Source organism: Adiantum capillus-veneris, chromosome 29, assembly GCF_014529385.1.
Source record: "Adiantum capillus-veneris isolate H3 chromosome 29, ASM1452938v2, whole genome shotgun sequence".
NCBI lineage: Eukaryota > Viridiplantae > Streptophyta > Polypodiopsida > Polypodiales > Pteridaceae > Adiantum > Adiantum capillus-veneris.
In genome coordinates, this window is record NC_140959.1 from 56,727,333 (window position 1) to 56,799,421 (window position 72,089).

A 72,089-nucleotide genomic window follows, 5' to 3' on the forward strand; every position below is an offset into this window, starting at 1 on the left:
ACACACATTCTCTCATTGTGTGGAGTGCAAAGTGAAAGAGCTCCATCTCCTTCTCCAAGCTTGTTGAGAAGTTGAGAGCCTACACCAATAATCTTGGCTATGGAATGCAAATCCAACCAAGAGCCATGTTTCAATGCTTAAGCTTTCCATCTTGTTCATCTTCATTACTATGCTATTATGCTATGCTAAGCAAGAAGAGTGATGATAAGTAGGAACTATTTCTTTCTCCTACGGATGATTCTTCTTCCTCTTCCCTACCCTCATTCCCCGGTAGCTCTCTCTACCTTCAAAGGTGTTTGAGGCCTTGGGACTGAGGCTTGGTATAGTTAATGCTTTCTGCAAAGTTTATGTTATGCTCGTGATGCATGAAGCTTTCCATATTTATAGCATCACCAAGGTCACAAGGAACACAAAGATTGTATTGTACCAAGTCTCTCTTAATGGGAGAATCTATAATACAAACGCCTTTTGGAGGGGGGACCACCAGCTCCAAGTAAGTCCGGTCCTCAACTATTTTCATGTCCTCTAATACTCTCTCTTGCAAAAGTATTGTTCATGCCAAGTTAATTAAGTACTATGTTCATGTTGCTACCATCAATTAAGCTCACCCTCTATGTTCTCAAAGTGATCTCACAAAAATGCTCACTTTAATTCTCTTAATTCTACTATTCTCAAAGTTCATAGGCCATTTCAATTACATTTGATATGCTCATGTTAGAGGCTGATGAGTTGGTGTCAGGACGCACAGTTTTGCCTATGGGTGACAGGGACGTAGGTTTCCCAGTGTCGGCAGTGACACATCCATATGTGTTGGATAGTCTTGATGATACAGTGCTTGAAGATAGCACAGGGGAGGCAAGTACAGCCAGGTTTGCCCAGATTTCTTCAGCGTTCGGGCGTCTCATGTTCAACTTGTTAGTGTCGAGGCCCAATCTGGCAGCTAGCAATGGGATGTATAACAATACTTTTGGGTGTTCCATCGCTAATCACAATAAGGAAGGACCAATGGATGATTGCCGCGTCAATAACGATTGTAATGGAGCATTCATGACAAATTATAATCATTATGCGATGAGTGTGTGACCTTGAAACCATTCCATCACCTCATGTGCACACATAACAAAATTGCCACCATAAGGAAGAAAACCAATGACCACCACAGGAGGAAATCAAGCAAAGATAGTATTAGGGAGGGACATAAGGAAACCACTCCCATACCCATGATGATGATGCAACAAGCATCTTCAAGGCTAACCAAATTGGGTGAGATCCTCCAAGAGAGGCCACAAGGACCAAAACCCAAATAAACGATAAAGAAAATTGGGACTTACCCAAATCTTGTAGAGGAGATTGAGCGAGTCAAGCATTCAAGAAAATTGGTAGAGGAGACCCAAAGAGGGCTTGAGCTAGAACCTAGGCGGATCAGGATTATAATTACAGTGTTCCCCACACAACCTCAACCTCAAGTAGATCCTAACCCGTTGGCCATACCTAGTATCATCTGGGAAGAAAGTGAGTTCAAACCATTGGAAAGTGGACATACTCCTTTCTTGATTGAAAAAATGTTTTGTGAGGGAATACCTAACCCCATCAAAGAAATGGAGATCCCATCTTCACTAGCCTGAGGCCATGGACCAGAGTCTCAAAAAATTCCCTTGAATAGTGCCAAATTAACAACTTTCATGGCTTCTGAAGTCAAAACCACTATCATATCTAGATTGTATAGGGGATCCATAGCTATTCCTAGCTCTTTGAGCATTCCTCAACGGAGAACTAAAAGTTAGCCTACCACAATTTTCATAGATGAATAGGCCCAACAATATCCCAATCAAGGAGGAACGCTTGGATCCACAACCCAAACCAAATGAAAGCTCATTTGTTGAAATACATGTTAGCAAGTTGGGGCTTTGAAGGTGATGAATCTTATGCAAGCCTACCAATCACTACTAAAGGATTAAATGTCAAGGGAATCCTTGATGGTGGTGCAGGAGTCAGCATTGTAACAAAAAGCTATTGGGAATCTATGGGAAGACCTCATCTTGAAGTCACAAACGTAGTGGTAAAAATGGCCAACGGATCTATTGTTACACCTATTGGAATGTTGAAAGATCTCAAGCCAAGGTCCTTGGACACAAGGTAAGGCATATCTTCATTGCTGTACAATTCATGATCTCAATTTCTGTGATGAAATTGTTGCATCTGGCATTTTATGATGTGGGTTGTATAAGCTCAGTTTGTATGACAAGTGTGGGCAGAATTTTGCAAATGTAGTTGTGGATTCAAAAGCATTTTTGGATGCAAAACTTTAGCTACAACTCTATTTCTTAGCAATTGGTATCAAAGCAAGGTTTGCTCGTAGCTAAAGCATCTTAAGGAAAGGATTACTTGAATTGAGTGGAAATAATGGCAGAGGAAGGTAAGCTCAAGATTGAGAAGTTCAACGGCAAAAACTACCAAAATTGGAAGATGCAGATTGAAGACTACCTCTACTAGAAGGACCTTTATTTGCTAGCAATAATGGTAGATGAAGCATGGACTGTCCTTGACCGAAAGGCATTAGGAACAATCCGGATATGCTTGGCATCAATGGTGGCCTTCAACGTTTTGGAGATAAAGACCATGGAGGACTTGATGAAGTCGCTTGACGGACTCTACGAGAAACCATTGGCATCCAATAAGGTAGAGTGTGTATTATTGTTGCGGCCGCGGGGCTTGAACTAGAGGGCGAGAGAGTGTTAGAGAGTGTGAGAGAGTTAGGGAGAATGATGGGGAGAGCGAGAGCTGAGGGGTGAGGGGAGGGTGTGTTTAAAAGAGAGAGAGAGATTTTGTACAGCGCCTTTGGGCTGTTCACACATAGAGTGGAAGAGTGTAGAAAGATGAGGGAGAGAGAGAGAGAGAGAGAGAGAGAGAGAGAGAGAGAGAGAGAGAGAGAGAGAGAGAGAGAGAGAGAGAGAGAGACTTTTGTAAAGCATGGCAGCCCGCCAGGGGGGGTAAGGGAGATATCTTATGCGCCTTGCGGGGTTTGGTGGAAGAGAGAGAGGGAAAATTAAAAAATGAGAGGGAAAGTGTGTGCCAGAAGAGCTCGGCGGCCTACCTCACGCGCGCGAGTTGGTGACGGCGATAATCATACAAAAAACATTCCTTCTTCTAAAGAGATTTCGTATGCAACCACTGCACACATAAGCATTCTTGTATATGCTTGCTTTCTATTGCCAAGATCCTCCAACAAGTTCTCCTTCTCGACACAAGCCATTTTTTAGAATTCAAAGATGGAGAAGTGTGGTGCCATCTCTTCCGAAGTAGTGCAAACAGTTTTGGAAGGACAACACCATGTTATAATTAAGAAACGACACAAGGCTTAGCAAAACAATCATGAACAACATTTTCTTATCAAGCCATAAGCAAGTATGCCTTCAAAGACATCGAAAGGAAATTACTCCAGAATTGGGGCATGGAAGTGATCATGAGGATGGAAAAAATCCCAATCAGTATGGTCATCATAGGATAGGTGGCGGAGACATTTAACGTTGATATAGCTACAATGACGATCAATGTTCAAAATATCCAGTTAATTGTTGTTGTAATTTCTCACATATTCAGACTATCCTTTAACCAGAAAGCCCGAGCCTATAGTATTGATGCAATCAATAGTTTCTTGAATGAACCGCATGAATCCAGAAAGAAGGAAGTCAGGTGGACAAGGGATCCCAATGAGCACTGGAGAAAAAAGCAACATACGAGTTCGTTGATGAGGCAATCAGCTTGAAGAACAAATCGACTTAATTCTTTGAACTCTTTAGTATGTTATTAGCTAGAGCACTAAACAATAAATGCCCTATAAATATGAGCCCAATTCTGCATCATAGTATAGTCATACAATAGAAAAAGCAAAGACCCAGCATCTCTTCAAAGCATGGTATGTATGGAAATACTTTTATTGGATCCCATGAGTACCAAACCATGTGGAGATCAAGAATGTCTAGCACGACCAGAAGGAAAAAAAATTCAGGCACTAGCGTTGTCTGAAATGACAACCTAGACAACTAAGAAGCACGCTCTGGAGCAAAGTGTGGTAGAAGCTTCTGAAAAGGCTTCTAAAAGACCGAAAATAAAATAATCATGGGATCATCTTAGTGCCAAAGCAAAGAAGACAACACGAACATCGGGGGAGAAGAAATTTGAAGACACCTAAAACTTTTGCAACTACGACTATAGTATGGCCAGGTACTAGTCCAAAGACTGTCATTGACTAGCAAAAGAGTCTCAACTAGACAACTGAACAAGCAAAAACATATGAACAAGATTCCACAGTCACAAGACATGCACAACAGTCACCACAACCCTAGTAAGCCTTACAAAGAATAGATTGGTGGGTGATCTAGTTATTGAGACTTCCAAAAGAATGGAAATACCATGCAATGTTCTAATTGTCAGATATGAAATTGATAGTACTGATGTCATTACAATCACAAATGGATGTGTAGCCACCATTCAAACGAATTGGAACATGATAGTGAATGCTCTGGGACAAATGATGGAGGCTCATACGAATATGCAAAATTTTGACATCGCTCACCTCCAGCTATAGCTTGAACAAGAATTCATCAGTGCCAAGAAGTATAGAAATGAGGTTTTGAAATTAAAAGAGATTTTGATCGAAGAGGAATATGAAAGGGAGCAGCATACTAAAACAATCAAGGAATTAGAATAGACGAAACAATTGAAGCTGCTAAATTCCAACTTAAATGTTGAAAAGTGAAAAGTCACCAAAGAGCTTACAGAGCACAAGCCATTGTTGGATCAACAACAAGCAGCTAAGGAGAGTCTGAAGGAAGTTTAAGTACATAATGTCCTAAAGTACTCCATAAGGGACAAATTTATTTAGCAGTCGCCAGTCGACATAACTGATTCTAAAGACAAGCTTACCCTCAACCTGAAAAAATTATTAATCTTAGTGGCAACCATAAAAAAAGATTTGGAGGAAAAGAGCTCCTCATTTACCAGTGCCTTGGCCAACCTGATAACTTCAGAACACTTGAGAGCAAGCCAAGATGAAGATGAAGAGAATGAGGATGACAAGAAGGAAGACCATGAAGATGACACCATCGAAGGGGATCCATCGTCAAAGAAGGATGATGATGACAAAAATGATGACCCCATAGATGCTCCCAATTCCAATCAAGGAGGGGGTCAAGTTAGTCAGGCACCTAATGAGTCCCAAGCCGAACCTAACCAGACCCTGGAGACCACTAGCAATTAGACATCTCGGGACCAAGAAAACCAACCTCCAGATTAGTAGAATGAAGATAAGCAGCAACAAATGGTCCTTACATGGAGAGACAAAGGCAAAGCCATTCAGGATGATCTTGACTTAAATCACACTTCACATATTTTAAAATCAATGTCTAAGTCTAAACAATAGTTAAGAAGAGAAAAGCAAGTTCGGATTTGAACATATCATCAAGACGATGACATTTATTCGCATTTGAAACAATATTAGATGTTATATATGGGAGCCAAAACAATGATATGCAATGGAAATCCATCAACTACCATGAACAACAGACATATAGCTTAATTGCACATCCAAATGTAGTCCAGATATTTGACTGAATACATTCTCACACAGGATGACATTGTAGTGAATCGCCAAACAAAGCAATTGCAGAATGAATAAGCCTTTGAATTCAATTAGAAGTATTATTGGGAAATAGGCCAGCTTACAAATGATGCAAGACATCCAAAATTAAGTCAAAGGGATGCCATTGAAGACGCAAATCTCCAGAAGAATTCTGGACCACTAAGTAGCAGCCGTGTTAAAGAACAACGCATCCAATAGTCAAGGACATCACATTAGATTGACCATCAAAGAACAAGAACATGCACTAAAAAGTCTATTTTACTGGGTGAGGAAATACTTTTTGAAAAAAAAAACTTTTTTCTCCCCCAACTCTCGAGGGGAGTCATCCATGTCATCTCTATATCAATCTTCTTGAGAAAATGTGTGAGTGTGAATGTGAGGGATGGTGCACCTAAGGAGTACTAAAAGGGTGGCAATTTGTCCATAGTAAATCCATGCAACTAAGACTAAAGTAGGCTGACATCTATGCATACCAATATTTGGAGTCTCCCCCCATAGCGAGTTGTCAAGAAAATCTGAGGGCCAATCTAGCATAACAATGACGTGGAGGCTCCCACGAGCCATGTATGTAAGAAACCGATCTAGTAAGTGCCACAGCCACAATCTTGGTAGCTCCCGATTTTGCTCTAACAACCTCGTGGCACTGCGACCTTACATTAACTCTCATCCTAGTGACTAGTAGTCCATATCTCTACATCCATCGACTAGACTAACAATGATGGTAGACCATATTTCTCCATCCAACTAGACATACGACTGAACTATACTATGATGGTTTAGACTATACTACATTCGACTAGATTGACTATGATGATCTAGACTAGAGCCTCAAATGTGTACCCCATACAATAATGTGAATGCCACCAATGTATCAAACACTAGGCTACATAGCTTAGTGGGGGGCTCTTGAAACTGTACCAATGAGCTCCCTCACCCTCTAGATAACAGTGCCTCCACTAGGACATGCAATGTGGCAAGCTCTCCTCTTTTATATATCATGTGAACTAAGGGCTTGCTACAAATGAGGCATGATATTATCGTAATCTGTGCCCACCAGAGGCTACAAGTCCAGGTGTCCAAATTGTTGCTACATACATCATAGCAAAAGTACAGTAAGTGTCATAAAGACCCCCCTTTGCGCGAGGCTCTCAAGGAAGTTTGGTTGGTAGAGCATGATTCCAATATGCCAAACCTAGTATGCCCAATTGGTTGATTTTCCAGTTTAAGCAACACCAATTACAAAATCATATTGCAACGGCAGGCCAGAGAGAGAGAGAGAGAGAGAGAGAGAGAGAGAGAGAGAGAGAGAGAGAGAGAGAGAGAGAGAGAGAGAGAGAGAGAGAGAGAGAGAGAGAGATATGAAATGAAATGAAATGAAATGTTTTATCAATGTCTTCTAAAGGCCAAAATGACCTATGAGACCACAAAGTTACATCATGTTGCAGTCTAGATACAAGGTCTTTGGGGGTGTGTGTGTTGGTGGTGGTGGTGGTGGGGGGGCGGGGGGGTGACTAGGAGCTCTTAGGCCAAAAATAAAGATACAATTTCATGAGGGTAAAAAAGATCATCGTTGTCGTCGGTGTCCTAGGATGTTTAGCAACGCTCAATATCCTCCATGGTAAGTATTCTATATAAGCATCTTTTGTGCTATAGTAGAGTAGTCTTGATCTACTATTGTAGTCTCCATCGATGTCATGATGCTCCTCGTAGTCGTGATGTCTAGATCTCTCAAGCTCAAGGGCTCAAAAAATCAATGTACCGCTAGTGTAGGTGGACTTTGAAACCTACTGTGGCGGTTTTTCCTTTGGCTACATAATAGCAAGTCTGAAGAAGTCTATGATTTGTCTCTTGTACTTTCTCTGTCCGCTTGATCCCCTCACTAGACCCTGTCTTTGTCTATGTAGCTCTATAAGATACAAAGACATGTAGCTCTAAAAGATACAAACTAAAGCATCTCTCCGGGTACCTCATAAGCCTAGACAATGTTCCAAAACCCCCTTTGAAAACACAGTGAAAACGGCCCCGTATCTTGTAGTACACTCGACAATGGCATATATAATGCCGCTCTATCTCTGGTTCCATATGAAATAACTGACATTTCCTAGCCTCTGCTGATACTCCTTTGAATCTGCCAGCCTCAATCTCAAGCTGATGTGAAGATGTGCGCATCTGACCAATAGCATACCATATCCCATGAGATAAATGAGTGTCCATGTAGCTAGGTCTGATCACAAACCCATCCTCCATAATTTGGAGAAGATGATCTTTGTAGAAATCCATCTTCGTGCCCAACTCATGCATCGATTGTATCTATGTCGATTTTATGTCTAACCCTGGTGGTCTCTATCCGCGTGAGAGACAGGGAGGGTGCATCCAAAGTACTGGAAGGGGGAAAGTTTTTCTATACTGAAACCATGTAACTGAAACCAGGATGTCACTTGTGCATACCAGCAAGATGTTTGTCCTTATTACGCTAGTGAACAAGAGGACTCCAAGGCTGGTCAGACATATCTGTCTCAGGGGATGCCCGAGATACTATGTATAAAGGAGACTAATCTAGTAAGTGCCTCTACCACCAATGGGGAGGCAGCTAGGTCTGTGCGAATAATCTCATGTGGTAATGAAGATTTGGCTCTAATCATCCGTGATATCATAGAAACTAACGGCCTTTCCATACATCTCCATCCTTCAATGCTACGGGATACAGAAGGCCCCCATTTCTGCACTCCATAGAGCATAGATGAGGTCACCAAAGTATCAAAAAGGCAAAGCTTTGCTCGAGGTTCCTGGAACTGAACCTACGAGCACATCTTCTCAAGTCTCCCCAAAGCTGCATGGGCTCTAGTCAATCTAGTCTTTGTTGCTCTCTTCAAGGAAAACACCAGGCCACTAAATACCACAACTCCAACATAAGTTTATGTGAGTGCGCGGATGCGGTGCGCGTGCGCAGAGAGTGCGAAGGGGAGAGAGGGAGAGAGAGAGCATGACACAAGATGTGGGTTGGAGCTCCCAAATCTCACTGTTTGAGCACCATGTGAGAGTGTGAGTGAGAGCTCCTTATTCTTTGTATGTATAAAGAATAAGGAGATAAATGTGGGCAGCCGGACACAGGCAAAGCACGGTGAGGCACACCGCCTTTACCTAACATTCTCCCACTAAAGGCTGTGTGCGACGGAACATGCACTATGTGTGCCAACCTATCCCTGTCAGCAACCTCAATGCCATATGCATCCTCATCAAGAACCACCTGACTATGCATCACCATGTCAGCATCATCTAGCAAAGGCATGTCCACTGAGAATGACTGCAAAACCAAAAAATCAGCACCACTGCAATCACACACAGCTGTCTGAAGGACACTATCGCCCTCAAACATATCAGACACATCATAGAACAATGCATCGGTCTTTGGCTCAACTGATGTCACCTCAACTGATGACTGACAAAGTTGTGCATTCCCAGAGATACCACTGTCTGTGTGAACGTCACCACAAGACAAATGCACAACTTGATCTCCATGCAGCACATCCGCAAAAGAGACACGCCTCGTCTCTCGCTCCAAACATGGCTGCAAATACACAGAGACTACACCGTCTTGTGTGTCAGAAATATGCAAAGGGTATACCAGACCACTCCTAGCACCTCTAGCTATCACCAGTGATCCCCTATGCATCTGAAATGACTGCTCTCCAAGCAGTACACAATCTCCAGTACTCTGCAATTGACGCACTAAAATGAGACTCTGACTGAGTCCTGGTACATAACATACATCTCGTAGCGTAAGCAATGCACCGCTAGAAAAAGACATGCATACATCTCCAGCACCCTCTATGTCATATGCTGAACCATCAGCAAACTGCACACAACCAAGTCTCCCATTAGAGAAAGAGCAAAACAAATCACGACGTGGTGTCACGTGAAAAACTGCATGCTCGTCTAGTAGAAAACGAATAGACAATGTGCTATCCCAAAACACAAAGTAGTCTGAAGGCAAGCTAGACTCAAAAGTGACATGCCCGTCACATGCATACTCTCTAGCATCTGTCCTCATAGTAGCACCATGCATCTGCCTCTTCCGCTGCCTCATACACCCTGAAGCAACAGCGCCTAATATGCTCCTTGTGGCCACAATACCAACATGTCAGTCGTCGTGAACAAAAATCGCCTCTCATGGCCATGCCAAACAATGGCAAACAATGCTCGAGATCACAAAACTCTCCCACCTAAGAGCAAACCACTATCTCAAGCAGACAAAGTGAGCAAACTATTAAGCTCACAAGCCTCTACAATAGAGCAAACAAATTTGACAAAATTTTGGCATAGTCTCCCTTGTAACTAAAGCAAAAACTCAATAGTAAACCACAAATGGAGACAACACAAAATGCCCAAATGGCCAAATCTGGGAATGTAGTCAGTCATCCGGAATCACCTCACAAAGTCATACAAAGAGCAAGCACGCTCTAATCGGAGTACCACTCAACGGAATATTGACAAAACCTGTCAACTTGTTTACATGAAGTAGCTTCAATGGATGCGCATAAACAATTACTCAACTGCGAGCATCAACCATGCATCCAAAATACCTAGCCATGATGGCTCCACATCTCCACATCTGTTCCCACATAGAGTATGCATCAACACAAAACCATGTGCCGAGAAATTGCATACGGATGTGCCCTAGTCAAAAAACCACATCTCAAATCAACAATTGCAAGTTAAATTAGCACCCAATGGACTCCACAATGTGACGTACATATCCCCAGACGCAATCTACACAACGATTTGCAGTATACAAGCCCTTAACTGTTTAATCGTTTATGTCTCAAAAAAATACAGGTTGCTGCAGAAAATTCAGAGATCAGAATTTCAAAATTTTGATATCACCATTGCGTCTGGAACGTCGACAAACCCTGGGGTAGGCCCCTAGGTCATATAGATCTGAGTCCGAGTGTGCAAGATATGTCAAAAAACACTGTTTTCGGCTCAAAAATGCAACAAAAACTTGCTGCTGTTGCAAAAATTTCAGAGGTCAAAATCAGCTCAAATGGACATCACCATTGCATCCGGAGCGTGCCAAAACCCCAGGTTACACCCTGACCTTGCATAAATCGCATTCTGTATGCAAAAGTTATGCAAAAAAAGTTGTTTTTGGGGCTCGAAAAATGACATGCGGAAATCAAAACCTGCATTCTTCCTGCAGATATGGCTGCAAATAACCATACACACTTGCAATACACTCTTCCCTCAAGCTTGGGAATGCCCCTCAAGCTTCCATGATCACAAATCTGGTGGTTGCTCACTGATCTCAAGCTTTCACCGACAGCGAGCTCACCATAGCCGAAAGCTCACTTCTTTGTAGCACTCCATGTGTCGCGAAGCCAAAGCTCTAATAACAATTGTGAGTGCGTGGATGCGGTGCGCGTGCGCAGAGAGTGCGAAGGGGAGAGAGGGAGAGTATGACACAAGATGTGGGGTGGAGCTCCCAAATCTCACTGTGTGAGCACCATGTGAGAGTGTGAGTGAGAGCTCCTTATTCTTTGTATGTATAAAGAATAAGGAGATAAATGTGGGTAGCCGGACACTGACCGGCGGACACGGGCAAAGCACGGTGAGACACACCACCTTTACCTAACAGTGTATGCATCTGTATACTCCACCGTCTCTTGACCATGGGTAAGGGTGGGTGCTATCCTCCTGACCCATTGGGGTGTGGTGTTAAACACCATGATCTTGGTCTTGCCAAGGTTCACAGACAAGCCCCTATCTTGAGCAAAAATGTGCAAGGCATCCAAGTGACGTTACATTCCCTCTGGGGAGTCGAAAATCAATACAATGTCATCAACATAAAGCAACAATGGAATCCATGTCCCTGCCCCTCTATCACTCCCCCTCTCTATGTAATATGAAACCTCATCACATACATACCAGAAAGAGTAGGGAACCTTGTTTCACCTTAATAGTAGAGGGAACCAACTCAGAGGTCCCTTTTGGAGTGCAAACCTGCCCTACAACTCTCCTATATAAAGCCATGACCCCAAATCAGCTATGTGGACACTCCCATCTCTTGTACTTTGCACATCAATCTGCTTAGGGAATTGTATCAAAAGCTATGCGAAAATCCAAAAAGCTACAATAACTCCTCCTGCCATGTGATCTATTCTATGCGAAAAACAGGTGAAACGATCCACTATTGGAAATCTCTGCAGGTCATTCAGTATAGCCAACCCATGTGCAGTCCCCATATATGTCAAATATCTCCCATAGTTTGTGTTCCTCATCTTGGGAACATCTAGCCAATCCCATGTCACGGACATCTAGCTCTCTCAGCAGTTCATCTACAGTGTCATAGAATATTGTCTAGGAGTGGCATGTCCTGGCATTGAAGTCCCCCTAGAAGGATGACATCTCCTTCCCCAGAGAATTCCCATATGTCATCATCTAAAACCAAGAAAGGGGACTGTCCTCTAGATGTAGCAAAATAGCATTTAGCAATATATAGGTACCTACCAGCCTCTGCCCGCAATCTCACCCACATGTATCTAGCCTGCTCATCTCAATGGACAATGCGTAAGAGTGGCTACATGCAGTCTCCCATTTGTAACCAATCACATGTAGCAAAGCTCTCCCAGCACCTAATGTGTCTGAGAGAGAGAGAGAGAGAGAGAGAGAGAGAGAGAGAGAGAGAGAGAGAGAGAGAGAGAAAGAGAGAGAGAGAGAGAGAGAATGAAATGTTATATTAACGTCTTCAAAAGGCCAAAATAATCTATGAGACCAATCTGTACAAAATGGTGAATCTAATACCATGTCTGGGTACAAAAGAACTATACTACTACTAAAATCCATCCTCGTCTGCACTTTGGATATCCTTTGTTGTAGTCTCCGTCGATGCTGTGTAGCCCCTCTCCGCTCCAGTGCTTGATCGATGAGAGTGCCAATATTGGTTGAATGAGTGTGGGCCGAGCTCTGCAATGATGACTGCTCCTCTGGCTGTCCCATATCTAGTGAAAAGAAATCTGTAATCTTCTGTCTCCATGACTATCTCTCCCCAATAAAGTGTCCCTATATCTGTGTAACTCAAGAAGATATAGCCCAAGACATCTCTGATCCTCATAACTCATGACCCTAGAGAAAGGACCGAAACCCTCTCTGAATAAGCAATTGAAACAACCCCGTATCTCATAGTACACTGTGCAATGACATATGTAATGTAGCTCTGTCTCTGGCTCTAACTGACATAAGTGGCATATCCTATGTCTGCTGGTATCCCTCTAAATCTACTGAGCCTCCAGCTGATGTGAGGATGTGTGTATTTGACCAATGGCACACCGCAAACCATGAGACGTATGCGTGTCCATATAGCTAGGTCGAATCACAAACCCATCTCCTATGAGGTGGAGAAGATGCTCTCTATAGAAAGCCATCTTCGTGCCCAACTCCTGTGGCGGCTCTATCCATGTCCTCCTGGTATCCAGCTGGATCAGGTCCTGACGAATGAGTCTAGTAATCTCCACCCGTGTAAGAGACATCGAGGGTGCCTGAAGAGAGTACTGGAAAGGGGGCAGCCTGTCCATTGTGAAACCATGCATCTGAAACCATGATGTCATCTATGCATACCAGCATGAAGTGTCCCCCTGAAGAGCTAACTATCTGGAAGACTCAAGGGCCAGTCTAGCATATCTGTCCCTAGTAGTATCCCACAAGCTGTGCACAAAGGAGACTCGTCTGGTAATGATAGCGTGGGGTACGGAGGCCTTGGCTCTGATCAATCGAGAGATCATAGATACCAAGGGCCTCTCCACACGTCTCCAACCATCCTGGCCTACAGAAGGTCCCCATGTTTGCACCCCATATAACATAGATGAGGCTACTAAGGTATCAAAGAGCCATAACTTTGTCCGAGGTTCCTAGAACTGAACCTGCGAACACATCCTCTCCAAGCCTCCCAAGGCCGCAAAAGCTCTAGTCAATCTAGTCTCTGCTGCTCTCCCCAAAGAAAACCTCGGCCAGTGAAGACAACTCTAAGGTAAGTGTATGCATCTGTATACTCTACAATCTCTTGACCATATGTGAAAGTCGATGCTGATCTCCTGATCCGCTGTGGTGTGGTGTTAAACACCATAACCTTGGTTTTACCAAGGTTTATAGACAATCCACTATCCTTTGCAAATTTGTGTAATGCATCCAATTGTCGCTGCATACCCTCTGGTGAGTCAGAGATCAACACAATATCATCAGCATATAACAACAATGGGATCCACGTCCCTGTCAGCTGGGCACCTCTATCACCCTCTGTGTCAATGTAATCAGACACCTCATCAACATACATACCAAATAGAGTAGGAGACAGTAGGGCGGAGAGAGAGAGAGAGAGAGAGAAAGAAAGAAAGAAAGAAAGATTTTTAACGTCTATGTCAGGCCGAAATCGGCCTATGAGACAAATCAAATGTACATTGTGTGTATGTCATCCGTCTATCGGAAAGACAAATGAAACAAAATTGATACAAAACTGAGCTGAAAGTAGATAGTGGAGTATCTGAGGAGGGATGGAGCTCTATCTCTAGGGGTATATGCATGTCTGTATGCTCAAGGTAGTACAATCATGAGAATGCATCAAGCTATCTAGCTCCATCCTGTACTAATGGGGGGGTGTAAGATGTGGTACATGGGTGGGTCTGGTGCCAAGGCTACCCGGATGAAAGCTGTCGGGTCAGCCCTCATCTGAGCCACTCGCTCCTCAGTGGCACGGCGCTCCCGGGCTCGGATCTCCTCGATCTGTCGGTGGTGGGAGCTCGCGCCCCTGTAGCCTGTGACTCGTGGTCGTCGTCTAGCTCGGTTCACCTCCGCCTGTGGGAGTGTCACTCCCCTCTGAGTGTCTGGTGAGGGGGGGGCGGAAATCCTCTGAAAGAAGTCTGTGAGCTGCGACTGTCTCCCCTCTGTCTGTGTAGCTGTGTGTGGCTGTAGTAGTGTGTCCCGATGGCTCTGTATCTCTAGTAAGAAACGTCCGAGCTGTCTCTGATCTCGAGATTCCATGATCTCTCGGAGAGTGGGCTGTCCTCTAAATAGGGCCTCATACCTGCCTCTGATCTCAGTGTATGCTCTGCATCTACATACAAAGTGCTCCTCACTCTCCACCTCCTCTGTGCAGGCTCTGCAGATTCGCTCCCCCCTCGGAACACCAGTATGTCTCCCGATCTCAATCTCTAACCTGTGTGAAGCCACTCTCAGCTGACCAATCGCCACCCGTGAGCTATGTGGCATATATGTGTCCATGTAGCGTGGTCTCTGTATGAACCCCCCAGACAATATGGTGAGAAACTGGTCTCTGTAATCTGACATCCTCGTCCCCAAGCTAGGTGCCGCCCAGACTCTCCTAGTGTATAGCTGCCACAGATCCTGTCTCAATACCAAGTTCCTCTCACTGCGAGAGAGGTGAACATATGGTGAGTGGGGGTCGTACTGGAATGGTGGTAGGCTCTCCATGTCAAGACCGTGTCCCTCAAACCATGCTCTGACCTGTGAGTACCATGCTCTCTCATGTCCACTCTCTGATAGCTGTATAGCTGCCTCAAATGCTCTACGGGTAAGTCTGTCAGGAGGTAGCTCTCTCATCCTCTGGATGAAGCAAACTGTCTGGAATAGTGCCTCTACAACCATAGGTGGTGTGGCGAGCTCGGCTCTAATAATGTCGTGTGGCACTGTCTTCTTGCTGCGGAGCAAGCGTGAGATCATATATACCTGTGGTCTCTCAAGTTGTGTCCACTGGTCAGCTGTCAATCCTGGTGCCCATACTGCCGCCGAGTACATCAAGGCCGGGGTGACTAAGGTGTCGAAAAGCCACCCCTTCGTGCGGGGCTCCTGAAAGTGTGCCTGGTGGCACCTCCGATCTAGCATGGCCAGAGCTGCATATCCTCGGGTGAGCCTGTCAACAGCAGCCTGCCTCATAGTGAAGGGTCCTGGTAGGCTGGTGAATGTGATGCCAAGGTAGACATAGGAGGTGACTACATCAACCTGTCCTCCTGCTGCTGTGAAGGTGGCGGCGCTCCTCACTGCACTGGATGTGTGAAAGATCATAACCTTGGTTTTGCCAAGGTTCACAGTCAACCCCCTGTGTGTGCTGAATTCGTCCAAGGCCTCAAGATGGCGTTGCAAGCCCTCGGGTGACTCTGAAATCAACACAATATCATCAGCATATAACATGATGTGGACCGGAGTACCTGCCAAGTCGCTCCCCTCTCCCCCTGTTCGTAGTATGTAGTCGGAGATCTCGTCGATGTATAGCCCAAAGAGTGTCGGGGAGAGTGGGCATCCTTGCTTAACACCAATGGTGCTAGCAATGGTCTCTGAAAAACCGCCTGGGCAACGAACCCGACCCGTCACCCTCTCATATAGAGCATATATGGCCCAAATCATCTCTATTGGTACCCCAATGCTGTGAAGGCGCTGGAAGAGTCTCTCGCGTGGGACTGTGTCAAAGGCCTTGCGGAAGTCCACAAAGCAGCAGTAAAGCCTCTTCTTCCGCGCCTTTGCCCCATCAATGAGGCAGCGCAGAACGAAGATGTGGTCAATGGTGGAGAAAGCTCGTCTGAAACCTGCTTGGCCTGGAGCTCGTAAACCCTCGATCTCTGCGTAGCAGCTGAGCTGTGCCTCAAGTACTGCTCCATATAGCTTGGCCATCGTGTGGCCAATCATGATAGTCCTGTAGTTCCCTGGGTCCAGGGTGTCGCCAGATTTGTGGATAGGCACTATGGTGTGCTGTGTCCACTCCTCTGGGAAGCCCTCCCCTATAGCCCGGTTGAAGACATGTGCAATCAACGGGGCTATAGTGGAGGCCGCATAAATGATGTGCTCACTCTGTAATCCAGTATGGTCAGCTGATCGTCTGTGCTGCATGCGGCGTATGGCCCTCTCTACCATCTCTGCCGTAAAGAAGGAGGAGCACGTGGGGCGAGGCTCGTGTGGTTGTGGAATAGGAGGCTGCCCTGGCACTTCATAAAGTCGCTCTGCATAATCATGCCATATCTGTGGATCCTCAATAGCTGTAGTCGGACGTGGCTCGCGTAGGGTGCGCCATGCCGTCGCGCTATCCATGCTCATGAATAGGCGGTATAGCTCAAGCTCCTGTGCCTCTTCGAATGCTCGCCGCTTTTGGCGTGTCAGCGTCTTCATATGCCGTCTGGCCTCTCTCTCTGTGATCTCTCCTAAGGCTCGTCGTGCCTGGAGGCGTCGGTATAGCTCTCTGCACTCATCATCATACCAGCGGTTCTGAGGCATAGCCCCGGGGGGGGGAGTGCGTCCTGTGTGAGTGGTGTGTGGAAAAGAGCTAATAGCTGAAGTGTGGAGAACGGAAGAGATATGTGATGTGAGAACTGAGAGTGGTGTGGATGGGTGGAGGAGACATAGGCCATGTTCGACCTTGGCCGAGTAAATAGAGGCTAACTCATGTGTGAAATGGATGGTGGTGTGTGGAGTGCGTGTTGTGGAGCTGTGTGTGATGGTATCTCCGGTGATAGAGAAAGAGAGGTATGTGTGGTCGGCTCCGATGGGTATGGGTGGAATGGTGAAGGATGTGATAAGGTGTGTAGCCTCCCTGGGTCCCAGAATATAGTCGACTGTACTCCCCCCTCCTTCTGCAACTCCATGTGGCATACAAGTCAGGCCCCCTGAGGTGGGCCACTGGACCATCCCGTTATAAATAACGAGACGGTGCTGGGAGCCAAGTCGAAGTAGATGTCGTCCATAAGCTGTGACTGGAGCTCTGTCTGCTGTGTCTCTCCTAGTAGCCTCCTCATCTAGAGTGTGTAGTGTCTCTGGGTCCTCATGGTCATATGTCTCACACTGCTCACTGCGTGTACGAGCATTGAAGTCTCCCATAAGGAAGACTTCACCCAGTGTGGAGTACTCCATAATCTCCTCCGTGAGGCATGCGTACGGTGACTCCTGCTCAATAGGGGCGAATCTGGAGCCTGTGGGAGCAAAATAGCAAAGGGCAATGTAGACGATCCTGTCTCGTGAGAGCTCGAGGCGAATCCACATGTAGCGGGCCTGTGGGTCCCGGGCAACAATCTGTAGTCTGCTGTGAAGCCCCTGTCTAAAGAGTATGGCCACTCCTCCTGAGCCGCGAGTGGTGTGCTGGCGCATACATCCTCGATGTAGAGACTCCCACTGAAATCCATGTATCCGTGGTAACCCTCTCTCCGGGCTCTCGTGTGTCTCTGTAAGTAGAATGATGTCTCGACCTCTCATCACCTCCTCAAGTCTCTCTGGGTGTGTCCATAAGTCTCCATTGCAATTCCAAACCGTGACATGAATCTCCTCGTGTGTCCCACAGGCCGCGAGTCCCTATGCGATGGTCTTGCCATCAATGATAACCCTACCATCCCGATATACTGCCTTCTTCCCTTCTTTGCGGGCTTGGTGGACTCGAGGCATGCACGCGCGACGGTGATCTTGTTGCATCTTTGTGAGGTCATCATCTAGATAAATCGGTGGGCCGTCGATCCCTCTCAGGATGACCCTCTTTCGGAGGAAGGAAGTTCGAGACTCCTCGGAGGCGAATTGGAGGATGAGAGCTCTTTTCTTTGGATCTTTGCCGGCTCTCCAAACTTTGGAGAAAGGGATCTCTTCTTCCTTGTATCCCACTTTCTTGCATAAAGCTTTCCCATCGCTTTCGGGTGTAGACCCTTCTTCTTCTTTGATGCCGGTCACTCGCACATTGAGACGGCGAGCTTGTCGCATCTTCTCCTCTTCGATGGTTGTGTGTACGATGAGTACTTCATCTTTTTGGGCTTCCTCTCTTGCTACCTTCTTGATGTTCTTTTTGACTACTTCGACCCATCCTTCTTTGGTGGCCTCTAATTTGTCCTCAATGCTTGCGGTGAGGGCTTTGGTGATCTCCTCCTTGAGGGCTTCCTTAGCCTCCCCTTTAATCTCTCCTTCCTCGGGGGTGAGGGATGTGAGGGAAGCATGAAGGAGATCGATTTGTGCCTTCATCTCTTCTTGCTCTTTCCTCCATCTCTCCCTCTCCTTCTCGTTCTCCCGTTCCCTTCTCTCCTTCTCCTCTTTGAGATTTTGGATTTCCGCTCTCATGTCCTCCTTCTCTTCGTTCCATAGCTTGATGAAGTTGGCTTTCTCCTCCTTCCATATTTCTCTCTCCATCCGCCATTCCTTCATGTCCTTCTCCAATTGTGCAAGCCTTTTATTCGTGAGCATGAAGGACGTTGTCTTCTTTGTCGGTGTCGGCGTCTTGATGATGGGGGAAGACATGGTTGGCTTCGTAGCTACCCTCTCTTCATATTGTGAAGAAGAGGGGAAGAGAACACTCAGCTTGTGTGTATGCAGGGGGCAGCGGGCAGGGGATGGGGATGGGGTGTGTGTTTTCACTTGACGTGCAGGGAGCAGCGCAGCGCGCAGGAGGGAGCAGCACACAGGGGTAGCGTGCAGGGGTGGGGCAGCGCGCAGAGGAGGCAGCGCGTAGCAGGGAGCAGCGCGCAGTGAGCAGCGCGCAGGGGAGGCAGCGCGCAGGAGGGAGCCACGCGCAGGGAGCAGCGCGCAGTGAGCAGCGCGCAGAGAGAGAGAGAGAGAGAGAGAGAGAGAAGTGGCATGTGCACCTCAATCAGAAACCAAAATTCACGAAGGAAGCACAATCACGCATGCAAGGTTGCACTTTGATTGTAAAGAATGCTAGCATTGAACATAGAATTATCTAAAAGTGCTGTGGGAATGAAAAGGACTGTTTTTTTCTAATAACTGCACAGAGATTAGTGCAACAGTATTACAAATTGATAGCCCTAAGAGAGAGCCAGTGTGACAGAGGACTGTATACAAAGCAGGCCGTTAGGCATTTCCTTATGATCTTATGAAGAACTTTCTTCTACAAACACCAATTTGATGCCAAGAAAGCCAGATAATATTGTCCGCCGACATGTATATTGAATCGGTAAACCAGCACTGAGAAGCAACAGTTCTCACAAATGACCAACTCAACAACATGATTTCTCACAGATCCATGTCTTCGAGATCAGGCAACGGAAACCTTAGTATCGCTGCTATACCAGAAAGTTGCCCTAGCTCTGCAACAACACCATAAACAAAAAAGAAAGGTTCAGCAGCACTAGATGACGAAACATGAGACATACAATTCAAAAGTCATTATCCAATTGACTGAGCTTGCACGAGTGAACGTAGAAGATCATACGCTCTCCAGACACATGCATGGATGAAAAAACGTGGACCTCCCCTCCATTTGCTTTCACTGAATTGGTCAAATCTACATACTTCCGTCGTGTGCTAATGTCTGCATTTCTGTTAATCAAAACAACAGTAATAGTGTGATTGGAACAAAGGCACCAAATTATGTTTCAATCTAGACAGATTGAGCTCTTAACTAGCATAGAGACACCAAATTAGTATTTTCGGTAAGGACATTTTAATTAGAAATTGAAAACAAAAAGAATGCTAAAAAAGAGAAACAACCGGATAAACATAAAGAGAGACACACCTGAAAAGCTCATCGGTAAGAAGCAGAGTCTGAATGGCTAGTCGATCGTGGGCAACATCAACTTCCTTTGGGCCATATATGGCTCTTGATGGATCCTAATGGAACAATGTCACCACACAAAGAACACTCCACAAAACCAGTCCAAAATATGAAACTTACATTTGAGAGCATGTCAAAAAAGTCCTTCAAAACCCTCACCTGTCCAGAAGAATTTGGCCACTCACAATAAGAACCAGGAATCCTCATTGGTATATGTAAACAGCATTAAACTGAGCTTAGAAACACCTCTTTAGCAGCTTTTGTATCCATAATTAGGCTCATGACAGAAGGGGCACTCAGAACTTCCTTCAAAGCATGCCTGAAAGTCACTATTACCAGCCATGTTCATTCACTGACCACATCCATGATATTTGCTTTATGCAAATAATTACATGCATAAAAGAAAACCGCTTACTTGTATCCCGAGGAAGCATGCACAAGAACAATCTTTGACTTGTTATCAATTATAGTCCTCAGTTCACGTTTCGTTGCTTCACTAAGCATGTAGCTATGTAGCTGATCCTGCCGCCAGGTATAAACAGAGAAGGGTACACTTTAAGTTAAACCTAAACATAAGGTACCAAAGCTTAACATCAAGATATGCACTAAACGTCTCTAAAACACACCTTCGTAAAACCAGGGCCAGCAATAATGAGACAGCGAACAACACTGAAATCAATATGTCGCAACACAGCCTATAATATGAGGCAGTCAGAAAGTTATCAAGAAATGAGAGCGATTAAAATCCAGCATATAAGAGAAGATTGGAACCTGTAAAACGTTTTCCAAAAACTTGTTGATAGCCTGCCACACAGATGCATGGTTTTAATGCGATCGTAGATGTAGTCTCTTAAACATAAACCTTTAATCAAAACACTGAATATATCCACAAAAACACAACTGTACCTTGTCATAGCCTGCTATCGCTGGACCATGCTTTCTAGGGATTGAAGCTTCAATCTTTGTTTTAGTGGTAGTTACACTGGGCCAAAATACTAAAGCTTGTCAGGTTTTACAGTGTATATCTGATTACCAAGTCGTTAGTTGGCATACAATATAGGCTTCACCTTTGTCCAACCAAGCACACATAAGCTAAACCCTCTTGAATCATTAAAGCAGCAACTTCAGCAGTTGCAGCAGGATCTGATGGCATACACAAAAACCAGATTAGTTTTAGTCTCTGCATTGTGCAAAATATTCAGGCTGCAGAGTCCAAGTTATGAAACTGACCGCATGCCACTTTCAGGGTGTCAATGGCTATAGAGTCCCAACAGTCCTGTGCCAAGTAAAAGATCCAAAGCTGAACGTAAGCGGCACAACAATAGTAGCCATCCTAGACGCTAAAAGAAGTTTTACGATTCATAATACCTTACACAAAAAGGGATACAAGTACTGCCATTACCCCATTCAATATGCTGAAATGCAAAACTTAGATGACAACTTCGACAAAAGATTAAGCCTAGGTAATCAAACACAGGGGGAATCTCATTTTGATACTTCCCTTGTTCTTTAACGATTGTTTGTGCCATTTCTCCTAAGGTCAAGGTAACACGAGGACACGAAAGAACTTACATCTTTGTTTTGAGAAGAAACGTAGATCGACCGACCGTGTCTCCTCCATGACGAGTCGAGCCAACCTGCTCCATAAACCAGCTCTCAATGCCAAAAGCCAATAGACATGAGTCCCATGACCGAGTATCTTGACTCGTCTGCCAACATCATCCTCCAAAGACTTGATAGGTCCTCCAGGCTCTATCAAGTTAGTAGGAGCAATCGCCTAATGGTGATGAGAGTGAAACTAGGCAAAAGTGCTATCCATCTACAAATCTTTGTGTGTATCTCGTGAAGATGTAGATCGATGAACCATGGGTTATACATGAGCTGCCTCACCAAGACCAGAATGCGATACAACATTTATATATATACCTAGATGAATGCAGAAAGAGCCATAATTCATCTATGAAGGAAAGTGCAGCTATAGACAGGGTAGTCACCCATAAGCCTTGAGTTGGACAATACAGCATTGTCCAACTCAAGACTTCTTTAGGCGATTCCTCCGAATATGTTCTCGACCACCAAAATTCTTGGACATCCCACTAGACCCAGACATCCTTTTGTTGCTTTTGCTTCTGCTTTGATGTCCTGGATGAGTGCCCAATCAAGGCCTCAAAGCCCCCTCTAAAGCTAGAACTCTGTAATTGATCCTTATGATTCAACACGATGGGAACAAGCTCCTCCCAAGTCAAATTGGTGGTCCTCCCTGAAGCAATCAAGACTAAATAAAAAGCATTGTACTTCGATGTGAGAGGAGTCAACGAGATGCAAGCCATATCTTCCGAAGAGACTGGCTTCCTTGCCTAACGAATCACCTGCTGCCTCCTATATCTTGTGAATGTGATCCTTCACAGTTTTTTGACCTCCAATGATCCAAAATCCGCAATTGTACCTCTCTTTGTAGGTGTCCTCCTATTGGAAACCTTTTCCAAGTGTGCCCAACCATTAGTCACATCCAAATATGTTGGTATCTCCCAAGTATAATTCAAGAAGATAGAAGATGGGATCCTACGATTTAGCCGCTCCAATGAGCATTGGTACTGCTTAAGCTTTCTCCAACTCCTTTGGAAGAGAGTGTACGGCCGTTGGGAGTGGGAGTCTTTGGCTAATCAATCTTGTCATTCACCATCACAATAAGGTCATAGGTCTCCAACACTGCCTCCGTAAGCACTTTCCAATCCTAGAAGTTCGTGGCATCTAGCTTTTGATACTAGGAGCACTAACAACACCAGAATCTTCGTTTCAAGTAACTCTTGCAACTACATATCATGAGTAGACCACCTCAAATGCTCCGAAGGATCATCCAATGTGCCATCAAGAGTGTCGTCTCCACAAGCCTTTGCGCAACATCCTTTTTCAGTGCCATGATCAAGACACTCTAATGTCACAAGAAAATCCTCCATAGTCAAGTACAAGCAAGGCCCATGTGATCACTTCCTAATGAGGGATTGGACGAAAACATAGAGACAACTACAATCTGCAAAACTCTGGAACACTTTATCACTTCAAACAACTTGAAACAACTGAACTATAATAGAGAGTGAAGGGAGAGAAAGAGAACAAAATTGGTAGCCTTCAATTGCCAAACCCTAGTTCAAATATTTCTTTAATGATCAAACTCTTCTCGTACAAGGAGTAGGAGGGCTGAAACCCAAGATTGGTGCTCATGCAATCACGCGGCGTCCATTTGCAAGTGATCTGTGTATGCAAGTAATGCCCCAAAGGGTTGTTTTTATAGGCCCAGAGAACCTACAACAATAGCAAGTCGAGGGTTCTCCAATCCCCTCCTCCCGGTTTTTTCCCATAAAATGAGAGAAGAAAAGCACTTTTTTGTTATTTAAATTCAAGTTTAGAGAGAGAAAACTCGTTTTGAGAGAGAAAATTTTGTAGTAGAGAGAAAATTACAAATTCAGGTTTAGAGAGAAAATCGGTAGCTTCTAGCAGAGAAAATTAATGCGAGTAGAGGATTCCCGCTCTGACAAAGAGATTGGAATGGACCACCTTCCTGGAGAGAGAAGAGAGAGAGAGTATGTGGTTTGCCAAACAAAAGCAATGAGTAGTTGCGTCTATGAGAAACCCTAACCCTAAAACTCATCACATACCGCCCTATAAAATCAAAGCAATCATCCTCGATTGCAAGATATAGCAGAAAGAAAGCGGAAGAAGATCAACACAACTTAACATGTACACAATGTTCCCCAAGTTATTCCTACACATAAACAAGCAATCAAGAATTCATGTAAAATGGTGGCAGTGTGCATAAAAAGAGATAATCTTCATTCTTCCAATCGAAAATATGTCATGAGTGTACACCATTCCAATGCAAATGACATTGGATCTCATCAAACGGCAAGTTCCAACTTCCCACTCTTGTCTCTTTGAATGAGATTGCCCATCCAAAGTCGGTCATGCCATCGGCCATATCATGTCAGATCCATATATACAAAAAACACATTAAAGCAAAGGCTTCTTTATACAATTGTATCAGATCATCACGATCTGTCTAACTCCTCAAAGGTCATCCACTGGACATCCCTGGGTGGGTAATTCTTGAATTTCACCAAAAAAAATTGTATTGTTTTTCCTCGAGTGGTTCGATCTTTGTGAGCAAGACTCTGTTCAAGGATCAAAGTCTCTTCAATCTCTTTAACTTCCGGTTAAGCGTTGTCTGAGGGTTCAATAGGTAGATCTCCTTTGAATGGTTTAAGAAGGCTCACGTGAAAGGTATTGTGAATCTTCCAGTGTGAAGGCAATTCTAATTGGAAGGAAACATCATTAATGGGATCAGCAACTTTTAAGGGGCCATAGTAGCGTCGACTAAGCTTGGGGTATAGTCATTCTTTGCCTTTCATCTTGCGTAGCCGTGCCTTTTCAAAGCGAAGTAAAACCGAGTCACCAACTTTGATATCAATTTGTCTTCGACATTTGTCAGCAGCTCTCTTTTGCTTGTCTTGAGAATTTTGTGAAACTTCTTTAATCTTTGTGTAAGCCATATCCAAATCTTGCACAAATTTGTCAGTCTCAAAGATCTTGTCTTTCGCGAGAAGAATAAGAGGAACTTTGTGAGTTTCCTCAATGATCTCGAAGGAAGCTTTGCGAATTGAGGAATGAGTTCCCTCAATGATCTCGAAGGAAGCTTTGCCAATTGAGGAATGAGTGTTGTTATTGTAGACAAACTCGATGAGTAGTAAGGATTTCTCCCCTAGGTTCTTATGATCGGGAACATAAGTTTTGAGTAGATCGAGCAACAAGGAGTTAACATTTTCAAATTGCCCATCAGTCTGAGGGTGAAAGGAAGATGAGAACTTCATTGTAGTGTTAATGTTGTCGCATAGAACTCTACAAAAGAGACTTGTAGTACGGAAAAATCTCGATCACTCGCAATACATTTGGGCATCTCACAGAGTCAAAAGATATGATGTAAAGAGAGGGTTGCCATCCGATTTGCTTTCTTTGTTTTCTTAACGGGAATGAAGCGAGACTGCTTGTTGATGCAGTAAATGATAGTCCAAATCCCATTACAACCAGATGACATAGTTGGCAAGTCAAAGATGAAATCCATAGCAATGCTTTCCCATGGTCGAGTAGCAATAGGAAGAGGAGGTAGCAAGCCAAAGGCCTTCTGACAGTTGTACTTCACTTTTGAGGAGTGAGACACTCGAAAACAATACTTCTTGACATCTTTGCGGAGAGTAGGCCAATCAAAGAATTTGTCATTGGCAACCGTTGTAGGGTGAACACCAATGTCCTGCTGAAATTTTCTGCAAAAACCCTTATTTGCTATTGAAAGCCCTGATTTTTTGATATTGTCGAAATCAAAGTTCATCCATGTCAATAGATAGGGCTTGTCGAGAGGATCAACTTTGACTTCTGATGCATATCCAAATTCTCATCCGTTGAAGAGATTTTTAGAGGTCTCTTAAACACAAAAAAGTGTTAAAAAGCATGTTTTCAGAGCTTTTTAGGGGAAGAACGAACTCCTAATTCTTCATCTCCTTTTTCTACTATCGTTTCCTCTTCTTCCAACTCCATAGCTTCTAGTTGTAGGTTGACGTAGGACTGGTTTTCTAGTTAGAATAGCAAACAATTGATGCTCTAGTATCACTGTAATCACTTCCCAGCGAGGGATCGGATAAAAACACAAAGACAACTACAATCTCCAGAACTCTGGAACACTTTACCACTTCAAACAACTTGGAACAACTGAATTGTAATAGAGTGTGTGTGTGTGTGTGTGTGTGTGTGTGTGGGGGAGAGAGAGAGAGAGAGAGAGAGAGAGAGAGAGAGAGAGAGAGAGAGAGAGAGAGAGAGAGAGATGTCAGAGCGGGATGCCCCTTTACACAATCGGAGGCTGAAATGCCACAGTCAGTGCCCCCCTTCGAGAATTTCTTTATTGATCAAACTCTTCTCGTACAAGGAGTCGGAGGGCTGAAATCCAAAAGTTGTTGCTCACGCAATCACACGGAGTCAATCTGCAAGTGATCCCTCTCGTACAAGGAGTCGAAGGGCTGAAATCCAAGAGTTGTTGCTCACGCAATCACACAGTCAACATGTAAGTGATCCGTGTATGCAAGTGATGCCCTAGAGGGTTGCTTTCATAGGCCTAGAGGACCTACAACAATAGCAGGTACCCAAAAGCAAGGGCTCTTGTAACGGGACGGCACCACATGCCAACTACAAAGAACGGACTGAAATAGACTTTTAGCACTTCAAAACAACTGAACTGAAAGAGAGGGAGAGAATCCATGCGACACGAAGTGGCAGAGTTCCACTCGCCATAAACCTCGGTGCCCCTTTCGGTATTTATTTATATTGCTTCCACAAAGTACAAGCTCTAGGAACTCTGCTCTGCTTCTCCACACAGTAGAATGCCAGAGAGAGAGAGCCTACACAGCATATTTAAAGGCCCGTGGCCTATCCAAAAGCATCTCACATGAAAAGCGTTAGTTTTTAAAGCATCTCGTCCAAAAGCAAGCACCCTGCTTTATTTTAGGGTTTAGGCCCCTCGGCCAATGATCTGTAAGTTGGTTGGATTAGTACGGCTTTGTCTGGGAAGGGAGATAGACAAGGCTTCTGGAGCCCACCATTATATGAAAAAGGGCAAGTTCTCATAGGATGGGGTGTCCCAAGACCTCCCCCTCTGGAAGTCAATGAGGTTTGTAGATGAGGACGTCCGGTGTGCCTCCTTAATGCTCGCTGAGGTAGCTCCAATCTGACTAGTCAAGCTGGCCCCGTTTAAGCCAGAGTAAAGGATCCATTTCAGGAGGGGTTTGGAGCACCCATCTCCCCACTTGTCCAACCACAAAGGACCAAAAGGATTCAGACTGGTACGCCTCCCCCGTATTGGGCGCCTTAGGGTGGCCCATCAGGCCAGCATAAATGCCGGTGTGACACGCCACCATGTCAATTTCTTCCAAGGTGAGCTCTTCAGGAAGAACTAGCTGGTCGATTACCCGTCGAATGACCCTCTGAAGGTCGTGTCTTAGGTTGGCTAGGGTGGATGCGCCAAAGCTGTTCTTTGGCACAAGTCACAAGTAACTGGGAAGTTCCGCATACAAGGTGGCAAAAAGGTGTTGCACGGGGCACCTACGGTGGTATATTTCTTTTTTCCTCTTGTTGGATCGTGGGGGTTTTTTTTTGGCATTGCCCTACCTCCCCTTGGGCACCTATTTATGGGGCCAAGGGGCTACCCACTTCCACACTATCTCGTTGTTGTATTGGATCTTCTGCTCATGGTAGTCAGGGGGGGTTGATCGCCCCCTCTTCCACCATACCTTGCGTTTGTGTTTCTGTCTCTCTCCCTCTCCTCTCTCACGCTTCCGCACACGCGCACTCTCACATGGTATCAGAGCATCAGCCACGCTCCATGGTCTTGGCCCTTCTTCCGCATCAGGTTCTCCTCCCAAGAAGATCAGCCAGCGTTTTTCTGCAGATCTTCCAGCGTTTTGCAAAAGCCAGGCACGCGATGGAATATGGATTTTCTGTCGCGGAGGACCCCACCTCCATTACGGTTTTGTCTCCACACATGGCGATCACCAAATCTGGCAGTCAGCGCTGGCCTTCTCAAGCTCTTTCCTCACCGGAAAACCCCTCCCTCCATCTGCGTTTTTGGCTATCATATGTGTTTTTGGCAGGGTGCTGCGTTTTCAGCAGAGGAGGGGAGCGCGACCATGCCCATTACGGATCTTGCCTCCTACCCGGCTTGGCATCCGGTCGGTGCCTTGCCGGCGTGATTCCTCTTCATCTGTTACAGACTTCAGCCATACATACCTGCTGTTTGTTCCCTGTTTTCATCCCTCCGACGGTTGTGGACACAGAATAAATCCTCCCCACACCCTCTGCATCGCTCCGGACCCTACGGGGAGCGTACAAGCACGCTGAAAATCGCTGGACAGCAGCCACATGGTTTGGGTTTTTCACAGAGGATGAAGCTACCTCCTGCCAAGACACCATCCGATGGTGGTCCATGCAGTCTCTCAGTGACTGCTGCAGTACATGGTATCTTCGACATCGGCTTGATCATTTACGAGCATACGATCCTTGGGAGATCCATTCATTCCAGCCATCATTCGGCGGTTGCGCACTCCAGAGGGGGTGGTGACTTGTGGTTTGCTATGGACACACCTATGCACTCATCAGAGGAGTTCACACGAGATATGGCCATGCTCATGGCATATGGGATTCCGACATTCCCAGAGAGGACACCACCATCTTGGGTGGACAAACACTTACCACTTGACCTCGACATGTCAGATCACTTGCTTACACAAGAGCATCTACATGGACTAAAGGAGAGGATCTTGGATCTCTTCTTGGACAGGTTCATTGCTTGGATCTACAGACTGGAGTGGGACTTCAGTTCTTTGGACTCTCTCGGAGAGTTTACCAGCGCGATGTGGGAGATCAGGCATCATTCCGTGACTACATCCGGAGTCACCCGGAGCTTGGCTTGGATGGTAGTGCAGTTGCCCTTCTACACTCCCGATCATTTGGATTGCTACCTTCAGAGTTGCTTACACTCACCCTCGGTAACCTTACAACAGACTTATTCCTTGACCTGGGTAGTAGGCCACTCCCAGCTCATTCACATTGAGAGCCACACCGAGTTGCGATGTTGTTGGTGCGGATTCTGTTTGGTTGACACCGGAGGATTGGAGACAGGAGATACAGGCAAGACGGCGCAGACAGATTGGTCTGGCCTTTCCTTAACTCAAAGATTATTCACAGTGCAAACTTCTCAATCTGGCTTCCCTTCTTCATACAGGATGATTACGGTGCAGACAACTTGGTCTGACCACACCCTTCACAATGCAGACTGTTGAGTCTAGCTTTCCCCTCCTCTTGGATTATCCTACCTTCTCACAGGACACCATTCGATGGTGGTTCGTGCGGTCTATCGGTGACTGCTGCAGCTTATGGTAGCTTCTACAGTGCAGACTGTTTAGTCCGGCTTTCCTTGATTCGGAGGACGATTACGGCGCAAATTGCTACATCTGGCCTTCTTGGAGTTTTAGACAGCTTAGCCACCTGGCCACTTTGGGTTGCAGGTGTCACAAACGGGAGCGCATAACAATATAAAATATACTCGGATAAATAGAATTTATCACTTAATACTGAAGCCAAAGAATATAGAGAGAAATAGATAGAGAGAGAGAGAGTGTGAGAAGATCGACACAGTACTGGGGACCAGAAGATGGGCTGGTCCCCTTAAAGAGAATCCTTTATTAGGGAGAATCTTTTTACAAGCACAAGAACCGCAGAAAACCCCTCCGTTCTAAATCTCTGACTCGATGGTCATTCCTTCCCGTAAGGGAAATCCGAGAGACAAGCTCTCAATCCTTTTTCCGTCTGTACTCGAAGTTGAGACTCCACAAACAATTTCCGAATTCCGGGAACGAAATTCCCAAGCGCAAGCTGAAGCCTTCTCGCTTCTCCTTCGCGATGAAGTACCTGCAAACACACACACGCAAACACGTGACAACAATTCGTATGGCGAATCCACAATAGATACCTGTTGCTCTTGCGCGGGAAAAGCGACTTCCGTGCTTCGTAGTCTCGCGCGATCTCTCGCGTCTTCTGGCGGCAGAGTCTTCTCTTGCTGGCGTTGGTAACTTCCCTTCAGTGAGGGCATGTGGTGCTTTTATAACTCCTTCACCACGGCACGAATAGCTGCTCGCGGAGAGATCGCGGCTGTTTTTCTTTTTTTCTCTTTTTTTTCAAAATTTTTTTTTTTTCCTGTTCTACCCGAAATAGGGAGAGAGAATTCGCTGGCTGGTTTTGTTGCTTTATTTTCTAAGTGGCTGCCCACTTATTACGTGGACGGCCGGCATATTTTTAAAATTGGTCTGAACCTGTCCAAAAACTCAATAAAACCTTATAAGTTAAAAACAATGCTTTCACAGTACTTCCCAGGCGTCCCTGGATGCAACCACATGCACGAATGCAATGCAAACATAGATTCCTCGTGGGAAAGCGTCTGCTCTTCCCGAAAAACTCGTTAAAATATTCCGCTTTTTAAGAAAAGCTTCTCAAAACCCATCTTTATTCTTGTGCTTGCGTCTTTACGCGTATTCCTCTTTCCAGTTCGGATTTCCTCTCGACTATGGATCCCCTTTCTGATGCACCCGTCACCCACCTTGTGACGCATCAGGAATACCCATCACCTAGTCCTTTCCTACCGAACTTACGGTACAATCTCCTTCAGGATGCTCTATGTCACCCATCCTATGACGCATCAGAGATGTCCGTTCCCGAATGGTCGAATACTTCTTCCCGATGCTCCCTGTAACCATCCGATGTGACGCATCAGAAGTACCCGTTCTTGGTGGCCTTACAGATATTCCCGTTCACAGAGCTCCCGTCATTACTTTGAATGACGCACTAGGAATACTCTGTACTCGGATGTCACCAGTGAGAAAAACCCTCACTTAAAATTCCAATAATTCATTTAGAATTATTTTCTTGGTGTTCCAAGCGAGAAAACCCTCTCACTTATAAATCCAATAATTCATTTTGAATTATTTTCCTGTTTGATAAAGCCAATTTAGCAACATCCCTCTCACTTATAAACAGTTGTCCTCAACTGTAGAGGTCAAACTGAATTGCCGGGGAGAAACTGGAAAAAAATTCCAAATCTTGCTCAATGGTGAGTTGAGCTGGTCCTTTCTCAAAAGAGAACTTAAAAATTAAACTAAACAAAAATTCAAAAATTCAATAATTCAATACTTACCTTACCGGTTCATGTTCTTCCTCTAGTACCTCGAGGATATCCTTCACCAATCATCAAACTAACGAGCCATGTAAGAACTCATCATTCACGTCTTTCCAACAGATCGGAAGTTTTCCTTATCCGAGAATCTGTTAGCTCAATTCCACCTTCTCAATCCCGAGAAGAATAATCCTCCTAGAAATCAATCTAGGTCTTTGCCCTTGCACATAACCTTGCGCAAAAAGGCGCTCAAGAGAGTATAACAAACTCTCGTCCAGTTCCTTGGCATAGGTCTGCATCTTTGTGTGTTATCCATGTACTCAAAGGTGTACATAATTCTTAAGCTGTGTTAGAGTTTCGGTGAACCTGGGAAATTACCTTCCCTTTGTAAGATCCTTAGAGCGAAGACGCTCAACCTGACGATCCCTTGGCTCGATGTTAGAGCAAAACCCGCTCATCAAATAAACTAGGATTTCGATCCTTGGATTTCTCGAGCACAGGCCATAGTCGTCACTTGTTCCTTCCCTCGTAAAGAGAGTATTCATTCACTTGTGCGAAAAGCACTACCATGTCTTCCCTGACCGGGTAAGGGGTGTGGGCTTAAAGAGTACTCAAGCTTCATGAAAGCTTTTCTTTGCTTGAAAGCTCAAAATGGTTCCTTCATAATTTCCTACCCACAATAGCAGGTAATTTGTTGGAGAACTACCGGATACCAGATCAAATCATGGACCTTCCGGATGGTTAAGCAAAGCAGTTCATCGTATAAAACAATGTTCTGACTCAACCTTACTCTCATAAACACTTGAGAGTGATTGTCCTGGTTAGACACGTGCATATCTCGTGCATAAAAGCAATACGTAGTTTTCAAATCCCTCAAAGATTTTACTTTAATCAAAGACGTGCCCTCTCACTTAAAGTTCGAAGGTCTTTTGTTCAAAATCTCAGGAGTTATAGATTGAATTCCCTTACTCCAAACTTTCTCCGGATAGCAATGTATCCTTCGAGGAGAGGTAACAAAGTTCGTTGTTTCTGTGTTCAATGGTTCCCGTCCCACTGCGGGGATTAGATTCTATGTACACTGAGATGTACACTTTCAGCTTGTATTGCTGACTCCACCATTTGCTGCAAAGTATCTTGCAGATGCGTCTACAAAATTCGGGCAAAAGTCCTTCATTGAATTTCTTCATCTTTCCTTCCTCAAGAGAGGGTCAAGAGTGGAGCTACCTTGGCAAGAGTGAACCTGTTAAGTGCAGCGGAATGAATGTTGTTTTTTTCTCAAGATTAGTGATCTTTATTGCTCAAGGTTCCTTTTAGTTCTTAGGGAAAGAGAAAGCTTTCCGTCTTGTAGAGTGCTGTGGTCACGAACAAAGTGAGTGGATGTTGTGCGTGCAAGTGAATGAGACTGAGAGAAGAAGAGAGAAGAGATACGACACAGAGAGGTTTGTAAAACCCTCCTCCGAAGGCCCCACCCTCGTCGGTGAGAGTGGTCTACTTGATTGCACAAATGCGTACAATGCAGATGCAATGGACTATGCAACTTGGTCTATGCCAATGATGACGACGGTGACGTCGACGGCGACTTGGGCTGAAATCTGAGATCTTCTAGATGCTGAATTTCTAGGGCTGTTTCAAGGCTGAAAATGGTTGTTTTGCTGCTGCTTTCATGGCTGAAATTGAGGGCTTTGCCGGGGTCTTTGCTAAAGGTGAAATCGCTGATGTTCTTGCTCCATAAAGCTGCGTTTTAGGCTGATTGTACTTGCTGGAAAAAACGCTGGAAAAACACTGCCAAGGCTGAGTTTGCTAGCGTTAGTGCTGGGCTGAAAACGCTGGGAAGAGCAGCAATGTCTGGCGTTAGTAAAAACGCCCAGGCTGAGGTTGGGAGTCGTGGGAAAAAACGCCAAGATGGGAGTGATGATGGCGATGACTGCTTGGGAGGAATGTTGGGAATCTCGTGTTGCCGCGGTAACTGCAAGAGGAAACGCCGGCGGAGGTCTTTATCCAAAACGCTAGGCTCTGGGGGGTACTGCTGAGAAGTGTCCTGTTGAGCGGAAAGCTCCTGCTGCCTCTTCTGCCAAAAAGTGTGAACTTTGGTTTGCTTATATATTAACTTAGTAAAATTGCCCTACCTACTTTTGTAGGAAAGTCACTTAAAAATAATAAGTGAAAATCCCAATAAATAGGAAAATAGGCTAAATGCAATGGAAAATTCCCCTAACTGATGCGAATGGATTCTGATGGAAATTCCGATGATCATGCTGTGTGCAACCGGAGGATATGCATCTATGCTAAGTGACTGGGCATGCACGGTCTACGAATAGACTCACAAAAGTGTCAGATCACTGCTAATCTAGACTTGACTAAACTGACTGAACCCTGCTGTGGTGTAGCTTGTCCACCATGGACACATACGGTTGGGATGTGTCACGTGACATCCCCTCCTTTTCAAAGTGAGGTACTGGTACCGAACTGTATGGCGTCGAGGGAGATCGCCAACAGCATCCGGAATCCTGAAAGAGACTCTTCGCCGGCCCACGCTGTGTGGTTCGAGAGGTACTTTAACTTCATAAAGGTCTGCAACGCTTGCTTCTTTGGGCCGCGTCGAAAGCGACACAAAGTCTTCTGAATCTCCTTTCTTGCTTCAACTGCGTCTAGAGTCCTGCTTCTTTCGTCTTCAAGAATCTCCATGGCTGAAAATTCTTGAAACCATCTCCAACACAAAACCATGAACATACCCATTTCATGTGAAGTGAAGGAAAAAATTCTTGTCTTCTCTAAAGACTGTGTATGCAATGTAGATGAACATAGAGACGGAATGACAACCCGTTCATCAAACACATGCAAACAATGCGATCGAATCTTTTTTGTTTGATCGAAATCAATCAACTGTGGCAAATCACAATGGAAATGCCCATGCTTGGTGCTCATACTATCATGTGCTCTTTTGGAAACTGTGTCATTCCAAGGAAGAGACGTGGAATGTGATTTCCTGACATACAAACTTTTCAACTTTTCATGAACAATCCGCATACATTCGTGCTCATCCATGAGAGAAACGTGCTCAACATACAATATGTCTTGCCTAGGAAAAGGGATCACATAATGATGTTGACTAAAATACAGGAAACCTTCACGAATGAAACACTCGAACAATGCGTGTGTATCAATCATGCGAACACATAATACTTCCTGTGATGGTTCTTGAGACCTAGGCACAAGAGCCAAGATCTGTGCTTCCTGAAGGGGTTCTTCTTGAGTGGGTTCTTTCTGAGGGGGTTCCGTTGACTAGGCTCGAGAGCCAAGATCGATCCTTCGTGATCTATCGAATCTTCTTGTGGGGGATCTGTGGACCTTGACTCGAAAGCCAAGATCGATTCGTCGTGATTGATCGAATCTACAACGAGGTTAGCTTCGCTAGAAAAAGCATCAACTAACACATCATCCTTGTTAACAATCACATCATCTTCATGCAACTCATCATGCTTGTGAGAAATCACATCTTGATCATGCAAATCATCATGCTTGTCATTGGCATCCAAATCATCATGCTTAGCAATATCATTCAAATCATCATGATCTTTGTCATCCAAATCATCATGCTGATCATTGTCATTCAAATCATCATGCAAATCATTGTCAATCAAATCATCATCATGCTTCACACAATCATGCAAATCCTGTGTGTCATGCTTGGGAGAAGAAGAGACTGAGAGAGTCTCCTTTTCCCGATCTTGTTGCATTTGAGCCTGTATTCGAGAAAAGAGTCGCAACATCTCTTGCCTTATTGCTTTGTTCTCGCGATCAAACTTGGCTTGCATTTCTTTGTTCTCGCGATCAAATTCTGCTTCTCTTGCTTTGGCTTCCAAGCGTGCTTGCTCCCTCTCACGCGCTATGGCTGCCATTCTTTCTTGGTACTGTCGCTCTATGGCTGCCATGTCTTCTTCGTAGGCTTTTCTTTCTGCTTCTCTTTCTAGGTCTAACTCCTCCATAGGAGTTCATGCAATCTTTGTCGTAGATGGGGAAGGGTCGGAAAAACCTCCTGGTGGGGAAAATTCTTCTTCGCCTCTCTCATGCTCATCACTTCCAAGCGAAGTATCCAATCCGCTTCGAGTGATGATCATTCTGCAATCGTGGGTTCTTGTGGGTTCTTGGGTTCTTGGGTTCTTAAGTCCATGAGGAACTTGGGTTCTTGGGGGTCTTGGGTTCTTAAGTTCACGAGGAACTTGAGGTTCTTGAGGTTCTTGAGGTCCTTGATTCGTGAGAATCTAGGGTTCTTAAGGTTCTAGAGTCTTGAGGATCTTGGGTTCTTGAGGTTTTCTTTCGCTTGCAAATCACGTTGGAGAAGGATCTTCTCTTCACCCGAGTTCTACCCTTTTCTGCGGGCACACCCCATGGCGGCCTTGCGCTCACACCAAGGTTGCTTTTTCCCACCTCACGTCGATTGGCCGGCCGCTAAGTGCACGGTCCGCTCTCAATGAGTGAAAAGAGACACAAGGGGAGGCTAGACAAGCCCTTCTTTCTTGGGATTCCTGTCACTCTTCAACAAAACACGATTAGGAATCGCCATGCCCAAGTAAACTTGGGTTCGTGCGATCGCAACAAGCAAACAAAAAATTCTTGTGGTTCTTCCCTTGAGTAATGCAGAACACTTCCAAAGCTCTGATACCAATGTTAGGTGCAACGGAATGAATGTTGTTTTTTTCTCAAGATTAGTGATCTTTATTGCTCAAGGTTCCTTTTAGTTCTTAGGGAAAGAGAAAGCTTTCCGTCTTGTAGAGTGTTGTGGTCACGAACAAAGTGAGTGGATGTTGTGCGTGCAAGTGAATGAGACTGAGAGAAGGAGAGAGAAGAGATACGACACCGAGAGGTTTGTAAAACCCTCCTCCGAAGGCCCCACTCTCGTCGGCGAGAGTGGTCTACTTGATTGCACAAATGCGTACAATGCAGATGCAATGGACTATGCAACTTGGTCTATGCCGATGACGACGACGGTGACGACGACAGCGACTTGGGCTGAAATCTGAGATCTTCTAGATGCTGAATTTCTGGGACTGTTTCAAGGCTGAAAATGGTTGTTTTGCTGCTGCTTTCATGGCTGAAATTGAGGGCTTTGCCGGGGTCTTTGCTGAAGGTGAAATCGCTGATGTTCTTGCTCCATAAAGCTGCGTTTTAGGCTGATTGTACTTGCTGGAAAAAACGCTGGAAAAACACTGCCAAGGCTGAGTTTGCTAGCGTTAGTGCTGGGCTGAAAACGCTGGGAAGAGCAGCAATGTCTGGCGTTAGTAAAAACGCCCAGGCTTAGGTTGGGAGTCGTGGGAAAAAACGCCAAGATGGGAGTGATGATGGCGATGACTGCTTGGGAGGAATGCTGGGAATCTCGTGTTGCCCCGGTAACTGAAAGAGGAAACGCCGGCGGAGGTCTTTATCCAAAACGCTAGGCTCTGGGGGGTACTGCTGAGAAGTGACCTGTTGAGCGGGAAGCTCCTGCTGCCTCTTCTGCCAAAAAGTGTGAACTTTGGTTTGCTTATATATTAACTTAGCAAAATTGCCCTACCTACTTTTGTAGGAAAGTCACTTAAAAATAATAAGTGAAAATCCCAATAAATAGGAAAATAGGCTAAATGCACTGGAAAATTCCCCTAATTGATGCGAATGGAAATTCCCCTAATCCCTCAAGTCCAAAGGGAAATCAATGACTTTATTCTATCCACGTAATCTGTGACAAAGGAGCGGAGTAACCCCCTCTTGTTCAGTCCTGTCTACACTAGATTCAACCCGCTGATCTGTGGGAACTCTTGGAACAGCCACAGCTAGACCAAAAGCATCGAGGTAAAGTTCCAAATCTGAGGAGTATCTGCTAGGTCCTCCTCCTCCACCCACTTCGCATTCAATGTCGGATGGTTCTTAACTAAGAACCACCGTTCACTTTACCTTTCTCTTTCCTGTCTTGGAAAGATAGTATCTGTTCCGGAACGAGTATCTTCTCGCTCTTTTTCATTTCAGGTTTATCCGGGAGCTATCACTGCTTCAGAGCCTTCATCATCATCTCATTCATGATCGTGTTATATGCTCACAAATAGCAAATCCTTCCATACAACATTGGTTTCATCCAAAAATTCAAAATCATCTTCCAAAAAAGTCTTAGTTCATAAATTCATACAACAAAATAATGCTAATTCATCCATAATGTTCTATCTGAAATTTGTTCTGGAACGAATATCTCCTGGTCCTGCTGTATTTTCAATCTATCAATCATCCTTATTCTTTTGCCTTGTTGGGGCACCGTGCAGCGATATGTCCTTGTTCTCCACATTCAAAACACTTTCCTGCTTTGATATATTCATCTTTCTGGTCTTCTGTCAGTCGAGATCGTGTATCTGTCTGTCATATGTTTTTGTTCTGACTTGTCAAAGGTTTATCTAGTGGGTAAGTCAAGTTACTCGAATGCATAGCGAATCCCCACTTAGCATGTCCCATCAATTGTTGAATGGACTCTGACTTCTTCTCTAGGCAATAGTTTCGAATTTGTTTGGGGAGTCCACAACAAAACCTCTCAATCTGCTCCTTACAACTGATCTTCTTGAGGTTGGAAGGAAAGTATCCCAAAATCTTTCACAGTAATCATCCAAAGTGTCACCCCTGGTCATCCGAAGGTGGTTCCAATCGATTCTCACATCTCGTTCGTACTCTTGAGTGAGCCGTGAAGAAATAAAGAGTTTCTTGAACTCCAACCACAGGAGGAGATTCTTGAAATAAAGAGATTCTGTTTTGGTTGACACCGGAGGATTGGAGGCAAGAGATACAGGCAAGACGGCGCAGACAGATTGGTCTAGCCTTTCCTTAACTCAAAGATTATTCACAGTGCAAACTTCTCAGTCTGGCTTCCCTTCTTCATACAGGATGATTACGATGCAAACAGCTTGGTCTGACCACACCTCTTCTCAGAGGCCTTTCACAATGCAGATTGTTGAGTCTAGCTTTCCCCTCGTCTTGGATTATCCTACCTTAATTTCTCACAGGACACCATCAGATGGTGGTTCGTGCGGTCTATCAGTGACTGCTACAGCTTACGGTAGCTTCTACAATGCAAACTGTTTAGTCCGACTTTCCCTGATTCGGAGGACGATTACGGCACAAATTGCTACATCTGGCCTTCCTAGAGTTTTAGATAGCTTAGCCACCTGGCCACCTTGGGTTGCAGGTTCATGCACTAACAGGCTTCCAATCATGCTCATGAAGGTTCCTGAGCTTCCTCATTTTCTCCAGACAATTTGACTACAGATCCTATTGGGCAGGACACTTGTAGGTCTATTGGCACTTCTTTTACGACAAGGAGTTGTTTTCACACTCGATTCGGGACCTTCACGCAGTATCTTCACCTTGTATCGGCGGAGTACAGCAGTTTGCTACACTGCTCGTGACAGCACTTTACCATGGAGATTTCTCGGAGGTTGGGACACCCTAGACTGCTGCAAGAATAGCAGCAGACATCTTCATCATTTGCCTCACATCTTCTGCTTCATGCGGTTTGTTCAGCATCAGGTGCTGAGAGGGGGTGTTAAGGCTTACACCACTTTGCTGCTTCACAGGTCTAGGGCATGCATGTACGGCTAGTGTGCCTCTGGGCTGGCCACCCTTTGCATATGCATTTAGTCTGCACTTTTCGTCCACCCACTTCTAGGCCGGCCGCCCACCTTGTCGGGGCGCCCTCATATAATATCATTTTTTTGTTGGGTCATGGGGATTTTTATCAGGCCTTGCCCTACCTCCCTTGGGCACCTATTTATGGGGCCAGAGGGGTACCCACTTCCCAAATATCTAGTTGTTGTATTGGGTCTTTTGCTCATGGTGGTCATGGGGGGCTGATCGCTCCCTCTTCACCATATCTTGAGTTTGTGATCTACTGTCTCTCTCACTCGTCTCCTCTCTCACGCTTCCGCACACGCACACTCACAAAGACAGCGGTAAAGCAGTGGAAGGCAAACAATCCACAACTTTTGGAGAGGGCGACTCAAGAGAGAATGGCTATCGCAAAACGAGAAAAGCAAAAAGCCCAGCTCAACATGCGGTCAGACAGATTTATGGGGAGAGAAACTGTTTTCCTTGAAGCAATTGATGACTTGTGTTCGTCTCACGAAAGGCGAGGTTTCTAGAATGCTCATTATGGAAATCCTCAAGACGAAGCATGTGATCATTTTGCTAGGCATATGGAAGACGAGCAACTTGAATTTGGAAATGCTTATTGACACACAAAGAATAATCTTCGTTGTACAATTCTTTTTGATGGATTGAGTTCAGTGAGCCGCCTAGAAGACTATGAACTAAGTGTAAAGTTTTCCGTCTTTGATGGCAAACAAGACAAGAAGAAAGCACTCACCCTTAATCAACAATTTGATGCAGCTTTTTTAGGTGGGCACTTCACGAAGGCTTCCAAGATTAAAAAAAAGCAACATCCTTTCTTGAGGGAACTGCTTTGACATGGTGGAACACTTTGCATGAGGTGCAAGGAACATGGTTGGGATTCAAACGGCTTTTTGCTTCATTATGGCTAACTGCAGAATTTGAAGCTAATATCCTCAAGATTTGGAATCATCTCAAGCTCAAGAACAGAGATTCATTCATCCAATACAATCAAATGTACTAGGAGACGTACTATCCAATGGCATGTTTTAGACAAGTTCCGCTTGCATAACATATTGGAAAGTATTGTTGTGGATTTCCTATGAAGCTTAATCACTGCTGTTTGAAGCATAAAAGTAGAAGCATTCAAGAGATGATGCGATATGTAGGAAGACACTATGACTTTCTTTAATGAGAAAGTTCTAATGAAAATTTAACCAAATTAGCTTGACTTCCATAGTTAATGAAAGAACGAGAAAGCAATGCTGAGAAAGGGTGGAACCTTCTGAGCACCTTCAATTATCTCAAATGGCGCCTTCCCCATCGAAGAGTGAACCATGTTATTGTAAGCAAATTCCACCAAAGGCAAAAAAAAATCCCATTGAGTCTTCTGATCAAAGATGTAAGACTTCAATAAATCCTAAACAACTGAATTTGCGATCTCAGATTGCCCATCTGCCTGCGGCGGGTGGAATGATGACGAGAACTGCAACCGCGTGCCAATGTTCTCCAAATAGCCCTCCAAAACAAACTCGTGAATTGGGGATCTCTGTCGGAGACTATTGTCTCAGGCATGCCATGTAATCAAAATATCTATTCAATGAACAATCTCACTAAATGGTCCGGCTTGACTATTTTCTTCACTGGAGTGAAGTGAGCTTGCTTGTAGATCTGTCAATGAATGTCCAAATGCCATCGTGCTCACTCTGTGTCTTCAAGAGATCAAAGATGAAATCCATTGCAATAGTTTCCGAGGGGCGGGTGGGAATGGGTAAAGGCTGTAGTAATCCTTGTCCCTTGTGCCTGTCAAACTTGACCTTCTGGCATACTAAACAACTGCGAACAAAGTCGTCCACGTCCTTCTTGAGTCTCGGCCAACGCTCCACCCCCTTCAAGGTGGTGTTGATGCGCGATGACGCGTAAATGGTGGACACTGGCACTCTGTCAAAACCCTTTCCCTCAACGGCTGTGTAACACAACATTGTTTTCTTCATCAAGTAGCTATCATGTATGGAATATCTTGGCCCTATCTCCCCATTTTGTATCCGAGTAAAAACATCGGTAAAATCCGGATAGGTGGCGTACTCGTCAACCATATCCTCTAAGCTTCTATGATGGGTCGTGGAAATAGTGTTAGGTGCAGCGGAATGAATGTTGTATTTTCTCAAGATTAGTGATCTTTATTGCTCAAGGTTCCTTTTAGTTCTTTAGGGTAAGAGAGAGCTTTCCGTCTTGTAGAGTGCTGTGGTCACGAACAAAGTGAGTGGATTGTGCGTGCAAGTGAATGAGACTGAGAGGAGAGAGAAGAGATACGACACCCGAGAGGTTGTAAAACCCTCCTCCGAAGGCCCCACTCTCGTCAGCAAGAGTGGTCTACTTGATTTGCACAAAGGTGTACAATGCGTATGCAATGGACTGATGCAATGGGACTATGCCGATGACGACGACGATGGTGACGACGGCGACTTGGGCTGAAATCTGGGATCTTCTTGATGCTGAATTTCTGGGACTGTTTCGGTGGCTGAAAATGGGGAACCATCTGCAACCTTTTTGGACTGATCTGCTACCTTTGCTAAGGCCTAAAACCTGCGTTTCGACTGCTGAATTTCTGATCCAAAAATGCTGAAATTTTTAGGGTTTGCTGCGTTTTTAGGGTTTTCTGCGTTTTTAGAGTTTCTGCAGAAAACGCTGAAGGGCTGAATCATGTAAGCTGAGAATCTGCCACAAAAACGCTGAGGGATGCTGGTGGTCTGGCATTAGTAAAACGCTAAAGCTGGGGCTGATTCTGTCGTGGGAAACAAGCGCCAAGAGAGGGAAACTTCAAGGCGATGGTGCTGCGGGGAGTGGCCTCGCCAAGGGAATGGAGAGGGTTCTTGCTGAGAGAGGTTGGGACACCTGTTGCTTGGGGAAGCCTGCTGTGTCTTTGCTCATCTGCCAATTTGTGCTAACTTGGGTTTGCTTATATATTAACTTACCCAATTTGCCCTACTGACTACCCAACAAAAGTCACTTAATAAATAAGTGAAAAATGTCAAAAATAGGGAATAATGGGATAAAGTCATCTGAAAAATCCCCAAACTGACTCTGATGGAATCTGATGGAAATGCTTATGCTTGTGCTTATGCAACCAGAGGATATGCATCTATGCTAAGTGACTGGGCATGCACGGTCTACGAATAGACTCACAAAAGTGCCAGATCACTGCTAATCTAGACTGACTGAACTAACTGAACCCTGTTGTGGTGTAGCTTGTCCACGGACACATAGGGTTGGGATGTGTCAAATGACAAATAGCCAAGACGAGGGGCTTCCGAGACAATGCATCAGCCACTAGTTTTTTTGTCCCTGAACATGGACAATTTGGAAGTGAAACTGTGACATGCTATTAGCAATTAGCCCACCGCATCTACTTTTTTGAAAGCTGCTTCTGTGACAAGAAGTAGCGTAGACTCTGATGATCAGTAAAGACCGTGAAATCGGCTCCGAGTAGATAATGTCGCCATTGTGTAAGAGCATGGATCACTGCCAATAGCTCTTTCTCATAAATCTGTGCTACCAATTCTGGCCTTGAAAACATTCTGCTTTTATAAGCAATCACATGGCCTTCTTGCATCAAGACCGCTCCCAGACTACAACCACAAGCATCACAATAAACTTCGAATGGCTTTTGCAATTCTGGCAAAGCCAACACTCGTCCAGTAGTCAATTTTTCCTTGAGTGTCTGCACTTCAACCATCGACATTTGGGTCAAAAATTTTGCATGCTGGGGATCCTTAGCAAACTGAAGCATCTGCTTTGTGCACTCGTCAACCTGCTGTCTATGTTGCATCTCCATGAGTTCATACTGTGTGGGCCGGGGTGGCCCGTACTCAATCTCTGCTAAGTCGCTTGAATTTTCCGTATTGCCTCCTTCCGCCTCAGCGGTGGCAGAAGGGGTCGACTGATTCTTTTCGGAATCCATAAGTGTCACGAGAAGAAGGATCGCATTTCCCGGTGGAAGAGAAATCGGTCGTGCTCTGATACCATTGTAACAAACTTGGACACCCCAAGTCTAGATTCTGTCGCGACACAAAAGAGATTCACTTCAAAAACACTTAACAAATTCAAGATTCAACACGACCCAGCGTAGTTCCGTGCCAAGAGAAATTGGCTCCAAAGACTAGCACCCCTTTCGGTATTTCTTTTATATTAATCTTTGAGCAAAGTACAACTCCCGCGGGTGCTCGCTCTCAGACTCTGCGTCCAGCTACTCTGAGAAGTGAGACCCTTAAGACTTATTTATTGTTACAAGGGATGCCAAAAGCAGAGCCCCAAAAGCATATAAACTCAAAAGCATCCTGATCCAAAAGCTTCCAGTAATAGCCAGCAGGGCCAAAAGCGGAATTCCGTACAGCTTCTGTACGAACCTCCCACCTTCGAAGTCAGTGCGTTTTGTGGCAGTCTGTACAATAGTCAGCGCAAATCGCGGTCGTCCGTACAGCAGCCACGTCAGCAGGTTCCACCACGCTTTAATTTAATGCGTAGGTGTCCTTTGGCCCCTCGGCAATTGTCCATAAGTTGGAAACAACTTATCAAGTGATCATGCCACGTCATCAGTTTGTGACAACAAATGTGCATCGATTATCGTGCACTCAACAAGATTACAATCAAGAATAGGCTTCATATACCCAAGATTGACGACATCCTTGATCGATGTCACAAACTGCTGACGTGTCAAAGTCCTGAAAAATGGAGCCAAACTTACAGATGCCGGCCGAGGGGCCTAAACCCTAAAAAGAACGAGTAACAGAAGAAGTCCTCCCAACTTATGGGGACCCCGTCCGATGGGGTCCCAAGTGATATAAAGGAAATAAAGCAGGACCCACACACACACACAAGAATTGCGTAGCTGCTGATGACGTGGCAGATTTTCGAAAATATGGCCGATGACGTGGCAGGCTGTACGGATTTCCACGTTTTGCGTTGACTGATGCATAGTAACAGGGGATGCCATTTTTCGGGCTTCCCGTCCCCACTTTTCCATCCCCACTTGCCGTCCCGTCCTCTTTTTTACACTAAAAATCCATTTGAGCCTCGTTCCCCGTCCCGGAATGCGTCCCTTGTGACTATGGGTTGATGACGTGGCAAGCTATACGGATTTTCGTAAATTACGCTCGCAGCTTTTGGCATTGCTTTTGGGACCACAAGCTTTTGAGTTTGAAGGCTTTTCATGTAAACTGCTTTTGGGACCTAGGGCCCTTAAATATGAGGTTAGGGCTCATTCTCAGGCATGCTTCCTGGAGAAGGTGCAGAATCTGGAGTACCAGCTTGTACTGTGTTGATGCAATATAAAGAAATACCGAAAGGGACGCCAAGGTTTGGGGCCAACACTCTTTGGGGTGGAATTCCGCCACTCCGTGTCGCATGTCGTCTCTCTCTTTCAGTTCAGTTGTTATTGAAGAGGTAAAAGTATGTTCAGTCTGTTATGTTCTTTTGGCACGTGGTGCGCATCTTGTGACAGTGGGCCCATACACAAACTGCTGACGTGTCAAAGCGCTGAAGAATGGAGCAAACTTACAGATGCCGACCGAGGGGCCTAAACCCTAAGAAGAACAAGTAACAGAAGAAGTCCTCCCAACTTATGGGGACCCCGTCCAATGGGGCCCCAAGTGACATAAAAGAAATAAAGCAGGACCCACACACACACACACACAAACACACACACACACACAAGAATTGCGTAGCTACTGATGACGTGACAGATTTTCAAAAATTACGTTGACTGATGGCGTGGCAAGCTGTACGGATTTTCGTAAATTATGCCGGCAGCTTTTGGCATTGCTTTTGGGACCAGAAGCTTTTGAGTTTGAAGGCTTTTCATGTAAACTGCTTTTGGGGCCTAGGGCCTTTTTTTATGAGGTTAAGGCTCATTCTCTAGCATGCTTCCTGGAGAAGGTGCAGAGTCTGGAGTATCGGCTTGTACTGTGTTGATGCAATATAAAGAAATACCGAAAGGGGCGTCAAGATTTGGGGCCACACTCTCTGGGGTGGAATTCCGCCACTCTGTGTCGCGTGTCGCCTCTCTTTCAATTCAGTTGTTATTGAAGTGCTAAAAGTCTGTTCAGTCTGTTCTTTTCTATTGGCACGTGGTGCCCGTCTTGTGACAATCGACTTCAAGGATCAAGTCATTTTGGCAGGATTGACCTTAAAAGTGGCTACCATCACACCCAGATTGCTCCTGAGGATGATCATGAGACAACATTCCGTACCGCTTTTGGACTCTGTGAGTTTTTAGTGCCTTTCTGCGCGTTAAAAACAGATGGTGAATCACAATAGCACACTTCAACTTGAAAAGAAAGAGAGAGAGAGAGAGAGAGAGAGAGACCAAACACGACATAGGAAGACCGATTTCCTTCCCTAGAAACGTTGGCCCTCGAGACCACCGCCCCCGAAAGGGTATTTCTTTTATGTTGCAAAAGATGAAAATGCAAGTTGTTGTCACAAGTGCTCAAGGCCTTCTTGATCTTCACAAGTGCTCAAGCCTTCGTCATCTTCAAGAAATGCTCAAAGAGAGAGATCGTCCAAAAACTAATGATGGTACAAATGCCCCCAAGAGGTCTTCATATAGGCACTAGCCTAACCTTTTGGGTACCCCTATCCAACCTTTGGCTTTTCAATTGTCTGACCTTTGGCTTTTCAATTATCCAATCTTTTATCTTATGAAAAGAAAGGCGCCTCACTTTTAGGGCTGATTTGTACACGCCGCCAGCTAGGTATAACGGATGGAGTCCGTATGCCTGCCCTTATTATCCACCTCCCGGGCTGACACAAAATCAGCCCAAGGACTTTAAAGATGATGGATCTACGATAAAAATTTTCACCTTTTCAGGAGTGAAAGATCAGAAGAAAGCTTTACAATTCCAACAACAATTCAACAATATTTATGGTATGGGGAACTACACGGAAGAATCAAGAATCTCTCGAGCCACTACTTTTCTCAAAGACAATGCGATGCACTGGTGGAGTTCTATAGCTACCAAGCCTCACGCTCCAAGGACTTGGCAAGCTTTCGGGAATATTTTTGCTTAGAGTTACATGATATAATAGACTTGGACACCCCAAGCCAAAGATCAAGAGCAACACACGAATAGAAACTAAAAATGAATGAATTGAACTTGGATAGAGAGAGAGAGAGAGAGAGAGAGAGAGAGAGAAGAGGAGATTCAATACGGAACGGGGGAGTTCTGTTCCCAGATGCACTGACCCAAAGACTTGCGCCCCTTCCGGTATTTCTTTATTATTGCTTTGCAAAGGTACAACCCCCCAAGGGTCCAACTCTCCGAGACTACGTTCATATCCTCTACAAGGAGTGCCCAAGGGGCTCTTAGAAAGCTACATAGGATGCCCAAAAGCAAAGCCCCAAAAACTCTAGTCCAAAAGCACTGGATACCAAAAGCATGCGCCAAAAATTGCCAAAATCAGCCACTACAACTCCAAAAATCCGTACAGTTGTGCCACATCACCATGCAACGCAAATCACGAAAATCTGCCCAGCCCTCATGCTTTTGTCTTTTTAGGGTTTTAGGCCCTTTGGCCGGTGCTCTTCAAGTTGGTAGGATTAGGTTTGGCCACATATTCTAGGTTCCATCAGATCTTCTGAGTAAAGACTTTTTAAACCCCTTGTCCTCTCGGCCAATTCCTCGAGTTGGGCACGCCATGTCACAAACTTGTGACATACCCATCTCTTGAAAGAATTGTATTCACCCTCGATTAAGCTTGCAAAAATAGCCAAAGAACAGAAACTAGCTCAATAGACATTGACTCTATGTACTCAAGCAAGCTCCACAAATCCAGCACCTCTACAAAGACGTTAGTCATTGATCACATTACATTTTCGTCGAGGGTCTCAAATACAAATCATGATTATTGTAACATATTTAGCAATCACATCTAGACCACGCTTATCTTTTCTCGAATGTCTTGATCTACTAAATCTTGGCACACTATTAGATTCATATCCTTTTCACATTTCAAGCAAACTGTGACAGGTTGTAGGGTTAGGGTTTTTGCCTTGAGGTCATAGACACATCAGATCAATGCGTTCGTTTGGCCCGCCCCAAACCTACTCCCCCTAGAAAGGTGGTCCATGCCAATCTCTTGGTCAAAGCCGGAATCATCCACGCCGTGATCAATTTCCCATGTGATAATTGCATCTGAATGTCATTTGCATGATGCCAAGAACATCTAAGTGACCTTCGGGTCTTGAGCTAACTTGACTAAGTTTTGCAGGAACCGGCCGAGAGGCCTATCTTAGAAGAAGAAGAAGAAACAGAAGCTTTCCGAAAAAGTTCCGTCGAGGGGCCTTACCTAATAAAAAAGGGACCAACAAACACACACATAGTCATCAAATTGCGTAAAAGATTGTTGACGTGGCAAGCTGTATAGCACCCTGGTCCCCCGCTAATTGCGCTGACAAGCGGCATTGCTGTTTGGAAATCCTGCTTTTTACGCTAGCTGTGGGCAGATTTTACGTGAGCTTGTTGGAGCAAGAGCTTTTAGGATTAAGTGCTTTTAGGACCTACGCTTTTGGGGGCCCTGCTTTTGGCATCCCTTGTACTCAAAGTGCCCAGGGCCACTCCTCAAGAGCATCTAGACGTAGAGTCAAAGCAAGTCAGGCCCTCGGGAGTTGTACTTTGCAAATCAATAATAAAGAAATACCGAAAGGGGAGCCAATGGGGCCAATACATCTTGGCTCGGAACTCTGCCGAGTCATGTCGTCCACTCTCTCTTTTATTCAAGCGTTTTGAAGTGCTAAAGTGTTGCCAAGTTAGTAGATTGCAGTTATCTTTGTGTTTCCGTCCAACCCCTCACCAAAAGTGATTACAGTGGTATGAAAGCAGAGCTTGCTCCCTTGCCCTCTCCAAACCGGAGCACAACCTATCGACATGGACGGAACACCAAGAGATCACACTGTCGGAGCAACAAAAACACAGACCAACGGATGGCAGGATTGACTTGGAAGCTTTGCACAACTAGTTAAGCACCTCGAATCCCCTGTTGACTCCATTATGCCACCCCAACCTTCTCAAGCTTACTCTTCTCTTCCACCTAACCCTTCTTGAAATTACCCAATTACCACTTCACGGCAGAACACTGGAGATGTCTCTCAATTTCTAGGAGGCATTTTCAAAAATATGGCCTCAAAAGAACGACCATGTATAGCTTCCGAAGTACCCTGAACGTTGCCCATTCCACTGCCCTATGTCCCACCACCCCCTACTGCACCTACCTATTCACTAGATGGGCACCATCATCATTATTATTATTACTCAGCACATTAGGTGCCAGATTCGGGTCCAAAACCCTTCAAGGATGGTGGTGCTACAGTTAAATTTTTCACCTTCTCAGGCATCCAAGATTCGCTCTTAAGTTCTTACAACGGTTTGACGTCCTGTTCAATAATGGAAATTTACAGAAGAATCCAAGTTGCTACGAGTTAACTCTTTTCTTAAAGATAGTGCTTTGACATGGTGGGCTGCCCTAACCAAGAAACCGGACAGTCCAAATGTCACAAGACAAGCACCACGTGCCAATAGAAAAGAACAGACTGAACAGACTTTTAGCACTTCAATAACAACTAAACTGAAAGAGAGAGAGCACACGCGACACGGAGTGGCAGAATTCCACCCTAGAGAGTGTTGGCCCCAAACCTTGGCGCCCCTTTCGGTATTTCTTTATATTGCATCAACACGGTACAAGCCGGTACACACTCTGCACCTTCTCCCAGAAGAGTGCCAGAGAATGAGCCCTAGCCTCATATTTAAAGGCCCTAGGCCCAATAGCAGTTTACATGGAAGCCTTTAACTTAAAAGCATCTGGTACAAAAAGTAGTCATGAGTGATTTACGAAAATCCGTACAGTTCTGCCACGTCAGCACAACCAGTACAATCTGCGAAAATCTGTACAGTTTGCCACGTCAGCAATGCAAAATTAGGAAATCCGTACGATTCTACCACGTCGTCAGCTCCACGTGCGTGTGTGAGTGTGTGGGTCTTGCTTTATTTTGTCCTCGTGTCACTTGGGCCCCATCGGACGGGGTCCATAAGTTGATAGGAACTTCTTCTTCGTCTGCTTATTCTTAGGGTTTAGGCCCCTCAGCCGAGATCTGCACAGTGGCTCCGTTCTTCAGTGGCTTGACACGTCAGCAGTTTGTGACACCGAAGACCTCGCATGACTTCAAGCTGGCTTTCAACCCAAGCTTCCTTGATGAGACATTTGAAGTAGATATAATTGCAGCATGGTCCGACGTCAGGATGTACCCCTCGGACACTCCCCATTTACAACCAAAGATTTTGGGACACCTATCTGCCAATTTTTATCTTCCAAGACATTAATTTCGCGGAACAGATTGAGAAGTACATTGTGGGCCTACCCTTTCCATGCGAGATTACTGCATAGGAAAAGTGGTATCAAATACGACAACTTATGTCACATGCAAGAGTTGGCTATCACATTATGAAAAAGGACTAGTATTCCCTAACGTTACCGACCCTTCCTAAAAAAGAAGCCCAAATCCTCGATCATCGCCCAAGATACCCCACAACCACGAACTAATACAATTGCCAACACACCTACTAAACAGCTGACTCCTGAAGAAATGGAACAGTACCAATCATAAGAAAGGCGTTACAAATGTGGCCTTCACGGCCATATTACCTGGGACTACCCCGAAAACCCCAACAATAAAAGATCCCTCCCGTATGAAAGCACAGAAAACAAGAGATCCCGACCCTCATTTCAAATGATTTCTGATTTGGTAAGTGTTCATACCATCGACGCATCCAATGAACCATGTAAAGCTATGGGGAAAGTTAAAGATCAAGATGCCCTTATGCTCTTCAATCCAAGCTCCATGCAAAAGTTCATCTCCCCAGATCTAGCTGCAAGATTAGGTATTGAGGAATACGCCAAGGGGACACAAATTGTAGCACAAATGGCTTATGGGACCTACACATCATCGACACCATTGATTGGATCACTTTGACTTCAAGTTCAGACATTTACAGATCTAGTTGACTTCTATATTATGGATTTGGGAGGATGCGATGTTTTACTAGGAATGCCTTGGTTTTACAAGTATCATGGCCGATTTGATGCAAGAGAACGAACCATCCAATTGAAGCACAAGAACAAAGAGTTGGTGTTGAACTTCGGTAATCAAGCTACTCAAGGAGCGACGGCAAATTAAGAATCACAAATCAAAGGAAAGAAACTATGAATAAAGATTAATGATGAACTGAGAATTCTTTGCACAAATTTATGATTAATAAAGATTATGATTATGACTAAGAACTATGAGCTTGGGTGTGTGCACGCACCACAAGCAAGATCCAATGACCTTTTATAGGCATTGGCTAAGAAACTAGCCATATGATCGATTTTCAGACGCATCGAGGTGTCTCTACAGCTAGCTGTTATGTGTGCAAAACCATCATGACAAAAGAACGCATGATTGAATGATCAATTTTTAGATTTTAAGTTGCATGAATAATTAGAAGTATGAACATTTTTGTATCTTGCAATCGAGGACGATTGCTTTGATTTTAGAAGGCAATATGTGATGGGTTTTAGGGTTAGGGTTTTGCGTTGAGGTCATAGATGCATCGGATCAATACGTTCATTTGGCCCGCCCCAGACTCATTCCCCCTAGAAAGGTTGTCCATATCAATCTCTTGGCCAAAGCCGGAATCCTCTGTGCCGTGATCAATTTCCCCTATGTGCAATTGCATCTGAATGTCATCTGCATGATGCCAAGAACATCTCAGCGACCTTCGAGTCTTGAGCTAACTTAACTCAGTTTTGCGAGAACCGTTTCGATAAAATGAGCAACCCGTTTCCATCTTTGATGACCTTGTTGGTCTTGTTCCCGTTCCCCGTTCTAGGTAATTATGATCTAGGTGCATCAAGAGTTCTGGACTAGATGAGATGGCTACATTGAATGAAACATGGTATTCAATGTGAACTCAACATGTGATTTGTGAAATGCATGCTTTGTGAATGTACTATCTAGGGGGGGGGGGATAGTCATGGGCATGGTTTGTGTAATCACTTCCGGCGAGGGATCCAACGGAAACAGAGAGATAACTGCAATCTACTCACTTGGCAACACTTTAGCACTTCAAAACACTTGAATAAAAGAGAGAGGAGACGACATGATTCGGCGGATATCTGGGCCAATTTCCTGGTAGCTATGACCTAGATCTCTGTGTAATCATCTCATCCTTCCGGAAACTCTTGATGCACTAACATCAGTATCCAGTCATCTCATCCAAATAGAAATCTTGATGCACTAGAATCACCTTCGCACTAAACTATCACATCCAGATCTCGCTGATCTCTAACAGATGTCTAAATGCACTAAGTTCAATCGTTCATCAAATAAAATGCTACAGACATTTCATCTTTCCAACACATACTCTAACAATACACACATGAAAGAGCATGTTCAATCTAGGAAATTTCCAATTCAGTGCACATATTTTCATAAAGTCATTCCCCAAATACTATCAGCCTGTCAGTATCCCTAAAATCTCAAGGAGAAATTAATGGCTTTATTCAATCTAAACAATCTATGACAAAGGAGTGGAGTGGCTTCCCTCTTATGCAGTCCGCATCGCACCATATTCTACCTGCTAATTCATCGGTAACTTTCGAAAACACCGCTAATAATCCAAAATCCTCAAGGTATAGCTCAAAATTGAAGAGAAACCGTGAGGTTCTCTTCCCCCATCCACTTTGCATCGAGAGCCAAAAAATCCTACCCTTAACCAAATTATCAATAAACCGCTCTCATCCTTCAACAATCCCATGAGGAAAGTGGTCATCAAGGTAAAGATGAAGTTATCTTCCGTATCTTGGGGGCGAGTTTTGTATTACCCTCTCTTAGGAGGGATGCAGATTTTTGGTCCAAAATCTTTCATTTGTGTAAAGAGCAAGGTGATCAATGTCTTATGTCAGAGCCTCAAAAGTTACAATGCGTTTAAAAAGTGGGGGATTGTTGGTATGGTTCCTCTATCAAAGTCAAACAATGGCAAGAAGTATATCATTTTGGCTATCGACTATCTCACAAGGCGGGTGGAAGCTCAATCAATTAAGAGGGATGTAGCATGGCTACTTGACTTGGAAAAAAACCTCGACGACCCAATAAATGTTGCTAATGAAGAGACACAAGCATAAAATGGGCGCACTTGAGAAATGGCTTGATAATTGACCCTAGCAGACACATGGTGGGCACTGCCCAAGACCTACACACACATGAGCCTCACAAGGGCGGAGACAACTACAAAGAAGCCTTCTCTCCCTGGATACAAGGAGAATACCATGAGATATCCTCCAAAACTCTAATATTTCTGTAAACATAGTTTACAAATATCATTACACATTTTTTGTTGCCATTTTAAATTTTAAAATGGGAACAAAAATAAGAACAACCCTCTTGCAACACGCTCCCCCGTTCCAAGAACTTGAAACCGCGTTACTTTGAGACTATGCTTAAATTGAGTGGAGTTCAACACACTATAAATGTTGGGATGTTTTACTTTTACTTGCAAAGGTGGCCTCCAAGTCCTATAGGCTATCAGTACCAAATAAAAAATGCATGTGCCTACATAAGCCTTTCATCATCACATTCCATCCAATCATTCAAAAAAGAATCTTTGCTCTATAGAGTTAAACCGTTCACATACCTTGGCTAACGTGAAGGGCCTTTGTTGATCGATCTCCAAAGTATGGTAAGCTCCTAGCTTCATATTTGAAAAAGAAAAGATGTTAAAAGTTACAAACATCCCAATAGAAAAAAAGGTAGACCTCAATTCTCACCTTGACATGCTCGTTTTCACCAACATTTTTACCGCGAACTCGCAAAACATTAGCCACATTGTCATAATCGATGGCCTATGACACGACATAATTGGCATTGATAACTTCAAGGCTTTTTAGGGGAGACCTAGAGCAAAATGTGATCTATGTATACATGATATCTTTTGTGTTCATATTGTGGAAATTTGTAATTGTGGAAAGTCGTAATTGTGACCTTGAAATTAGGAAAAAAACATTCAAATACCTCGACTTTGATTTCTAGCCTTGTGTGCACACGCTCGGCTTCTTTACTCCCAGAAGAAGTCTCTTTCTGCACTTTTCTGAAAGTTGCAGTTCTTATGGCAAGAAGAGGAGATAAATATGAAAAATTCATTAGGTTAGAAAGCATTACCTAATGGTGGCCGAAGAAAGACGATCCCCTTTTGCTATCAGATTGTAACTAAACCATAAATCTTCCGGATTCTCTGGTGTAATCTGTATGGAAAAATATCAAGAACCATTAACGGAACTACACACTACTAAATTTGCTGTGAAGGGAAATACGCTGCCGTTGCTACCTTCACAACACCTGGACCATCAAGGGTAAAGTCTCTGTGTCGAAGCTTCATACTGGGCACCGATCAAAGAGTGGAGCCGTCGGTGCGTGGTTGCCGATTGTAATGCTGCAGCCTGCTTCTCTTTTCTGCTTCACTCACGTAGATAGTAGAAGCTTTAGTCGTACATTCTCACAACTAGTCTTTTTTTTTTTAAGAGAAAAAAATGCTGAATTATAAATATTAGAAATATACAAATACCCTGGGAAATGATAGCGGTGGAAGCTTCTATCACATCAGCTTGAATTTCCTTCATGACACTCACAAAACCAAGCCTAAGTTGAATAGCATTTGTAGAGTGGGCTCTGCTTTGGCAGGTCTTATTCCTATCAAGCCATACATTCCATACATATGAATGGAAATGGCCTATGAACTTTGAGAGTAGCGGAACTAGGAAATTAGGTGAAGCACTTTTGAGAGATTACTTTGTGAGCATAACGGGTGAACTTAATTGATGGTAGCAACATAAACATGGTACTTAGTTAACTTGGCATGAACAATACTTTTGCAAGAGAGAGAGTTTAGAGAACATGACAATAGTTGAGGACCGGATTCATAAGGAGCAGGTCCCCCCTCCAATAAGCATTTGTATTATAGTTTCTCCCATCAAGAGAGACTTGGTACAATACAATCTTTGTGTTCCTTGTGACCTACGTGATGCAATGAAGATGGAAAGCTTCATGCATCCCAAGCATAACATAAACTTGTAGAAAGCATTAACTATCCCAAGCCTCGGTCCCAAGGCCTCAAACACCTTCAAAGGTGGAGAGAGCTAGCGGGAAATGAGGGTAGGGAAGAGGAAGAAGAAACATTCCATAGGAGAAAGAAAAAGTTCTTCACTTATCATATTACTCTTCTTCTAGCATACATAATAGCATAGTAATGGAGATGGAGAAGATAGCAAGCTTAAGCATTGAAGCATGGCACTTGGTTGGATTTGCATTCCATAGCCAAGAGTGTTGATGTAGGCTCTCACTTCTCACAAGCTTGGAGAAGGAGGTGGTGTTCCTCCACTTTCACCAAGTGAGAATCCCTTGCAAATGAGTGTGTGTGTGGAGTATATCCCCCTAGCACCCCCCTTCCTTGCTTTGGGTGAAATTTCTACATGTTGCAAGCTCATTGGATCCCTCTCCCCCTAGCCAATCACATGCAGCATGCAGTCAAGCACATGGGTAGTCTTTTGACAAGTGTCCTCCTTACCTCTTAGAGGGAGAGAGAGCTTGAAAATATCTAGATATTTGTTGGATGAAAGTAGAAGCTCAATGGACCCCTCTTTAGCCCAGCCAATAGCATTCAAGCACACCATGTGGTTAAGCTTAGTGAGAGTCTGACATGTGTCCCATGTGCCCTTTTAGAAAAGGGGTGCCCCTTGGGTGAGTGGAAAGTTAGGTCAAAGATTCTCCTAACTTTGGGACTTTTATGCATAGGAAGCTTCTCAAGCAACTTCCTCATTAAGTGTGTAGGGTCTCTTTTTGACTCAAGCATCTTACCCCCCATGTATAGGAAGCATCTCAAGCAACTTCCTCATTAAGTGTGTAGGGTCTCTTTTTTACTCAAGCATCTTACCTACCATGCATAGGAAGCTTCTCAAGCAACTTCCTCATTAAGTATAACAAGTACCTCAAGTACCTTAGTCATCAAGCATGACAAGCACCTTAGGTGGAGTTCCCACCTCAAACTCAGCCCTAGCTTACCTAAGGTCAAAGGCAAGTTTAGGTCGGGTTCCCACCTCAACGCACAGCCCTAGCTTGCTTAAGGTCAAAGACAAGTTTAGGTCAGGTTCCCACCTCAAGCTCAGCCCTAGCTTGCTTAAGGTCAAAGACAAGTTTAGGTTGGGTTCCCACCTCAAACTCAGTCCTAGCTTGCTTAAGGTCAAAGGACTTTTAACACTAACCATTGGAGGTCTTTAATGAAGCTAACCCTAAGGTCTTTTAAGCTCCATTATATGCCATTTCTCTTTGATAAACTTCCTCCTTTTGGACCCTTATTGAGATGTAACCATCTCTCCTCTTGGTCCCCTGTTGAGGTAAGTTTAGAAGCACTTATTGCACATTGCTCTTTGATAGACCATCTCCTTTTGGACCCCTATTGAGATGTAACCATCTCTCCTTTTGGTCCCATTTTGAGATAGGTCTAGAAGCACATGTCTCTATTCTAACTCTTGTTCCCGTTTATTCTCCCACATTAAATGATCAGTTTAATATGAGAAAATCATTTGGTAAAGTTAAATTTATATTTTATGACATTACCTCTCTCTTGAAATCATAGTCGTCCTCGACTATGAGGTAGAGAAGATAAAGGCTAGTCATTATTCCATGTTACTTAGCCGGTAGAGGATCCCTTTTTACCCTTCGACATCATTCCAAGATGGATGACTAATCCATTTGGTGTTTGGGAGACGTAGCTGCCACAAGCATGTCTGCCCTTTAGTCCATATCATACTTCCAAAGTAGAGTGACAAGTTCTACTTGGTGTTTGGGAGACATCGTCACCACAAACATGATTTTAAGCATGCATACTTCTTAAATTTGTGCACAATAAAAAGAGAACTAGTCTTATAAGACAAAAACATTTTTCATTTAAAATGCATTTTCATATGCTTACTTTAGTGCAGCATTGTAAGCATTGACAAGGTTCATATTATCCTTACGCTAGGTTCCTTGCATCCATTTAGCATCTTAAAAAGGATAATTCTTAAGTTAATAAGATATCGTCACCGTTTCTTAATACATGTCTTCATGTCATAGGATGGACTTAGATTGAAGTACTTCTTCTTGATCTTCGATTTTTGGAGGGTTTGCAACTATTGCTTCTTTTAATGGCGCTCCTTTGTAAGGCTTATGTAGGTTCTCATGGAAAACATTGTGCATGAGCCAATGGTTGGTCAACTTCAATTGATAAGCCATCTCATTGATTGGCTTAAGAATTTTAAGGACCATAGTATCTTTTTGCTAGTTTAGCATCATACTCTTGTAGGTCCATAGGACTCTTGCCCGTAGTATGCCTCAGATGAGCCTTGAGGAACTTTAGCAAGACCCAATCATTTGCCTTAAAGGCTAAGACTCTTTTGTGCTTATTAGCAGCAACCCTTTTTGCCTTTCCTGTGAGATGGATATAGCCCGTTTAATCTTTGTAAAATATTCTTGTAGGTCTCGGCTATATTCATCAGCAAGCGAAGATCTTCCCATGTATTTTAAGTAGTAAGGGACTTTTGGATCTTCCTTCTTTAACCTTGAAAGGTACTTTCCCCATAGAATTATGTACAATATCATTGTACGCATACTCTATAAGAGGTATGTGTTGAAGATGATGAAACAGGAAACAGAAGGAAAACAGCAACTCAGAGTAGGAAGAAGATGGAGAAGGAGAAGACACAGAGCTTGTGTACGAGATCTCTGTAGTCTGTCTCTCTGTATTAGAATAATAGAGTTTATACAAACTCAGAGCTACAAAGCTTATATGAAACCCTAAGAGATAAGGTGTCCTTTCACACCAGATGTCCAGGGGGAAAAACCCACTGGGAGAAAAGTGCCCCTGGTGAAGCGCGTATACACACTAACACTACTACATGTCTACAAATCCCCCCTGTAGTGATAGTGTGAATCCGTACAAGGTAGTAGATCATCATGTGTATGAGAGTAAGCCCAAAGCTTTTCGAAAAGCTTCAAACTTTTCTCGTGATAACGCCTTCGTAAATAGATCTGCAATGTTATCCTGTGTAGGACAGTAAGTTAGTGTGATCTCCCCTGCATGTAGCCTTTCCCTGACATAGTGGTAGTGAACCTCTATGTGCTTTGTTCTTGCATGAAATACTGGATTCCTTGCAACTGCCATAACACTCTCACTGTCAGTGAAAATGGTAGTGGGTGCCTGTTGACACTCACAAAGATCTACCAATAACCTGCGTATCCATACACAATCAACTGTTGCCATGAAAGCTGCCCTGTACTCAACTTCACAAGTTGATGTAGCCACTGTGGGTTGCTTCTTGCTTAGCCAAGATATACATGCATTTCCCAAGAAAAAACAATTCCCACTTGTGGAATGTCGTGTGTCAAAATCACCAGCCCAATCTGAATCGCTGTAACCAAGAAGCTGCATAGAACTGTGCTTTCCATACATATCCCCCCTTGGAAAGAACATGGCAAGATTAGGGGTACCTGAAAGGTAACGAAGTATGCGCTTCACAGCCTGCCAATGATGCATACCTGGGCTGTGCATAAATCTGCTTGCTTGTGAAACCCCAAATTGAATGTCTGGACGAGTGTTGCCTGCCAAATATATCAAGCAACCAACCGCTGCTGCATAAGTATGTACATCAAAAGGTTCTCCAGCATCGTGCATGCTCAACTTTGATCCAGTTTCTACAGGTGTAGAGATTGGTTTACAATTTTGCATACCAAACTTGTCCAAAATTTTATACAAATATTTTGCCTGCAACATGTATATGCCATCCTCTGATTGCACAAACTGAATACCCAAGTAATAATGTAGCAAACCAAGATCAGACATCTCAAAGGTTTTTCTCAAAGCATCTTTAAACGCTTCAATTTCATCTGCAGTATTGCCTGTAAGAAGCATATCATCCACATTAAGTGTTAGCATAATGAGAACTCCATCTCTCTTTTTCACATACAAAGTACTTTCTGTTGGACTATTCTGAAATCCCTAGCCAATCAAATAAGTATGTATCTTCTCATACCATGCTCTTGGAGCCTGTTTGAGCAAAGCTTTACGCAATCTACATACCTTTTGCTCTTGACCTTTTACAACAAAACCACTTGGTTGACTTACATAAACTTCTTCCTGCAAATCACCATTCAAAAAAGAAGTTTTGATATCCAACTGATGCACTTTCCAACCATGATGAGCAGCAATTGCAACTAGTGATCTAACTGTGGACGCACGAGAAGTAGGAGCAAAGGTTTCATCATAATCTATGCCTTTCTGTTGCGCATAGCCTTTTGCCACAAGCCTTGCTTTGTACCTGTCAACAGTACCATCTTGTTTCCTTTTTACCTTAAAAACCCACATTGTACCAATAGGCTTTTTACCTATAGGCAAGTCCACTAGATCCCATGTATGATTCTTATGAATAGAATCAATTTCTTGCTGCATAGTATCTTTCCACTGAACACACTCTAAAGCTTGTTCAAATGAATCAGGCTCATCTGCATCACAAAGAGTGCTAAAGCAAGCCAAATCTACTTGCTCTCTGCCAAAAGTAGTACCAGCACGTGTTTTTCGTGGCAACGGTGCATCCAACTTGCTATCCTGCAAAGTTTTCTGAACCCATTTAGGCAAGGTTCTTTCTTTCCTTAGAACTTCTTGCTCTTCACGCACAATTTCCTCTACATCATGAGGTGTCACATGCTGATCAAAAGATTGATCAAGATTATCAACCTGTTGTGATTCTTGATTCTCCACAAAAGTGTTACCATATACATGTGGTAGTGATGTGTGTGAACACACTAGGACCACCGGGGCTTTTTTTCCCTCTTTAGGAGGTTTTTTCCCCCGTGCATTGTATATACGCCCATCACTCTAGGGCTATCTATCTTTCCATTGCACACTAAGTAACACACTCTCTATTGTGTGCCTTGAGCTCCCTTCGTCTTCTCCAAGCTGTGTGTGTTTCTCTGCAACCCTAATTCCAACAATTGGTATCAGAGCAGGTCACGTCTTCCCGGGCTTAGTCACCAGCTGCTCCAGCACATGCCTGCTCACTTTCTCCGATTTCAGTGAGCTTTGGCAAGCGTTCGCCGGTCGACAAATATTTTGGGATAGCTCTAAGAGCTGGGTCTGCTCAGAATTTTGATTTGGGCTCATTTCGGCCTCCGTTTCCACTACGGGCAGTACTGCACAGGCTATTTCGTCATTTTGTGCAGATTTTCTATCAGTGCCGTTTTCTGCATAACAGGTGCCTTATAGTCTTCTACGGTTTGTGCTATATAGCACAAGTTGTTCCCGCTCCATTTCTCCTATTTTCGGGCAGTTTTCACATCAGGTGCAGCATTTACCATGGCTGACAACAACAACACAGATGTGTTCAAGATGTTTGCTGCTGAGGACAGGTTGGATGGGGACAACTACCCTATGTGGGCTTATATGATGCAACATGTTCTTGTGTCAAAAGGTGTCTGGAACATTGTGCAGGGCATTGATGTATGTCCTGGTTCTGAAGATGTAGGCGATATTGAGGATGTTGCAGGTCTTGCTGCAAGGATTGCAGCTGTTAGAGTTGTTTTGCCTACGGCAGAACAAGCTCGTTGGGATGTTAAGGATGCGCAGGCTCATGCATTGATTGCGTTGTCTGTGAAGCGCACCATTATTCCTCACATCCGTTCAGCAAAATCTGCAAAACAGGCTTGGGATATTCTAGCAGGTCTTTATGCAAGCCGCAATGAGGCTAAAATTGCTTTGCTGCGTAAAGAGCTAGAGTCGAAGATTATGCATGAGGAAGATGATATGAACACTTTCCTTGCTAGTGTCAAGGATATCAATGAGCAACTCATTTCTGCAGGTGAAGTCATTTCTGACAGTTCCCTTGTGCTAGTACTTGGAGACTGATGACCCAAGGAAATCCTGAAGTTGTCAAGTTTGATGCATTATGCACATTGCTGTTGCAAGAGTCACTTTCTAGAAAAAACAGGACTAGGCAGCGTGAAGTTGAACAGGCTTTTATTGCTTCTCAAAGAAAGGGTGGTAACAGTAATGCAGCCACTTCTTATGGTTCTGCTGCGAGTGGCAAAAATTCTGTTCCTAATGCTTCTGCTGGCAGCACTTCGTCTGGCAATTCTGGTGATAAGGGCAAAAAGAAGATGCGTTGCCATTATTGTAAAGCCAATGATCACTTGATCAAGTCGTGTCCTAAGTTGAAGGCCAAAGAGGCTAAGAAGAAAGAGGGTGGTTCCACTGCAAATGCTGGGTCCACTACAAATGCAGCCATTGTTGAGTCTTCTGTGAAAGGAGATTGTGATGCTGATGTTGATGCAGAATGGGCTTTTAGCGCAGAGTGCACTTACAATCCTGCTGTCCATGATGCATGCTTGTCAGTTGCTGCAGATTCACATGTGTGGTATTTCGACAGTGGTGCTACAAAGCACATTACCTCACATCGTGAATTGTTTACCTCTCTCGAGTCTGTCCCTCATGGGAATTCAGTCACTTGTGCCAACAACGCCTCTTATCCAGTTCAGGGAGTTGGAAAGATTGTGCTCACTGCTGCTAATGGCAGTTCCTTCACACTTATTGATGCACTTTATGTACCTGGGATCAAGAAGAATCTCTTGTCTGTATCCGCACTTGCTAGACTTGGACTTGTAGTCAAATTTGTGGATGACAGATGTACAGTTCATGATCTCAGTTTTGGTGATGAAATTGTTGCATCTGGGCTTTTGTGCCGTGGGCTGTATAAGCTCACTTTGTATGACGAGTGTGGACAAAATTTTGCAAATGCTGTTGCAGATTCAAGGGCTATTTCAGATGCAAAACTTTGGCATGCACGTTTTGGTCATCTGAATTTTGCCAGTTTGCTGCGTTTGCAGAAATCTGATATGGTTGCTTCTTTGCCGCCTCTTGAAGCACCTATCAAACATGTTTGTGAAGGCTGTATTCTGGGTAAAATGCAGCGTTCTAAGTTTCCAAAGGATGGTTCAGTTAGGGCCACATGCAGGTTGCAACTTGTGCATAGTGATGTTTGTGGGCCCATGCAAACTCCGTCCTTGGGCAATTACGTGTACTTCGTGACTTTCATTGATGATTACTCCAGGCATGCATGGGTATTTCCGCTTAAAGCGAAGTCCGAAGTTTTTATGTGCTTCAAACAATTTTTGGCTATGGCTGAAAATGTCTCAAAATGTACTATGGGCACCCTCCGTTCCGATCGAGGGGGGGAGTATATGTCTCATGAATTTAATGCATTTCTGGCTAGTCGTGGGATAAAACACCAATGTACAGTGCCTTATACACCTCAGCAAAATGGTGTTGCTGAGAGGAAAAACAGGTCACTAACGGAAATGGCACGATGTATGGTCAAAAGTCAAGCTTTGCCGCATTCTTTTTGGCTTGAGGCCATCATGTGTGCCACTTATGTACTTAACAGGTGTCCTACGAAAGCTTTGCAGTCTATTACTCCATATGAAGCATGGCATGATAGAAAACCTTCTATTGAGCACATGCGTGTTTTTGGCTGTTTGGCATATGCTTTGGTGCCACAAGTGCAGCGCAGAAAATTGGATGATAAGGCTGTCAAATGTATTTTTGTTGGTTATAGTGCTGAAAGCAAAGGTTACAGGTTGTATCATCCGCAAACAAAATGTATTCTGGTTTCACGGGATGTAGTGTTTGTGGAAGATTCTGTTCAACCCTTGCTGTCATGTACTAGAGACAGTAATGTAAGCTCACAAGACATTTATGACACTTTGTTGCCTCTTTTCAGTGGTGGAAATACGAATGTAAGTTCCAATGAGGCAAATGTACAGCCTATGGGGGTTTCTGAAAATGTTTTAGAACAGCCTATTACTGATGCAGATGTACATGATGTACTTGATGAGGAAAGGGCTGAAAATGAGCAGGCTAGAGGTATGCCAAAATGGCTGGTGCACACTTTGCGTGACAGTAAATTGGATGCACCTTTATCTAGTCGTACTCGTTCAGGCTCTCGCCATGCATCTTATGCATCAGATTGTTATGCTTTGGCTGTGTCTAGTTTACATGATGTTGAGGAGCCTCTGTCTTTTGATGAAGCACAGAATTCAGAAAATTGGATTGCTGCCATGAAATCAGAATATGATGCACTTATAGAGAATGACACATGGACTTTATGTGATTTGCCTCCTGGCAAAAAGGCCATTGGTACGAAGTGGGTTTACAAGTTGAAACGCAAGCCGGATGGTGAGATCGATCGCCATAAGGCTCGACTTGTTGCAAAGGGTTATGCACAACAAAAAGGCATAGATTATGAAGAGACTTTTGCTCCCACTTGTCGTATGACTACTGTGCGTTTTCTATGTGCATTGGCAGCTCATTTTGGTTGGGATGTACATCAATCAGACATTGTTACTGCTTTCTTGAATGGTGACATATTTGAGGAAGTTTATGTAACGCAGCCTCGCGGTTTTGTCATAAAAGGACAAGAGGACAAAGTGTGCAAATGTAAGAAGGCTTTGTATGGGTTGAAGCAATCTCCTCGTGCTTGGTATGAGAAAGCTGACACTCATTTGGTTAAACGAGGCTTTCGTAACAGTCCAACAGAAAGCACATTGTATGTAAAGCGTGAGGATGATGTATTTCTCATTGTGGTTCTTTATGTTGATGATTTGCTGATCACTGGACCAAATGAGAGACATATTGCTGAATTTAAGGCTGATTTGAATGCTACTTTCAAGATGAAAGATTTGGGGCTGTTGCATCATTACTTGGGTATACAGTTTAAGCAGTGTGATGGTGGTATTGCCTTGTGTCAGAAAAGTTACATATAGACATTGCTATGTAAGTTTGGACTTGAGGATTGCAAACCTATTGCCACTCCCATGGAAACAGGTTTGAAGTTGAGTCTACATGATGCTGGCGATCCTGCTGATGTCACTCTTTACCAAACTGCTATTGGCTGCCTCATTTATGTATGCAACACGAGGCCAGATATTCAGTTTGCAGTCTCGCAGGTCAGCAGATTTATGCATAGCCCAGGGTCTAAGCATTGGCAGGCTGTCAAGAGGATTTTCCGCTACCTTAGTGGCACTTTACATCTTGGCTTGTTTTATCCCAAGGGGGGATCATTGCCGCCAGACTTACATGCTTTTTCGGACTCAGATTGGGCTGGTTGTTTTGACACGCGAGTGTCCACAAGTGGTTTTTGTTTCATGCTTGGCAGTTCATGTATATCATGGTTGAGCAAGAAGCAACCTACTGTGGCCACTTCGAGTTGTGAGGCTGAGTACAGGGCAGTCTTCACAGCTACGGTTGAGTGTGTATGGCTCAGACGCCTTATGGCTGACTTGGGTGTTGGACAGGACACTGCCAACACTATCTACACTGACAGTCAGAGCGCATTGGCAGTTGCGAGGAACCCAGTTTTTCATGCTCGCACAAAGCACATTGAGGTGCATTACCACTATGTCAGGGAGAGGCTCTCAGCAGGAGAGATCAGCTTGGCTTATGTGCCAACACAGGACAACCTTGCAGATCTTTTCACAAAGGCATTGTCTCGTGAGAAGCTTGAAGCTTTCCGCAAAGCTTTGGGCTTACTCCCCTTTGTGGACTGATCCTGTCCTCAGGGCATGGCACTTCCCTTTACTCATGTGCCAGCTCTCATTCACCGCATCACTCCAGGGGGGATTTGTTACCATATACATGTGGTAGTGATGTGTGTGAACACACTAGGACCGCCGAGGCATTTTTTCCCTCTTTAGGAGGTTTTTTCCCCCGTGCATTGTATATACGCCCATCACTCTAGGGCTATCTATCTTTCCATTGCACACTAAGTAACACACTCTCTATTGTGTGCCTTGAGCTCCCTTCGTCTTCTCCAAGCTGTGTGTGTTTCTCTGCAACCCTAATTCCAACAATAAGAAGGAAGTAAACCTTCAAATACATCATGTGTCTGCATATGAGGTACATCAAAAGCAACCATAGGTTGAGCAGTAGTTTCTGCAAAAATTACATCACGACTTTCAAAAATCTTGTTTGTAGCAGGATTGTAAAGTCTATAACCTTTACTTCCACTACTGTACCCCACAAATATACATTTGATTGCCTTATCATCAAGCTTCCCACGTAACTGCTGAGGGATGTGAGCATAAGCAAGACAACCAAAAACACGAAGATAACTGACTGAAGGTTTTCTGTCATACCAAGCTTCATATGGAGTAATGGTCTTCAAGGCACGAGTAGGACACCTGTTCAAAACATGTGTTGCACAAGCAACTGCCTCCATCCATAGCTTATGAGGCAAACTCTTAGCCTTGATCATACATCTAGCCGTCTCCATTAAAGACCTATTCTTCCTTTCTACAACACCATTCTGTTGTGGTGTGTATGGCATAGTGCATTGGTGTTTAATGCCTTTCTTTCCCAAAAAATCCTTAAATGCAACTGACATGTATTCACCTCCTCGATCGGTACGAAGAGTCTATACTTTGCAACCTATTTCATTTTCAACCATGGCAACATAATGTTGAAAAACTACAAACACATCTGACTTTGCTTTGAGTGGATACACCCAACAAAACCTGGAAAAGTCATCAATGAAGGTCACAAAATAAAGGTTGTTTCCTATAGATGGCGTCCTCATAGGACCACATACATCACTGTGTACAAGCTGCAACTTTAGTGTCCCTTTAACTGAACCATCCTGCGAAAATGCAAATCTGTGCATCTTTCCAAGAACGCAACCTTCACATACATGTCTTGGTGGCATCTCCAATAAACACAAATCATGCACCATATTATGACGTTGTAAAGTCATCAAACTGCCATAACCAACATGCCCAAATCTAGCATGCCACAACTCAGCATCCTGCATTGCATGAGTCTTTGTTTCTGCAATGCATACCTGAATTTGCTTTTCATAACGATCTAGCACAAATAGTCCATTTTCCAGCGTACCTGTAGTGATAAGAGAATAACCATTCTCTCGATCTCGTACAACACATCTATCATCCTCAAAAATGATCCGAAGACCATTTTTTGCAAGAGAGGGTACAAACAACAGATTCTTCTTGATCCCTGGAACATATAAGACATTTGGCAAGCATAAATCTGAACCATCTGAAATGGTAATCAAAATCTTACCAACGCCTTTGATTGGATAAGAAGCATTATTTGCACATGTCACCTTCTTTCCTGTTGGAGCTGCATCCAATGAACAAAACAAATCCTTCCTTGAAGTAATATGCCTGGATGCACCACTATCAAAGTACCAAATCATTTGTGTCTCGTCAACACTGTAAGCAGAAAAATATGAACATACTACGAAAGCATAAGAATCCTGCACAAAGTTTGCAGACTCTTCTTTAGCTGTAGAAGAATCACCAGAAGCTGAAACAACCAAACTTGACTCTTTCTTCTTTTCTTTAGCAATTCGCTTTTTACACTCACTAATGTAGTGACAAGGTTTCTTACAATAGTGACATTTACCTTTCTTCTTGGACTTGTCGGAATCACCTTTAGACTTCTCTGAAGACTGTCCTGCACCAGACTTGGAGTGATGAGCACTCTCTTTACCCTTGTTTTTGTTCTGTACAACAAGAGCATGATCCATACCATCCACATGTAAAGATTTGTTCTTACGTGATTGATCCTCCTGCAATAGCAAAGCCACTAACTCTTCAAAATGAAGAGGCTCAGGATTAGCTCGCAAAGACAGAGTCAAAGAAGTCTGAAAAGTCAAATAAGATGGTGGTAGTGAATTGAGTGTTTTGGAAACCAAGTCCTTCTCTGGAATCACTTCATCAATGCTAAGCAATTGCTCTTTAAGATCCTTGATTTTTGTAAGATGCTCGACGATATCGTCACCTTCGTCCATCTGTATTTTGTTAAGTTGTTTCTTCAAAAACTCTATTCTGGCAGCGTTTCTTCCTCCAAACATAGCTTGCAGAGTATTCCAAGCATCCTCAGAAGTTCTGCAAGATCTGATATGTGGTGTGATTGTCCTCTTTATGGTTAAGGCAATCACAGCCATAGCTTGTGCATCTTTAGTATCCCATTTCTTTTGCTCTGGAGTGACTTGTGAGAGTCCTGCACCAACAGCTGTACCACGATCAGGTGTGGTAGGTGTAATGCTACCTGGACGAACTTCATCTCCAGATACATAATCCCACAATCCTTTACCAACCAAAACATTTTTGGCCATAAAAGACCAAAGAGAATAGTTGGTACCATCCAATTTGTCTTCGGATGTAAACGCACCAAAAATCTCTTTCTTCGTAGATTGAGCCATATTGTGGATGCACACAAGAGAGCAAAAGAACCTCCAAGAGATTCACAAATCTCCTCTCCAATCCAAGCAAAACTCTACACAAAATCTCAGCACAAAGTTAAGACAAGCTGCTTCCCAAAAGAACTGTTTACCTGAAGAAAATCTGTCAAAAAGCACACCCTCTTGATCTAAACGCCTCCGAAAAGTAACTTCTGCTACGCTGCCCGGAACAAAATTTTGAGGGCTTGAACGGCTTCGAAAGGGGGGTAAAACCTTAGGTCACTTGATCAGAATACTCCCGGAACGTCGAGGATGCTCCCACGAGCAAATTTTCTGAAAATTGCCTGAAAACTGCGATTGCGCGCGCGGACGCGAAAACGCAAGTAGAGGCTCTGGAAATCACCTTGCTCTGATACCAATTGTTGAAGATGATGAAACAGGAAACAGACGGAAGACAGCAACTCAGAGTAGGAAGAAGATGGAGAAGGAGAAGACACAGAGCTTGTGTACGAGATCTCTGTAGTCTGTCTCTCTGTATTAGAATAATAGAGTATATACAAACTCAGAGCTACAAAGCTTATATGAAACCCTAAGAGATAAGGTGTCCTTTCACACCAGATGTCCAGGGGGAAAAACCCACTGGGAGAAAAGTGCCCCTGGTGAAGCGTGTATACACAGTAACACTACTACATGTCTACAGTATGTACTTCTATCATTGAGAACATTGATCTACTTCCATGACATAGGCTTTTAGTATATCAAGGATTGTTAGATTAGTTATTTTGCTTTGGTCATCCGTTTGAGGACGATAGGCCGAAAGAGAAACTTAATCTACTTCCTAGATTCTCAAAGAGACCCTTCTAGAACTTACTGGTCATTCTAGGATCTTTGTCCGACACTATGGATGTTGGAAATCCATGATGCTTGAAAATTTGAGATCTGAAGAGGGTTGCCATTTGATGTGGCTTAATAGTCCTTTTGACAAGCATAGAGTGTGTTTTCTTGTTAAGCCTGTCGACTGAAACAATCTAAGTTGCTTCCCTCGATCAATTTTCAACTTTTGGTATACCACGCATTTTGAAACATACTCTTGTATGTTTACTTTTCATGGTAGACCAACAAAAATACATTTCTACTCCTCGAAGAGGAGACTATGGAATCCCTGTTTGCCCTGCATAAGGAGAAGTATGGGATTCATACAAGACTTTTGTATTGTATGGGTGATTAACACATAGCCTATTTTCGTTTGGAAGATAACCATCCTTCAAGGTAAATGGTTCTTGTTTCTTCCCTATTGCAAAGGCTCTAATTACATACTTAAAGTCTTGGGCAGTAGCATACTCATCTATCATAAAAGATAGATCATTGTGAGTTGCTATAGAACCACATTACCCTTGGTCGTTGTGAAAGTGCATCGACTACTTGATTGTGCTTGCCAACAATGTGAGCAATATGAAATTTAAATTGCAAAATAAAATTTTCTCACCTCATTTGTTTGTCGGAGAGCTTGGTTTGCGTCATGAAGTTCTTGAGGCTTTGTGATCCATTCGTAGGATAAATGGAGTCCCCAAGAGACAGTGTTTCCGCGTGTTTAGGGCATATAAAATAGCTAGTAGCTCTTTTTTGTATTTGCCCAATACTCACTTATCGAAGTTGAGTCTTTGACTCGCATATGCTATGGCATGCCCTTATTGAAGCAAAACAACTCCAAGGCAATTACCACAAGCATCACATTGGACCTCAAATGGCTTTGAGAGATCTAATAGCGTGAGCACATATTGAGAGATAAGATTCTCCTTAAACTTCTCAAAAGCTTCTTGCACTTACGTTTTTTTTTGTTAAGTGATGTAATGGGCATGCTATTAGCGAGAATTTCTTCTATGAAGCATCTGTAGTATGCACACATACCGATGAAGCTTCGTACCTCATGTAGATTCCTTGGATTATTCCATCCTTTTATTATCTCTAACTTTGTTGGATCCATACGGGTGCCATCATTAGAGATATGTGACCTAAATATTGAATCTCTTGTAGAAAAAAATTCACTTTTCTTTTGATTAATGAAAAGCTTACTCTCTCTCACAACTTGAAAGGTTACATGGAGGTGTCGCTTGTACTCTTCAAGTGAATTTGGATGGTCTGAAGATTTTTGTCCATCATGAGTTTGAATGCGTCTCGAGCATTTGTCAAGCCAAAACTTGTAAATTATCAAATAGATTTTCTACCGGCGACACAGGAAAGCTATTTTTGATAGTGATCTTATTTAGTGCTCTATAGTCGACACACATGAGATATATGTCGTCTTTCTTTTGCACTAAATGCAATGGTGAGCAAAATGGAGGGGAGCTAGACCTCACCATCCCTTTTTTTTTTTAACGAATTTATGCACTTGCCTCATGATCTCCTCTTGTTGAGCTTGTGAAACTCGATAAGGAGGCTTGCTAGGTGGTGAGCTTCTTGATAGGAGCTTAATTGCATGGTCATCATCCCTCATTTTAGAGATAGCTCACTAGGGATGTCATCAATGAAAACATCTTGGAATCCATTTAGAAAATTAAACAACTCTAATTCCTCTTGATTCCCTTTATTGCAGGGATATGGTGTTCCCCAACTCCTTAGCATCTATGTACATGCTCTTTTCCATGTAGGTGAAGTAGATTCTCCTTTCAAGGAACTTCATGTTTGAAGCCATGTGGTTAAACCGTGGTGCCACAACGATAAAATTCTCATGTTTGAGAGGGAAGATGAAGAAATCCTTTTTGTCCACATAGCTTTGGACATGAAGCCTTAATTTTCCAATTAAGTAAGTAACTGAGACGTCTTGTCCCTTGATCTAGCTCCATTGGCTTTCAATGTATCTCCCATCTCATGGGCTTGTATGCCTAGCTTAGTGGTCAACTCCGTGGATATGAAGGTGTGAGTTGAACCGGGGTCAAACAAAATAAATGAATCATACTCTTGCATCTTTCCCCAAGCATAGGAAAGGAGAAATCCTTAGCAATGAGCATCCTCTTTTTGGAGCTTCAAACATAGAGGCTCTAGAAGTCTCATTACGGGAAATTCTCTTGGGGCAAGGACGATAACCATGGCCTTGCTCCTCACACTTAAAACATTTGTGGTCCTTACAAAAATCTTCTAGCTCTTTAGGAGAGTTTCTATTTACTTTTGTAAACTCCCTTCTCCTTGGACCAATTGTTTTTGTTGTTTGTTGGAATGGCCTTGGGAAGAATTTTGGGCATTGGATTTCTCCTTGGCATCACTATTGTCTTTATTTTCCATGGGCTTGACATTCCATCTAGCCCCTTGTTGGAAATTGATGCACGAATCAAACATGGTGTGGTGGATTACCTTGGTGATAGAACCAGGCCGTTGAGAGTTGACATACTCAGCCATCTCTTTGGGTAATTCCGCACAGAATTGTTTCTTTTGCACGGCAAAGTCTATCTTTTGAAGGATAGTAGTCTTGAGATGTAAATCCCAAAACTTGTCCACATATTTGTAGATAGACTCATGAGAGAGAAGCTTTAAACTTCACCATTTGGTAAGCACTTTGTCAATTGCATCACTTGCAAGGAATTGCTTCATGATGGAAACTTGTAGAGTTTTCCATGTCTTTGGGGCTTCGCCATTGCCACGAAGGTTAGCCCACCATTGATGAGCCGATTTTTGGAAGTGCATAGCTACATGGTGTAGCTTGGAGGACTCCGTGAAGCCCTCGTCTCCAAAGGCTGCATCAAATTGTTGGATGAAGACCAATACTTTGTCGGTAGCACCAAAAGTGCCATCATAGGTGAGAAAAGAGATACTCTTTTCTTCCTCTTTGAACTTCTTTAACTTTTCTGACTTTCGCCATGCAGGGTAAGATTTGCAATGTCCTCCCCTCTTGTGTTCTCTAGGAGAATAGCCATAGCTTTCATCGATAAAGGAGGAAGGTGAAGAAGAAGGAGAAGAGGGTGACCTCTTTCTTGCCCTTTTCTTTCTTTGTTTCCTCTCTTCCCTTTTGGAGTGATGAGGAGAAGGACTATGGGTTAACCGTTTCCTCTTGGGAGGAGTTGGCGATCGTCTAGACCGCCATCTTCATGGAACCACATCTTTTGAGGAACTTAGGGAGTCATTACTTTCTCGTTCTTTGGATTCCTCCTCTCGTATGGGAGAGGGTCTTCTTTTGGGGGTCTCACCAAGAGGCCTCCTAAGCTCTCTCTCCTCTTTGAGAGGAAGGAAATCCCATAAGCACGAAGTTGTTGAGTAACTTTGGCTTGCAAAGAGGGGTTGCCCATAGCTTTTTGCAACCTAGTAACAAGATAATTAACAAACATGAGGACATCATCATTAACACCTTCATGTGCAAAATTAAAGTTATCAATGTTCATTCTACTCTCCTGGTTATTGTAAGCCATGTTAATTAAACTTATATGTTTACTTAGTGTATGGTTTGGCAATTCAAAACCTTAGTTGCTACTCCTCTTAGCCTTTGAAAATAGGCAATTAAGTATCTACACCCAGGCTCGAATTGGTTAATTTAGAGAGTAGTGGAGTGAGTAGTGGAGTGAGTCTAACATACCGAAGTCGCCGAGGGATAGCTCCTTTCGGACTTCTTGTGGCTCAATAATGGTAAAGGCGTAGGCAAGTCTAAAAAGACTCCATTATTAAGACCAAATCTCCCGAGGTGTGCACCATATCCCACCTAGTGGGCTCAACAAAACCGATAATAGATCCCAATCCCACTTACCCTAATATAATTAACAAAATCAACCATTAATAGGCTACTTAAGGACCTCTCTTCTCAAGCAAGAAAAGAGAAAACAAATGCTCTGATACCAATGTAATGGAAATGGCCTATGAACTTTGAGAGTAGCGGAATTAGGAAATTAGGTGAAGCACTTTTGAGAGATTACTTTGTGAGCATAGTGGGTGAACTTAATTGATGGTAGCAACATAAACATGGTACTTAGTTAACTTGGCATGAACAATACTTTTGCAAGAGAGAGAGTTTAGAGAACATGACAATAGTCAAGGACCGGATTCATATGGAGCATGTCCCCCCTCAAGCATTTGTATTATAGTTTCTCCCATCAAGAGAGACTTGGTACAATACAATCTTTGCGTTCCTTGTGACCTACGTGATGCAATGAAGATGGAAAGCTTCATGCATCCCAAGCATAACATAAACTTGTAGAAAGCATTAACTATCCCAAGGCCTCAAACACCTTCAAAGGTGGAGAGAGAGCTAGTGGGGAATGAGGGTAGGGAAGAGGAAGAAGAAACATTCCATAGAAGAAAGAAATAGTTCCTCACTTATCATATTACTCTTCTTGCTGGCATACATAATAGCATAGTAATGGAGATGGATAATATGGCAAGCTTAAGCATTGAAGCATGTCTCTTGGTTGGATTTGCATTCCATAGCCAAGAGTGTTGATGTAGGCTCTCACTTCTCACAAGTTTGGAGAAGGTGGTGGTGTTCCTCCACTTTCACCAAGTGAGAATCCCTTGCAAATGAGTGTGTGTGTGTGTGTGTGGAGTATATCCCCCTAGCACCCCCCTTCCTTGCTTTGGGTGAAATTTCTACATGTTGCAAGCTCATTGGACCCCTCTCCCCCTAGCCAATCACATGCAGCATGCAGTCAAGCACATGGGTAGTCTTTTGACAAGTGTCCTCCTTACCCCTTAGAGAGAGAGAGCTTGAAAATATCTAGATATTTTTTGGATGGAAGTAGAAGCTCATTGGACCCCTCTTTAGCTCAGCCAATAACATTCAAGCACACCATGTGGTTATGCTTAGTGAGAGTCTGACATGTGTCCCATGTGCCCTTTTAGAAAAGGGGTGCCCCTTGGGTAAGTGGAAGGTTAGGTCAAAGATTCCCCTAGCTTTGGGACTTTTATGCATAGGAAGCTTCTCAAGCAACTTCCTCATTAAGTGTGTAGGGTCTCTTTTTGACTCAAGCATCTCACCCCCCATGCATAGGAAGCTTCTCAAGCAACTTCCTCATTAAGTATGACAAGTACCTCAAGTACCTTAGTCATCAAGCATGACAAGTACCTTAGGTGGAGTTCCCACCTCAAGCTCAGCCCTAGCTTGCCTAAGGTCAAAGGCAAGTTTAGGTCGGGTTCCCACCTCAAGCACAGCCCTAGCTTGCTTAAGGTCAAAGACAAGTTTAGGTCGG

At 43.9% G+C, this 72,089-nt stretch overlaps 1 protein-coding gene across 3 annotated transcripts; it reads right to left on the bottom strand.

Moving 5' to 3' along the window:
* Positions 1–19,357: 19,357 nt before the first annotated feature.
* LOC147419240 (protein PELOTA 1-like) lies at positions 19,358–53,300 on the bottom strand. Of its 3 annotated transcripts, XM_086505417.1 has the most exons (17): positions 53,208–53,300; positions 52,971–53,095; positions 52,805–52,887; positions 52,658–52,733; positions 52,414–52,488; positions 52,281–52,337; positions 21,408–21,453; positions 21,245–21,320; positions 21,084–21,159; positions 20,949–20,981; positions 20,804–20,872; positions 20,593–20,699; positions 20,424–20,496; positions 20,298–20,336; positions 20,139–20,233; positions 19,836–19,942; positions 19,358–19,710 (listed from the first exon to the last, which is right to left on the bottom strand). In XM_086505417.1, the coding sequence occupies exons 2-17, from the start codon at positions 53,019–53,021 to the stop codon at positions 19,637–19,639; spliced, it is 1,137 nt and encodes a 378-aa protein (XP_086361543.1). In that variant the 5' UTR covers positions 53,022–53,095; positions 53,208–53,300; the 3' UTR covers positions 19,358–19,636. The 3 variants fall into 3 exon arrangements, with proteins under 3 accessions (XP_086361543.1, XP_086361542.1, XP_086361544.1); XM_086505416.1 differs by lacking the exon at positions 53,208–53,300 and having other exon boundaries at positions 52,971–53,139; XM_086505418.1 differs by lacking the exons at positions 20,298–20,336; positions 53,208–53,300 and having other exon boundaries at positions 52,971–53,139.
* Between the last annotated feature and the right edge of the window lie 18,789 nt (positions 53,301–72,089).

What these genes read in the sequence shown, in the direction of transcription:
- LOC147419240 (XM_086505417.1), bottom strand. Translation starts at nt 53,021, where the DNA reads ATGAAGCTTCGACACAGAGACTTTACCCTTGATGGTCCAGGTGTTGTG. An exon ending in GTGAAAACGAGCATGTCAAG is followed by an intron (nt 52,338 to 52,413) that starts GTGAGAATTGAG and finishes TCAAATATGAAG; the next exon opens with CTAGGAGCTTACCATACTTT. An exon ending in CACCCTGAAAGTGGCATGCG is followed by an intron (nt 21,321 to 21,407) that starts GTCAGTTTCATA and finishes GTATGCCATCAG; the next exon opens with ATCCTGCTGCAACTGCTGAA.